Consider the following 61,464-nt stretch of genomic DNA (forward strand, 5'->3'; position numbering starts at 1 on the left):
TGGTCAGGTCGCTTCTTGCTTGGTCGATGGGTGTGATGCAGATTTAAGGCTATGTAGAGACTATTACCGACGACATGAAGTGTGCGAGATTCACTCAAAGACACCCAAAGTTACCAGTAGGGGGTCGAGACCAGCGGTTCTGTCAACAGTGCAGCAGGTCACGACTGAAGATACTTTCTTGATCGGTTTCTTGTCGCATTTGTTATTTTCTTTTCTAATAATTTTATGCAACCCAACTGATTTTTTCAAATGTTTTTGGTTTTGAATTGCTTCGAGTATGCAGGTTCCATTCGCTAGTAGAGTTCGACGAAGGAAAACGAAGTTGCAGGAAGCGTCTTGATGGGCATAACCGCAGGCGAAGGAAGCCTCAGCCTGGCCCCGTCTCAAGAAATTCTGGATTCATATCCTCGAGCCAACAAGGTACAAGATTTTACTCATTTGGTAGCCCACAAGTTCTGGCAAGTGCTGCTGTTGTTAGACCAGAGAGTAGTGCAGTGACATATAAGATTCAGAAGCCCAGCTATAAAGCAATGAATCAACTTCAGTTCATTCAAGGCAGTGACCCTGCTGCTATTGTCCAAGAAACTTCCATCTGCCAACCGTTTCTTGATCCGAAATCTGCGTCTGAGAGTAGTAAAAGCTTTTCTAATCAGGCTCGCTCTCTTCTGTCATCGCCACCCCCTGTAACTCGGGAGTTTGGTTTGAACCAAGCGTTTCAAACCGAACCAATACTCCCCCAGACGCAGTCTGTCGTTCAGAACTGGCTTTACATTAATGATTTAAGCCCGTTCACGCTCGCCGAAGATGTCAAGCCAGTGGTTTCTGCTACCGTTTCCCATGGTGGCAATGTCTCCAGTACGTTAAACTTCCCGGAAATGTTTCAGCACAGATCACCAACTAACGCCTCGAACCAAACTCTCGCATTCTTGTGGGAGTAGATTTAACAGTTTTTGCACTGTTATTACCTTTATTTTGTGTGCCAATGAATAAACGACGGTCTTCGAAAATTTCCCAATGCCTGCCTATCCTATTTTAATCGAACCAAACTCTCGCATTCTGGCTTATTCGATCGTTTGATATTTGGTCCAGTAACTTAGGAATAGATGTTTACATTAGAGTTGTTCAGAAATCGAATCAAACTGCGGAACCAAATCAAATAGTATGGTCGATTGGGACTGGTTTTTAAAGTAACCAAATCGAAAATTTGGATAAAAATAAATCGAAGCAACCTGATTATATGAATATAACGTGATTTTTCTTAAACATCGAAAAATTTTATTTGATATTATTTGTATGAGTAGGTTTTTTGTAAGATGGTCTCACGAATTTTTATTTATCAGACGTGTCAACTCTACCGATATTCACAATAAAAAGTAATACTCGTAGCATAAAAAGTAATATTTTGTTATGGATGACTCAAATAAGAGATTCGTTTCACAAAAAAAATATGTGAGACGGTCTCACGTAAATTTTTGCTTATTTGTATCATATTGCTAACGAACTTTGTGGACAATTCAATTATACTGAAAATTTATTCATAGCTGATTTTAGCCCAAATACACAATCATATGGTTACTTCATTTTTATTTATATAAACTGCATGCATATTTATTTTAATTTATGGTATTTTAATTTTAATCATTCTAGTCAACGATCAAATAAAATGTTCATTCAACTTCAGTCCAATATTAGTTGTTATTTTTTTCCAAATTAATTCATTATGAAAATCAAAACTTAAAATTAGTCATTCAAACTTAATGGCTTGATTCAGTTTGAAATTTTATAACACCGATAAAATATGATTAAATTTGAATTTCAATCCGAAATCGACCAAGCCTTAGTTGCGCACCCCTATTTTTACCACCGGTATGTATCTATTCTATTTTATTAAGGGTGATGATATGATAGTAACCACCTATGGGAGACCAACTTTTTCTTCTAATTTTACCCTTATATGATACTAATATTACACTTTTGTTTTTTATTTTTTGTTTTTTTTTTTTAAATTTCAACACAATTTTATTTTTATTTTTTTATTCAACATTTCAAATATCAATTTAGTCGATTCATAATCTGTCAAATTTCACTTTAGTCCATCGATAATGATAAAAAAAAAAAGACTATACATACGTATCGTGTGTGCAGAGTAACTAGTTCGAAGAAATAGAACACCTCGTCACTCAAGTTTTCTTGGCCAGAGACGGCACGGAATTATGTTGAATAATTAAAGCTTTTAAAATTATGAAACTTAAAATTAATATAGTTGAGAGTTTAAGGGTATCATTATTCTTGTTTTAAAAAAAAGTGTATCATTAATTGAAAAATAAATAAGTTGCATGTGGAAGTAAATAGCCAATTTAAATAATTTATATAATAATATAGCATTAAATAATTTTTTATATAGGGACAGAACTCATAACTTCTCAAGGAACACTTGCCAAATCATGTTCTTATGTAGTATGAAATCATAAACTCTTTTAAATGTTTGGAGTACCAAACAATAAAATTTTTATTTATGTATGATATAATCGATTGTGGGATAATCGTTGAGCTAATTTAGTTTGATTTTTGAAATATTAAACTATCGATGAATTCAATCGAGTTTGATTTTTAAATCAGACTGAAGAAACTCAAAATAATATTTTGTAAAAACATTTTGAAAAAACATTTAAAAGATATACAAGATAAATGTGTAAAAATATTTTTGACTAAAATATTTTATCAAAACATTTTGTATGCAATATTTTGGTATTTGAAATACGCATAAAATGTTTCAACTATATATCTTAAAACCGCATCAATAATAAGTAAATGTGATAAATAGTAGACATATTTATCTATGGATGTTCGGAGATTACTTATTCCCTTTTGGAAAAAGTCCACGAAGAAAACTTTGATTTATACAATTCTTTGTATAAACTCATTTCAACTTATGACTTTTATCATGCCTAATTAAAACTCTAGCACATCCTCAATTGTGAACATCAACCTCATTATTCGCATAATATTTTGCGTCTCTTATGTCAAGACAACAAACACAAATTTTAATGTTTTGGTGTAAAGACTCGATCATCTAAACTTTTCAAAAATACTACTGATTGAGTATGATATAATTTATTTATTTAAATCTGAAAATTAAATTACTCTAGGTTTATATGTAATTAATTATGAAGGCCGAGTCAATCAAGCATTTGAAAATCCTATAAATAGGTCAAGATTTTCACATTAAACGTAAGTTCTCATTTTATTTTTAAAGACTTTTGTTTTATCAAGAAACACTGCAAGAAATTTTAAATTCAGCCACACTCAAAAGACAACGGTTTTATCAAAAACAGTTGTTTTTTTCCTTTTAACACTTGTTGTCTCTGTGAATTTTTTCTTTGTCAAAGACAATAGTTTTTTAAAAACCGTTGTCTTTTATGGGTCAACGACAACGGTTTTCAATACCGTTGTCTTTGTGCTGGTTTTTTATTTAGCTAAGACAACGTTTTTTGTTAAAACCGTTGTTTTAGCTACATAAAAACGCGCTTATAGACAACGGTATTAATAGTCGTAGGTAATAAAAAAAAACGTTGTCTATTAAGTCAGTGAAAGACAAGGGTTTTTTTAGTAGTTACGACAACGGTTTATAAAATCATTGTCTATGTACATTTGTAGGGCCTAAGACAACAGTTTAAAAAAAACGTTGTCGTATTACTACAAGAAACAACCAAATTGTTTATTTAGCGAATGTTTTTCTTGACGGTTTAATAAAACCGTCGCATTTTTAAATTAGCGACGATTTAACAAAAATCATCACTATATTTAGCAACGGTTTTGACAAAACCGTCGCAATTTTACTGTTGCTAATTTAAAAATTGAGACAGTTGTTTAAACAACTGCTGCTAATAGAGACGACTATAGTTTAACTATCGCTAAAAACGACGGTTTAAACAAAAACCGTCGCAATTTGTCTATAAATATTCACGTCCTCGGTCCATTTTCTGCCCACAATAAATTTTTCTCTCGATCACGATTTTAATTTCGCTTCAATTTTTGATAAAATTTTAAGTGTTATTTAAGATTATAAATATCTTTAGTTTAGTAAGATTGTAAGTTTTTTTGTTAGATTTATTAAATTATAAAAGCATTTTTTTTATTTTACGTAAAACAATAGCGACAGAAATCATATGAACAATCATCTCTAATTGACCTTTAACAACGATTTTTCAGTGCTACGAATGATGTTTTTCCGTCGTCTTTAGATGTCTACGACAACGATTTTTCACCGTTGTTTTTGAGCGCATTCTTTAACCACAAGACCTTTAACAACGGTTTTACAAGACTTATGACAACGGTTTTTCACCGTTGTCTTTAGCCTTTTTTTTTTTTTAGTGAAAACTTAGTTGAGTGGTCACTAACTTTAGCATTGAAGAGTTTTGATCATGTAACTCTCGACACCTGACGTTTGTTCGTAATTTCGATGAAAAATCATGAAACTTATTTTTTGGAATTGTAGTGAACGCCAATGTTCTGAAAAGAGTGAAAAAAACTGCGGTTTAAGTTTGAAGCGTGAGGAAAAAATTTGCTATATTTTTTATTTTTTTTTAATAAACTAACTTTTAAAATTTATTTAACACGATAAATATTTAATAATATAAATTTGTTTATTAAAAATTTCTAAAGACATCGAAATAAAATTGATCTCGAATAATTTCTATCTTTGAGACTAAAAAAACACACAATTTGTGATTTTGAAACTTAAATATTTGATAAATTAAAATTTTATTCATATATTTTAATTTTTTTGGATATTCTGTGTCATTTAATATATTAATCGAATTAACATGATAAAAATTATAATAAAAACTTAAAAAGAGATTTTCACTCTTAATTTCGTACTACCCGCTTAACCTTGTAAAGCTTAAAGGTTAATCATGACATTTCGTCATGCTTCAGACTTTGGTAAAAACTTGTGTGAGACAGTCTCACGGGTCGTATTTTGTGAGACTGATACCTTATTTGGGTCATCCATGAAAAAATATTACTTTTTATGCTAAGAGTATTATTTTTTATTGTGAATATCGGCAGGATTAACATGTCTCACAGATAAAGATTCGTGAGACCGTCTCACAAGAGACCTACTCTCAGACTTTTTATAACCTTGATAATAACCGACCACTCGAAATAATTTATCACCCGAATTAAATATCCCTGATTCTCTCATTTAAGAAAATACATGAGCCACTTTCAAAATAATCATTTGTTATTTGAGTGTTCGAGTTGATAGAATAAATAAATATTTAACTAATGATCTAGAGTTCGATTTCTCCTATCACACCTTCTCGGACAAGCTTGTCATACAGAACTTGCTCATTGTGATTTATCCGATTAACGTGATTTATAAACTATCACGTTAGTTCAGCTAATACGCATAAAAAAATAACGACCACAGATTCCCACTTCATAAAAAAAATCAATTGTTTCTACATACGAATTTGTTCAATCTTATTCTGATTTCTAAAACATTAATAAATTAACTCACACAAAGAAATCATAAGCTTAGAATAAATTAACATAAAAAATATAATTTTTCTACTTCATCGAATGGTTCAAGAACCTACTTTGTAATGCAAATATAAACAATATAATCCCCCACGGCTATGCAAAATATCAATAGTTCAACGAAGATATAGAATATATGTTTTGTTTACTAGTCTAGATTTGAAAGTAAAAGAATAATATGCCATCGCATATAAACAAATAAAATATTTGAACTTTAATTCACAATTATGCTGTGCAACATGTGAGATTTTGTCGTCCATTATTTACGATCGAATTATTTTATGTTATATCTGAAATATTTTTCAACTTATAATCAAATATTACTTTTTTGATCATCAAGTTTTATACAAAAAAATATAAAAGAATATAATGATATTAAATAAAAAAAACATTCACCATTCAAAACAGTGTTTTACACTCGGGTCGACCACCCTTAATAATAATAATTAAACAAAAAGATATCGTAATAGAGTCCCACTTGTCTGTGTTTTATTTTAGACACAAACTTATGTGAAACAATCTTAAGAGTCGTATTTTATGAGCCGGATATCTTATTTAGATCATCAATAAAAAATATTACTTTTTATTGTGAATATCGATATGATTGATCCGTCGCACAAATAAAAATTCATAAGAACATCTCAAGAGAGATACTCTTTATTTTATATATATATTTTTTAAATCTAAAATGAGATACTTAAAAAATGTATTCTTTTGTACAAAAACTTGTGTGAGACGATCTCACAGATCGTATTTTGTGATACAGATCTCTTATTTGGACATCCATGAAAAAATATTACTTTTTATGCTAAAAGTATTAATTTTTATTGTGAATATCGATATGGTTGACATATCTCACAAATAAAGATCCATATCACAATAGACCTACTCTTCTCTGTAAAGTACATTTCCAATCTTGTTAAATCATTATTTATTTCACAAATTCGAAACACCACATTAAATTAATGAGTTTAAAACCAGGAAATCAATCAACCAACCAACCTGCAGTATATATCTACGCATTCTTAGAACATGCACAGATACAAAACTAGCTATAGTTACGTACTAAATTTTGGCAAAAAGATCAGCAATCTAGAAATGGAACCAAATCGAAACTTTAAAAGTGCGTACGACATTTGACTTACAACAGATCTCGTGAGCAAGATAAAACAGATGGATTAAAATATTAATAGAGCTCAAAATCAAGCATGAAAAAAGAGAATGGAGAAGATAGGCAGAATGGAAACCAGCAGCTGCACCAGAACCGGCAGAGGCTTGCGCCAAATTACACTAGAATTCCCAACACCTGTCGTGGGCGCCGTAGGAGTCGCCGTGCTTGGGGTCGTCGTTGCGATGGAAGAATTGGAGAAGATAGCAGCGTCGGGGGATTTCGGATCCAAGTTCAGAAGTTCTGCATGTCCACGCGGGAATTACATAATAAAGTAAAACCCGAGTTTCTTCGGGAAAGATTACCAAAAATCTTGTTCACATTTAAGCTTTTTGCTTCTACACTTGGGAGATGCATGTTTTTTTGTCATGCCCCTAGTGAACACTCCGAAAATATATATAATGATAATAAAAAAATGAATATATTGAAATATGAACAACGTTTAACTATTAAAAGAACCAAGATCCAAAATAAATGAACTTAAACGATAAATTTGGCTATTTCCCCAGTTTGTTTGTGTACGTAAGAAAAAAGAAATGAAAGCTTACTGGGGCATTCGCTGATACTCGCATTGGTGAGCTTACAGGAAGACGACAACTGAAGCAAGCGAGCTTCCTGGATTCCCATGCTCTTCAAGGCGGAGTTGGACCCGTTATGAATCTGCTCAATCAAAAAACACAGGCAAGCGGGGTCGCGGTCCTTGATCTCCGTCACGGACTCGCAGCAGACCTTGCTCGGCGTGTCCGCCTTGGCCGTGACGAAGGGCAAGCAGTCGGTAACCTTCTGAAACTCCGACGCACACTTCGTGGCGAGCGTGTCGTCGGCGGCGTAAGCAGAACCCACAACTATAGCCAGCAGCAGCACCGCAGCCATCTTCAATATCCCAACCCTTGCAGACAACTCCATCGTACTTTTTTTCTGAAAGTTTCTTCGTTTTTCGATGACGTAGAACTCGAGAAGGAGATCGATACGACTAAATGTAAGACAAAGTCCTTTACTGCGTGGATAGACAGATACAGAGTGGTGGTTGTGGCGAGCGAGTTAAGGCATTTAATGGATAGGGCGGTGGCTGCAAGCGGGGCTGGCTGGCTGTTTATTTATTACGGATGGGATATTAAATGGCTCTGGGTTTGACCACGCGTCGCAGAAGTTTGGCCACGTGGCACTGTCCTAATATTAGGCATACTCGCATTTCCAATACCAAAATAGATAGGTTTGTTTTTTCAGGTGGAATAAGATTATGATTGAAAGAAATAATTTTATAAAAAACAATTCTTGTAAAGCGATTTCGAATTTCTTCACGACTTAGCCAGTGGGTGGCTGTATTAGCAAAATATAAGAAGAAATATGATTAAAATGCTGAAATTGGATTATATAGTAAATCTGCGCGTCGCGAAAAATCGTTTTTGTTGCAGTAAACATTTCACTCATATATTATACAAACTAAGAAACATTTACTTATATGTTGCATACGATATTACCGTTGAAGAGATATCAAAAGTTGTTAATATGAACGACGGACGTCGGGTTGGATACACTATTAGCAATAAAAAAAATTAAAACAAAAAACATGTCAATCTATAATGTCATGAATAACATATTTTAACTATTTACATCATAAAAATAAAAATAATATATATAAACTTACAAGATGATTTTGATGATTCTTTTTTAATGGGATAATGAATTATGATTTATTATAATTTTTAATTTTTTTTTTAATTCTGATTCTATTGTAGCTTAAAACAAAAGCTTATCTCTTTAATTTTTCTAATTATAGATTAAACCAAAGTTTGTCTCTTTAGTTTTTGCTTTATCAAATTATTGAAATTTACTATTCAATCACATATTATTGGGAATACTTTATCTTTTATTAAAAGGAAAAAATTAGGAATTTACTTTAATTGATACTAGTACTATTCTTGCTGTGCAATGCATCTATTTTATTAACTTTTGTATTTAATATAATTTTTATACAATAAAATATATATAAATGATATCGGAGTAGTGTTTCCATGTTTATGTAGAGAATTTTTTTAAAAAAAATTGCATTTAATGTATTTGTAAAAAAGATTGATATCGTGGAGAAATGTATTATGGGGAAAAATATAGTATTTTTTTGACGAAAAATTAACTTGTTTTGAAGACAAAAATCAAATATCATACTTAATATTATAATATATGGGTTATGATCGTAAAATAGTGTAGAAAGGGTAAAATTTTCTTCTAAATTTGAGTTAGCTCTAACGAGAGGTAGCTCTTACTAACTGATTCTCAACCAGCTAGATACAGGTAGACCACTTAAAAGTGCGAAAACGATCTGGCTGATACAATTGATTGATATTTTAAAAAATTAAACAGATTGAAGAACTAAAAAGACATAATAAATAACAGTTCAAAGTAAGTAACACAAGATTATTAAAAGTTCGAAGACAATATCCTTCCATCTCTCTCATTCTCACTTACGAAATAAATTCACTAAAAAACTTTAGATTTATAACAACTTGAAAAAAAATCACTGAAGTTAGGACTTGTTCGCTATCTACGTTGAAACTCCTAATATATTCTACAATACTATCACACAAAAACATTGTCGATCTTGGTAGCTTAATAAGTAGTTAATCTTACAAAGAATTAGCAATGTGCAAGCAAGTAATCCATTTCGAATTAGTGTTGGGAATCCGTTCACTTGGCTGATATGTTTTGGGAATAATATATTATTTATAATGTAATATTCAGTATAATATTTTTTTACACCAAAATCCCAAATTTAAGAATAATTTTATATACAATGCTCTTACTCGTTTCATTAATAAATTATAATTGAAAACGAATAAAATCTTAATAAAATTAATATTCAGTAAAATAACTAATGAATAAAATTATTACCACTTGGAATCAAATGATTAAATCTTGTCATCCTTCTAAAAAAATATTAAATGTTAAATAAAATGTTTCTGAAATTATTTATTGTGTGAATTTGGAAAAGATTATATCTTAAATTAATTCATTTGACCTTTCAAAAAAAATATAATTTAATTAATAAAATTGTATTACTTATTTAAATATGTAAAACTGAAAACATCCATGTTGAGAGCAATAAAATTCTTACTTGAGCAGCAATCAAAACAAGATGTTCATGTTGTTATATTATTTAAAAGATTAGAGTTAAATCGTACTGCATCTGTCCCGTTAATTTAAGCATATGGTGCTTTCATACAAACGTAAATTTACCATTACTTAATAAATTTTTTGCAAGTGATTTTTTTTACAAGTAAATGATATTAAATAGAGGTATATTGGTAAAATAGTCTGAAAAATAATACTAAATATAAAAATGAATTTTATAATTGAGGCGGATGAGAAGAATACAACTTAAATAAATGAGACGAAGAGAGTATTAACTTATTATAACTTCAATAAAAATAATGAAACTATGATAATCGATTTTTTTTAAAAAAAAAATTGAGATTTCCCCGAAACTTTTTAAAAATAGATTTGGTTAATACTCTATTTCCAAATTTCGTTCCCCATCGACCTAATTAACCGTCTTCTGTGTGGAACGTGCTGCTACCGACTTTGATTGTGTGCACTTGTCCACATGCCCTCAATTAATGTACACGAGTCCTGCCCAACTTTCAGGCAGACAGGCAGGCTTTCTCGTTTAATTTGCGAGGATTTAATTAATAAAAATAAAATAAAAATAATAAACGTGTAGATGCAGCCAAATAAACGATATCAGATTGAGATTTCCATAAAATTTAGATTAGAAGTTCCGAAAATTCGTTCACATTAGTTTCGAAATTTTTGATCTGGATCAAGATTTTTTTTTCAAATTGACTCTAGAATTTCGAACAAGGCTACAGGAGGGGGCAGCAGGCGAAACGTTGCAGAAACTTTCTCGGGAGGAGGCCATAAATTCGAACAAAAGGAAGAATATTTTTGAGCAAGAAGAAGAATATTTTCGAGCAACACCCCTTTGCCCTTCACGTTATTAAGAAAAATCTATAAACGAGTTTACTGTTTTCGAAATAAGTATATGTTTTAAATCGATTGAATATGCCTTTCTTTGTGAATGTACTTTTTAAAACAAAAAAGTATGGTTTTAAGGATGGTTATGATTCGAAATATTAATTTGATAGGAATTCGGAAATTTATGATATGATATGACCTCTAAACAGTTGGATTATAACCGTTTTACGGCCTCGTCTCTTGTAAGATTAAAAATTAAGGACTAATCGGTGATACATGAAAGAATCTATATGGGATTTTAGTGTTATACGATGATGATATGTTTATGATATGATTATGATATGTCGTGATATTTTCGAAAGTTCATGTATTTGATTTTTATAAATCTTGCTATATTTATTTTCAATCAACCTCGACTTGTTAAGTTTTTCCTTACAGTCCATTTCCGAGATAATAACGAAGACCAATTAGATGAGGATGAACAAACTATGTTTTGGAGCTGATGAAGAATATATCTCCAAGTTTAAGAACTTATCTTAGTTATGTTATTTCAATTTTAATTAAGTAGTAAAAAGCTTATGCAATTCTGTTTTTATTTATGAGAATTTTCTTCTAAAGACAAGTTATTTCTGATTGATTTATGAATTGATTTGTTTAGTTTATGTTGTATTACAAAACTTGTTATTTTTCGAATTTTATTTGTCAAACACGCAAATGTCGAACACTCTAAACGGAGTCCAAGATTTATATGGCGAATCTCCTTCAACATTCGAATAGTAAAATAATGAAAATATTTTAAGTGAATGATGAATAATGATGTGAAGTTTATAATTTTGAAAATTTTTTATGGTAAATGTGTGGGAAACAAAATTTTTCTCAGATATTTTTAGAATGAAATTCCATTGATATATTTTTTTTTATTTTGTGAAATTATTATGTTAGATGTCATTTCTCCTCGTAATTATTTATAATGGACTTGTCGATATCGATATATATATATATTTTATGAATGTCTAAATCACAAGTGAGGCTCTAATCCAATTCACCAAGGCCAAAAGGTGAAATCAATATTTTAAACTAAATATAAATAAAAAAAATATTTAAACACAATAGATAAAAATACAACACTATCCCTTTATGTCGTAATTGTCCAAATTTCAACAAAACGCCTAAAAGAATAAGAAACATACAAAGCAATTGAACACCTTGTATTCGCAATATTTTGCAAGATACATCTACTTTAAGCACAAAATTCAATATGATGTTTTGCCGTATGAGCATTCCAAATCACAAAACCAAATGAACTTCTAATATGTTTCTTGAACTTTCAACTTAAACGAATGAAATTATATTCAACAACATGAATTTGTTGAAAATGTATAATGTAACCTTATTCCAATATGAGGCAAGAGTCTATTTATACATTTTCAAAGATCGGAAGGGTTTTTTTGCGATTAGTTGTGTATCTTGGATGAGAATGAATCCGATCCATTGGATCTTAATCTCATGGTGTAGATTATATCTCATTTGGTGAGTCACGACCATTAGATCGCATCTTTTTATCATAGTTCAACCTGGTATGTCAGTTTGAATTGGATGATCTAATTGTATTTTTTCAGGATGATTATAACCTTTGGATGTCCACCTAGATCTAGTATATCTCAATCATCAGTCTTAATATAATGGTCCAAATTTAATCTCCTTGATCTAGATCAATATAGCCCATCTGATCATCATCCAACGGTCCTGGTCGCATCGATTCTTGAATCATCTCACCCTTTCATCCTCACCCTTATACATGTCAAAACGGGATGGCGAGCTCGCCACCCGCCGCAACCCGTCATTAGACGGGGCGAGGCGGGCCTCTAAATGGCCAACCCAGCCCAACCCACCTTGGGCCGCGGGTTAGGCGGGCCAACCCGCATATTATTTTTTTAAAAAAAAATACTAAACAGTATTAAAATAAACATAGAAGAAAAATATATTTCAGTCAAATAGTTTCATAAAAAACTAAAAAACATTGAAATAAGACATTGACAGCATACAATAATCAACATAATCCATAAAAAATAAAGTACTTATTCTAATTCACACAAGATTTTATCGTACACATGTACTAAAAATTAACTCATGTAATATCACCAACCGTAAATACAATGAAACCTTAAAATGTGAATTTCAAATCTTTTTTAGTATACACTTTCTCCATTTTCTTAAGGGTTTGTCCTCACAAGAAAACAAAAATTAACGATCTTAAGGGTTTGTCCGCACAAGGCACCTAGCTCTTACCATCCACATTTTCTTAAAAAGTGAGAAACATTGGAAGATAAAAGAAAGTCGAGAAAATAGACGGTTGTAAATTTCAGAAAATATTATGTATTCAACAATACACATAATTACTTTATTTACTATATTATTTCGATAATTCTGGATTAGTTCGAGTTAAACATTAAAGAAACGGGAGGAGACTGGAGAGTATAACATTTTCAAAAAAAATAGAAGCATAGATATTTTACCAGAGTGATTGAAGTTAGGCATATGAGAAAAAATAAAGAAGAAATAGGAATTTTTAGATAAAACTTAAAAATATAAAATTCTACCCTAATTTGGCGGGCCAGCCCGTCCCGTTTAGGCCCGACCCGTCTTGGCTCGCAATCCAAACAGGCTCAACCCGTTTGGCCCGCCTCCAAACGGGCTGTTATTTTATCAACCCAGCCCGCTAAAATTTTTATGGCGGGGCGGGCCGTCACGACCCGACGAGCCCGACCCAATTTGACAATACTACTCACCCTTCATATCATGACCCATCAGCTCGTAACCGCTGCCATCTCACTCGTCCTAATGGCGCACAATCACTCGCCACATCACCCAATCACTGTCATGTATACTTTGACTGGATCATAACCATGTCATCAAACCACCATTTTCGAGTCATATAAAGAAATACTTATCACCACCAATGCGTTCTTTGCGTCCGTGCACGGACTCGTTTCCGGACTGCACCTCCATCACCCTCAGTCGACATTGGCATGACTTGACTTAAACATAAGTAAACAATTACATTACATAATTGTACACGAAGAAGGTTTCATTGGATTGGTTTTCCAAAATAAGACAAGTTTCTTCTCCTCTCATACACAAGATTAATGGACTTTTAAGTACTAATTCCAATAATTAATTTCTCATTTACTCGAAATTGGTTTTGATCAAATTAATATTCTAAAAAATTTACTCGAAATACTGATTTCAATTTTCAAGTAAATTTAAAATTTTTAAAACAAGTAACATTCGATTAAATTTCGAAATTTAATGGGCCTCAAAACCAGCATCAAGCTATTATTTTTAGGATATCACAATCATTTATATTTCACATATAATATGCCAATTATTATTATATAAATAACATTAAAACACCAGCCTATTTTTGAGCCTAGTGGACTAAATGACATATTTGTTCTTTCAATACTAAATGCAAAAAAAAAAACAAAAAAAAAAATAAATAATGTCCTTTTTTTCAAGAAAAAGGTATTCAACCCAAATAAAGCTGGACTGGGCCTCAACTATGAGTTAGGTAGTCTTCAAAGATGCGGATTGCTCTTATTTTATCAGAATAAATTATGATTAAGTCGAAAATTTCAACTGAATTAATCACATTTTGTAGAAGACTATTATTTTGCTACTAAATAAAACTATTACTTTCTGGCATGATCACCCCGACGTTGACGCATTGATGAATTACATATTTACCCTTGATTATGAAATTTTCCAACAAATGATTTTGGGAGGTGAAAGTGTGTATTTGATATTAATTTTTGAGAAGTTTGTTTCCCCTATTTATAGCAAATCATGTAAAATTTTAAAATACTATTAAATAATATATTTTCGTATTTGTATTGATGTATGTATATATATAATAAATAGATTAATTTCGGGAAATAGTCACATTAAGAAGTAGAAATTATTGGGAAGATAGATAATGTTCATTACTATCTTCCAAAAATACTTCGGTTCTCTAATATTGTTTCCTAAAAATATATCTATCTCAATTTTCACAATTTGGAACAAGCTGTATTTCAGGTCAGTTGGACAAAATCGGATGTTATCGAGGTCTAACTGATCGCTGAATTATCGAACTGATTGTAAGAAAACAGCAATCAGTTGGGTATGTTCAGTTGCGGCATTTTGGTCATATATCTCAGCTCGGTTATTAGAATGAACAGATTCATTATGCATTGAAAAGATAAGACGATGATCTACAAATCATCTTCAGAAGTCAAAAGTCTGAATCGAAGCTTAAGATGCTGATAAATGACGATGAAGTTACTGGTTCTGCACAAACTGAAATCAGCCTAGGCTGATTTCAGCTTACCAACTGAACTAAACTGAACCAAACTGAACCAGCTGCTGCTGACCAACTGAAATGAACTGAACCAGCTGCTGACCAACTGAAACTGAACCAGTTGAACTGTGCCAGCTGCTGACCAACTGAACTGAACCAGTTGAACTGAACCAGACCAGCTGAAACCGAACCGAACCAGTTGAACTGAACCAGCTAAACTGAACCAGACCAGCTGAAGATCAATTGACTAGAGTTGACTACTCGAGAAAATGCCTAACAAGACGAATTTGACCGTTGCAATATCAGAAATAATACATAAACTTTTCAAACGGTCATATTCTTGTGTCTAACGTGTATATCATTGTTGGGGCTTATAGATACAACATCTTGAAGATCAAACAAGAGCTTTTGAAGAAGATTCAAAGCATGAGCAGTTAACATGAAGAAATCAGCTAGTTGAGAAAAGCTCTTGTGTGATGATACATCTGAGATGTACACTGTAAATGATAAATTTCTCACACACAATCACTCACACATATACAAGAGAGTTGAAATTCAAATATTAGTTGAGTGAGTATTCACACAAAGACGTAAAACTATGTGTTTGTAGTCTTTGCATATGAGATATTAAACAGTATGTTGATTGTGATGTGCTGCCTGCAATCTTGAGTGCTAGGAGTTCTAGTTGGGTACTTCCCTTTCGGAGTGAGTTTGTACAAAAAGTTGTATAAATCAAAGTCTTCTAGTGAATCTTTCCCAATGTGTAAGAAGGGGTGACGTAGGAGCATTGGAAGTCTCCGAACATCCAGAAACAAATTTATGTCTCTTTATTTATTGTATTTACTTATCATTTCCACTGTTTTAAAGATGTATTGTTGAAGCATTTTATGTTTTCTTCAAATACCAAAATATTGCATACCAAGTGTTTGATAAAAATACTTCAACCAAAATATTTTTACTCATTCAAATTGCATATATTTTAAATGGTTTACAAAATTTTTAATCGATTTCCACGAAGGATTATTTCGAGTGTCTTCCGCTTGGTTTGAAAATCAAACTCGATTTAATTCATCGGTGTTCAATATTTCAAGATCGAGCTATTGTAGCTCAACGATTATCCCTCTAATCGATCTTAACAATACTATTAAATAATATATTTTCGTTTTTGTATTGATGAAAAAAAAAATAGATTAATTTCGGGAAATAGTCACATTAGGAAGTAGAAATTATTGGAAAGATAGATGATGTTGATTACTACCTTCCAAAAATATTTCCGTTCTCTAATATTGTTTCCTAAAAATATATCTATATCTCAATTTTCACAATTCTACAGAAATAATCTATTATTATTTTTTAGTTTAATATAATAATTTCAAAACTTTTATAGGTGAATTAAATTGAATATTTTTAAATTATACATGATGATTTAATATATATTTACCATATTTTAATTAAATTAAAATATTGAAAATTGTTCATTCAAATGACTTAGGGCATCCGCATCCGTCCATATTAATCTATGTTATTAACTTTCCATCTCCTCAAAAATTATGGGGTCCACGAGCCACATATTCATTATATTAACACTTTCACATTATTAACACACACTCACATTCATTTAATATCAACTTTCATTATTTATGGGTCTCACTGTCCACTTACTCATTTTTTTTTAATTTTAATTAATTCAATATCTTTTTAATTTTATTAAAATTTTACAACAAATATTATTAAAAATAAATAGTATTATTATTTTAAAAAAACTTAATTTCAATATTCATTAAAATATTATTAAAAAATAAAAAAATGTTGGACTCTTTTATTTAAAATATTATTTAAAAAATGAAAAAACAAAATTTTAATAGTTTTATTGAGACAAACGGCCAATTTGGAAATTGTGGTGGATATTGTGTAGAAGAAACAAATCGAGGTCGATTTTGTGAGTTCTGACTATTGTCACCCATTTGGCTAAAAATTATGATTCAACAAAGAAATGATGAAAATGAAATTGAGAGTGTGAGAAGATATAGAAGAGATACTGAATGTGATTACTAAAGATAGATGTTTTGAGATGAATTTGTAGAAATTGATTAGTATTTATAGTGAATAAATTTTAGTATATATATATATATATATATATATATATATATCAAACGGCTAGTTTGACATTATATTCTACATATAGCCGTTTGAAAAGAGCCGTTGGGGAGAATTTCTTCAGAACATGCCTTAATTAGCAACGGTTTGTGAGAAAGCGTCGCACATAGCGACAGTTTTTCAGTTTGTGAAAAATCGTCGCAAATAGCGACGGGTTTTGAGAAACCGTCGCAAGTAGCGACGTTTTTCAATTTGCGACGGTTTACGAAAAACTGTCGCTATTTGCGAAATAATGCCGTTCATTCTGATGAATTTCTTGGTTGACATGGCAGCCAAGATTAATAATTCATGCACCCACATTGGTGCATGAATATTAATGAGTGTTAATAATCACCCATTAATGCATCAACGTGGGTGCCCTTAATTCGCTTTGATTATTGCCAACGGAACCATACTCGCAAGTCAAACATATGTGTATGGTAGCCTTGTTTGTCTCGAGTAGTCTATAGAGAATCTAGTTAGACCCGTTCAGCTCAAATTTAATGGGAAAATAAGAATTAGACTTTAGTTGCCGCTGATTTAATTTTCCAAGTCTTCGACTAGATATGAGGTTGATTTTACATTCTTTTTTCACCACACACTTCACACTCTTAATCAAATACTACGCTATTTCCACGTACTCATATAATTTAATTATTTGAAAAAATTAATTTTAACAAAATAAACTATAAGCGAGAAAAAAACATTTGAACTTTGAGATAAATTCGAGCTTTGAGTCCCGAAAAAAATTCTCTTCACAGATTCTAAAAATCTATTCTTTTATTTTATTATTTATTCAACTCTCTTTGAACAGTTTGAAATTAAACTACATATAAGTTTAGCTTGAATTGAAAATTCTATATTTCATTGCTTTTACTTTTCCCTATAATTTCATTTTTAAAAATCAAATATGAACACAATGTTGTCGTTAGCTAAATTCTTGGAGGCAGAAAGGAAAAGTCAATAAATATAGGTTGGTTGCATGCGGAATTTTCAAATTGATTTTGAGTTTCATGCCTTTTTGGAATATCGTATTTTTTAAAATATACATTTATTATACAGTAATTAAATAAAATAAATAATTTTTTTTTATTGAATATAAAATAAATAACTTTGAATTAAAGTGATTATTACAATGGGTATCATATGTCAACAACTTTGATTAAAAAGGGGTGTCCCATATGCCTCAAAGCTGGCCAACATAATACACAACGCACCAAAATTCGATCATCAGTCCCACCTACCATTTCTTTATCATTTATAATTCTAAATATTATAATTTATATCAGAATAAAAGAATATAATTTTACTCAAACACCAATGGTTATCATATTGACACTAGTACTACGTTGGAATTGAGCTGTGGCGTGCTACTTCCAAATCTGTGGACGTAAACGAATTGAATCGAACCGAATAATATTTATATTTTTAGGTTTAAAGTCAGATTTTGAATTTTTTCGAGTTCGTCAACTAAAATTTGAATTTGAATTCAATTTTTTATGTTCGAGTCTAGCTACAGAGCTCTTTAAATAAGTATTTAAATTACAGTTCGTGACACTGATTGATTTTGATACCCAATGTATGGATCCACTATCCCTGGCTTATCCCTAGCTCAAATGAAAGACAGGCCCATCAAGGGTCAATGTATTCTCCTATAAATAGTCAGGTTTGAGTGTTTAATTCAGGAAATTCACTATATTATTTTTTCAGTAGCGTCCTTAGCTGCTCCTCCCTTATATCCTCAGTATCTGACTTGAGCGTCGGAGGGGCTACGTCAGGACACCCTCCTGACCCCTTTTTATCGGTCTTATTCGTGATTTCAGGCTCAGGATAATTGCGAAACCTGCGTCTGGACTAGTAACAATTGCTAGAATCGGACCCTAAAATTTTCCGTGAGTATCAGATTTAAATATATATTTAAAATGTCGATATTGATATATATTTTAGTCCCAAAGGACTCATACATTCAAGCTAATATTGAAATCGATCCGGAAAGTTAAACAAAGGCATGATTCATTTATGGGGAAATAATGTCAGAATTCAAGTGGTCGATGTATTACGTGAAAGAATGTTTTAAGTCATCTCTTCCTCTATCTTGGATTCTATTTTCAAATATTGATATTCACTATTTTTCAAATAAATTGAAAAGCTAGAAGCCAGAAAGTTATTACATTCAAAATTTAAATTTACGTTTTAATTTTTTTCCCTCACATTTTTTGAAGCTGAGAGATGTTTGTTATAATTGAATATCAAATCCGAAATTTCATCATAAACTTGTAGTCATGATTTCATCTGAGTTACAAGTCATCAAGCACATTTATATTTAAATACATAATTAGATATTTTTTTTTCAAAGAAAAAAATTATTTCAAAAAGCTCTTATTGAAAAAGTATCTTTTTTTTCACCATGACTGTTACTACATTTACATTGGACAAAAACTTGTTGGTAACAAAATGATGTGTTGTTGGTGAGACATCAAACTTAAATTACTATTCTTTAAACAAAATGAGTATAATGGTGAGTATGATCGAATCCACAGAGAATAGAAGATTTATTTCATTCTAGGAGAAACAATTAAAAAAAGAGAGATTTTTGGATAAGAACTAAATAAAATACTAAGACTAAAATTAGCAAGCAAGAAGAAATAATAAATATAAACGAAAATTTAAACTGCCAAGGTGAGCATATAAAAAGAGGAATTCAATTATGATTCAAAGTGGTTCCACTATTCAATTATATCAATGTTCACCGGCTAAAAAATCATTTATTTATGTAGTTCCAAGTAATTAACCTTATAATTATAAGAATATTCATTAAAATACTTGTGTTTCTCTAATGTAATTGACCACACTCATCATCAACTCGAACTTTGTTAGTAGCCAACAGTGCACAATGATGTTTATTAAAATAGTTTTTTCGTTTTGTGAAAATAATTAATTATAAAATATAATAATCGAGATAATTGCAATTGATAAATCAGTTTCCTCGATTTATTTAGATTAAATATTCTATGATGCACAACACACCTAATATATCGCTATTCAAGTACCAATTATTCATGACAATTACGGATAACTAAATTCATTGATATCAATTATAAATCACACATCAAATTAAATTGTCAGATTATTCGACATAAACTTTCATAAATTAAATCAAAAATCAAAAAATACTTGAACAAATAAAAATATTAAATTAAAACACAAAAGTCACGCAGTGATAAATTGAAATAGATGAAATATCCATTGAATCAGACTTAGAAAATTAGCCAAGCGTAACTTGATTTATAATCTCATGTAAAATAAAGAAAAGATGAAAAATTGAGAGAAAATTCCTGCACCTCATGCTTCTTGTACACTTGAAGATTGTGTAATTCCAATGATATTGTAGTCTTTCATGGGTGGACAAAAGAGAGAATATAGAATAAAAATAAAATAAAATACAAAAATAAATACAATCCTACTATGATAGAATGAAATCTATCAACAACAAAAAAATTATTTTTATTTATCAAATTTTTCGTTATCTCAATGATAAAAGTTTTTTTCATCCAAAACATTCAATGAATCAAATACCACAATTAAGATTTCTGAAATATAATATTTTTATCATCAATTTCGAGCTCCATATGCAGACACAAAGTACGACCACGCTTTATTCCCGATCTTCTTCTGTTATGGTCATTTTTTCAAAACTACATCTTGTCAACTTCAAATATGATAAAAATAACATTTTTAGCTCAAATTTGCTCCAAGATCAAAAACTTTTTCATACAACAAAACAACAGCCAAAATATATCAATTAAGCATTATGGAAAATTAAGATAATGAAAAAGATGATAACAAAAAATACAAAGTACCTATCACAAAATAAATTATTCTATGAAATCATTATGATTCCTTAGTTTGAGTGATGATGAATCCTTGTTCCTTAAAGCTGAAGCCTAAGCCTCTCTTCTTGTTAACTAATTTCACACTCGACCTGCCCGCAGCAAGACAACCAATTAGCAAAATTTTCAAATTTGGTACCATAAGTATTACACAAGATTCGTTTTAAAACAACTTCTTTTATATTACATCCGGATAATTTCTTCATGTATAAAAAAACTCATCCGTGGTTTCTATCATAATCTAATGACCGACGATACGCTGAAAGAAGTTCTTTTTCTATACAAAAAAAAATCATTGGATTGAGACGGTTTCCTTCAAGATTAAGTGATGTTCATCATAATCTAATAAATGACGATATATTGAGAAAAATTCTCTCGATATAATATAGAATAATAGTGTATTTCCTTTTCCTAGTATAGAATTTACCTATTAAAATGCAGTAAAATTTAAAAATCTTGATCGATGACAACGCAGCTGAACTGATCATAGGAGTCTGACAAAGTTTCCCTTTTGCTCCACAGAAGATTTTGCCATCAGGCAATATAATTTTGTCGTCGATCCTAATCCCTCATTTTTCCGTGTTAGAAACACCACAAGATTTCAATCACTGTAATGGGATTTCGGATTAAGACAAATAAACCTTAAAAAAATAGCATGCCGCGTAGAAAAAAATCATTGAAAAACTCTGTTCATGGTAAAGATGATATTCCAAGAATTCAGCCACGGTAATTTCTTTTTGGTTCTTTTTTTTAATGGAAGTATAGCTCAAGACTGACTTTTTTTTTCTTTTTTTTTTTACTTACGCGTCCGCTTCATCAATCAAGAGGACCCATTTCTACATTATAGAGATGGAGCACAAATCCTCAAAGGATCAGCTACCTGGTACCTCGAAAGAAAAGCCAGAGGATGATGCAAGAAAGAAGCAACTGGCCCCGAAGAGGACTTCAAACAAAGACAGGCACAAGAAAGTCGAGGGAAGAGGGAGAAGAATAAGGATTCCGGCGCTTTCGGCGGCGAGGATATTTCAGTTAACTCGGGAATTAGGCCATAAAACTGATGGGGAAACTATTCAGTGGCTGTTGCAGCAAGCGGAGCCGTCGATTTTTGCGGCGACTGGGACAGGAACTGTTCCGGCTTCTGCTATTGAAGGTGCAGGGTGCTCTGTTTCTGAACAGGGGACCTCTGTTTCCTCTGCTTTGTATTCAAGATTGAGTGAAACCGTGGCAGGGATTGGAATAAGGGGGAATTTGTCATTGAGTGAAGATTTTTTGGGAAAATCTCTTGGTGTTTGGCCTTATTTAAGTAGTTTCGGCTCTGGGATTTTGCAGAATCCGAATGTCTTGAGCTCGAATTCGGGGAATCCAAGTGCTAATTGTGTGAGCAAAGTTGGGTTTCAGGGATTTGAGTTTCCAGCTTCGATCAATTCGATTCATCAGTCTCCAGGGCTAGAACTAGGCCTCTCTCAGGAGGGGAATATTGGGGGGATAAATCTTCAAGGATTTAGTCAGTTTTACCAACAGATGGCTCAGAATGGAGACTACAACCGTTCCAATAATCATCAAGAACGAGATCATTCAAAGGATAATTCCCAGGGATCAACTGAATTATAGTAGTAAGGATATATTTGAAGACATTTATGGTTTGTTATTTCATGTATGTATGATTTTGGTAAGTGATGTAGTTGATCAACAGTTGTTGCAAGCTTAAAAGATCAGACTTAATGGAGGCAAAGATCAAAACAGGTAACAGAGATTTCCCTGATTTTTTTCCTAATTGTTTTAATTCCTATTTCCCTTGATTGCTTTGGTTTTAGACCTTTTTTCCAAAGATATTGAATCTTATTTCTTTTCTTTTCAATTGCAGTTGGAATAACTTATAGTAAGAGTGCCATGAAGATTGCTTGTGATATTTCTGTGGTGTCCAATTTTGAGGTGTGTTATTTATTTTTTGAAGATGTATTAGCTTCTATATAATACACAAAATTTGTAGGTCTTGTTGGTTGGTTTTTGTTTGGCCTTTAAAATATATATACAAAACTTGGATGATATCTGAAATAGAAGAGTCACATTTCGATTCGAATAAAATATGCAAGTGTTCCGAGTCTAGCTCCTGCGTTTATGTGTGTATCACGAGCGAATCCGTCAAAGATTTGTTTGGATGAGAGCTTGTTTGAGTATTTATGATTGCAGTGCTAACAAGAAAGGATGGAGGGTTGAAGCTAGTTAAGTGACCATCTTAGGCACTCATTTCACTTAGGACACGGCCACTCGGAAGACACTGATATGCAGTCTCTGGACACTGCTTGCTTGTCCATTTTATGAGTATTACATAAAAACATGATTACACATATATCCATAGAAGCATTGAGTGAGCTATCCATCCATCCAAAAATTATAAAATAATACAATCTGTCTTTAGTTTACTTGATTCTATAACACTAGGGATGCTCAAAGAAGAAAGAGAACAAATTCAAAACCTCTCAAAATCTTTAGCTGATCCAAGTTAGTTCAGTTTGATACAATTTTTATGAGCTCGATATCAAACAAGAGAGTCTTATCTATCAATCCTTGATTCCTCAACACAAAATCCAGTGCTCTTTGACCCTATCATGCAAAAGACCAACTTCATGTGAAGAAAGGGTAGAAAGAAAATTAAGTATTAACAGTAAAAGGGTATAGAGTACCGCAAACGTTGTTGGCCGGGGACCTTGCTTGTTGAAGTCGTTATCAGGATATCCTAGTTCTGGGGGAAGTATGATCCTGCAAAAATGTGGATATATTATAGAAAAGAATAAATGTTACTGCATGGCTTCTCTACCTTACACTATAGAAAATTACAGTTTACGACTCTCACGCACCGGCCATTGTGAGTCCCATTAATTTTAATAACATGTATCGAAGATTCTGTGGATTTCCAATTAATTTCCAACGAATCAAACTAAGCATACCATTGGATAATATTGCAGAAGCATAGATTGGATTTTGTTTTTAATTTGAGCTATTGAGGGGTGTCATATCCCTGGCTCGCAGGTCTATGCAAGCAAGATTTTACACATTTGCAAGCAACTACTTCCCATCCGTTCTCTCTTAATTGAAATGATTAATTCAAATTCAGAAAAGTCTATCCCATTATTTACACGTCCTCGCGATCTAACTTGGATGGGGTAATGTGGGAAAATCGGCATACATATTACCTTCTGATACCACCAAGAGCCATGCTCGACACAGCTTCCTCAAATGCAGGTATGACCTAGAGATGACAACAAAACAATAGTGACCTAACAGACTCGGAAGAGAGATGCACATCAATGCTAGTACAAAGCTAACGCGACTACATTAATAGAGTTCCCCCCACCTCTCGAGTTCCAAATCTGAATTTGTAGAAATCTTTATCATCACCCTGCATACAAAAACATGGAAAGAAAAGAAAAGCAAAAGATCAATTAGGTGTAGAAGGTACAGTATATAGGTTAAAGAGAAACAAGCATTGCCACAAAGGAGCCACCCTTTGTCTTGTTGCGAGCCTCAAATATCCGGCCACAATATCCAATGGTGTAACCGTATCATTTTCGCCTGACTTTGGACTGTGCCCACTTCCTAATCGCAAGTCCTGCCATTTTTGCATGTTTATATCAAGATCCAAAAAATATGAAACTCTAAAGTGGAGATGTACAAAAATATGCTATCGGACTTGAGACCTTATGCTGAAAACCTGAATTTGTTTCGGTGTAATCTTCATACCGCATCTTTGTCTTGCCATAATCCTTTCCCCGCAATGCTGGCACTGTATGCTCAAACAGTGAGCCTAACAATTAGTCTTCAAAGCTACTAGGCTGCAGATAATTATTCAAAGAACCAATACTCTATTCTCCACTTTAATTTTAAACTTGATAATACTTTGTGCATTACAGTCACCAAATCAATAGATATTAAACCAGATTCCCAAGTTGACTTTTGTGGTTTGTTTAAAGAAAGCACGAGACATGCGTATCTCGATGAGCATATGCTCTTCTCCGTTCATCCCACACAATGATCACTTGAATATATAACGCAAACAGATGCATCATGCAATGTTTCCCAAGGGGAAAAAACAGAGTAAAGAAAAAAAGAAGCGAACTAAAAGTGAAATGAGGTGAACTCACTGAACAGCATTTTACATATGCATCATGTTAAAATGACTAATATTTAGTTATTTTTATTTTTGATTTTTTGTGATTTTAATTTATATGTAATAATTTCAATATTAGTTCACCCTCTTTAATTTTTTTTTAATAATTTTAATCATGTCGGAAGGCTTTTCTACAAGTACGCTTAAAGTGGGGAAAAAAATTTCCTCTTTAGTATTCATAAAATGAAGTGGATATTTAATTTATAAAAATCAATTATAAATGCATTTAATATGAAAAAAATGAATTCCTAGAGTTTTTTTAGTAGAAAGAATTTCGAGAAAATGGTCTAATTCATCTTTGAAAAATTGGCTTAGGTCTTTGAAAGAGTCAAAATTTTGTTTTTATCTTAGAAGTGTTTTTTCTTTTAATCTTATGTGATACCAAACATTGTCCATATAGAATTAACTGTACATTCTGACATGACATCGAATGTTGTAGGAAAAATATTTTGACAAAATAGGTCCAAAACATTAGTGAATACATGTAGTATATAATGATACAAATAAAATATTTAGGACACACTTAATGACTTTATGCCTATGAAATTAAATCTCCAGCGACATCTAATTCTTGTAAAAGAGGTTGTGTCTTACGTTGTTCATCCTTAACATCGACAAGTCATTATCTATTATTTTATCCACAAATTTGTAAAATTGGGAAGAGTACTCTGTTATGGCCTCTGATACCCCATGGGCCTCCTAGGCTCGGATTATATCTTGGAGGCCCAGACTATATTTGGGTGGAAAGCCCATCAGGGCCCAGATAATCTCCTATAAATATCAGGTTTGAGCATACGGTTGATTCATTCACTGTTGTTTTCAGCAACACCCTTAGCTGCTCCCCCCATATATCTTCAGTCTTTGACTTGAGCATCGGAGGGGCTACGCCAGACACCCTCCTGGCCCCCTTCTAACGATCATATTTGTGATTTCAGGCTCAGGGTAATTTCAAAACCTGCATCTGGACTAGTGACACTTGCTGGAAGCGAACCCCAAAATTTTCTGTGAGTATCACTTGGCGCTGTCTGTGAGAGTCTGTGAGTTGAGACATAGAGATGGTAGGCAAGAGAGGGAGTAGAAGAGCTACCTCAGCATCGTCGCGCCCTCAGAGGGGATCCGAACAGTCTCATGCTGAGGCGAGGCAGGAACAACCTCGTCAAGATACCAGAACTGAACAACCTCGTCAAAAGACTAGGGCCGAGCAACCCCGTCCCAATGAGAATGTGGGGAACTTGACCCTGGAGCAGCTGGGCCAATCATCACTCGAACAGTGGATGAAGCTATGAAGAGGAACCAAGAATCTATGTTCGCTGAAGAGCAGACCACTCGCCAGGAGCGAGAGGAAAATGTTGAGGGACAGCAGAGTAGGATTGAAGAGACATAATCCCTCCCAAGCGAAGGGAATGAGGAGATGAGAGAGATGTGGATGGAAATACGGATGCTGAGACAGCAGGTGGGAAGCAGAGCACCGACCCCCAAGAGGGGAAGTCCTTTTTCACTGGCCATTTTGGAAGAAGGGCTTCCTCCAAATTTCCGGCAGTCGAATGTGGGAGAGTACGACGGACATACTGATCCCGAGGAACACTTGGGGAGATTTGAGAATGCGGCTCTATTGCATCAATATTCGGATGGAGTCCGGTGCAGGGTGTTTCTGGGCACGTTGGTGAGGTCAGCCCAGCAATGGTTTAACACCCTGCAGCCCAACTTCATACAGTCATTCGAGGAGTTTTCTACGGCTTTCTTGCACCGGTTCGCCAGCAGCAAGAGACATCAGAAAAATTATTTGAGCCTGTTCATGATCAAGAGGCTGAAACTTTGCGAGAATTTGTCCAGCGTTTCAACAGTGCGGCACTGGAGATACCAGCGGCTACCCCAGACATAATGATAAGTGCTTTTACCCAAGGGCTGAGGGGAGGAGAATTTTTCAAGTCATTGGTCAAGAAACCTCCGTCGAGCTATGATGATCTGTTGGCTCGGGCTGGAAAAATATGTGAATCTATAGGATACCCAGCGACACAGAAGGATGGAGAACCGGCCCGGAGGAAGTAGAGTTGAGGGAGCGGAGAAAGAAAGAAGGAAGAGGGGTGCGGGGGAAAGAGAGGAGGCACAGAATTAGAAGTAGAAGACAATTCTCATCACATGTTCCCCTGGATAGGAGTCGTGATGAGGTGATGGAGGTGAGGGAGCCCGCGGGGAGGTGGGAGAAGTCATGAAGGGTTGAGTGCAGTGCTAGATGGCCTTCGCGGGACAGACGAGAAGGATCCGCATCCGGGAGTCGACCGAGGTCTCGCCCGTCCCCTAGACGTGGTCAAGGCCCTCCATGGATAAATCAGGGGGGTTGGGGAGCAGAGAGGGGAAGGTCGAGGTCAAGATGTCCTTCAGGAGCCCGTCGAACCGAGGAGGGAAACGAATGAAGATAACCACCCTAAAAGAATAATGATTCATATTATCTCGGGCGGTGCTACTGATGGAGACTCTGGGCGAGCTCGGAAAGCACATAGGAGAAGGTTGGAGAACTTTGAGATATCTAGGGGTTCACACTTACCACAAGACCCCATCATCAGCTTTGGGCGAAAGATCTCCGAGACGTTGTGACTCCACATAACGATGCCTTGGTGATGACGGCCACCATTGCCAATTATGATGTGGCAATGATATTTATTGATAATGGAAGCTCCGTGAACGTCTTGTTCAAGAGCACGTTGGATCAAATGAAGGTGGAAGGATTTGAGTTTGAGCCGGTCTCCACCCCGCTATATGGGTTTGCAAGACACGCCATCCCGCCTTTGGGTCAGATTGTGCTTCCCCTATCCTTGGGGACTGATCCTCGGCGGGTAACAAAAATAATAGCGTTCACCGTGGTGGATACCCTTTCAGCGTATAATGGAATCTAGGATGGTCATCCCTGAAGGATTTCAGAGCCGTAGCTTCCACTTATCATCAGAAGCTTAAGTTTCCTGTAGGAAAAAGGAGTTGGATTCTTGTGCGGGGACCAAAAAGTCGCACGTCGATGTTATGAAGGGGTAGTGAGGGAGGAGGGAAAAAGAGCGCGTGTGGAGCTTAACATGATTAGGAAAGGAAGAAGTGGGTAACTTTGTCCTGTGGAGAGGTACAAGAGGAGCAGAGATGAAAGTTGGAGAATGCGTACGGGCAAGGCTCTAAAGAGGCTCAGGAACGCTTACCACCTTAGAGAATATTAATCTTGACTTGAATTTTGCTGTATTTCGTTTATGAATTTGTCTTGTGTTATCAGTGGAAATTTAATAAAGCCAAGTTCTTATATTAAGTTCGTGGATGTTGTTGTATTGTGAGGATGAAATAAATTTTATTTTCCTATTATGGCATCGCCTAGCAGATGAGTAGAGTGAGGAAAGAGAAAAATTTTATTTTCCTGCTAAGGCATCGCCTAGCAGAGGAGCAGAGTTGGGAAAGAGAAAAATTTTATTTTCCTGCTAAGGCACCGCCTAGCAGAAGAGCAGAGTTGTTAAGGAGAAAAATTTTATTTTTCTGCTAAGGCATCGTCTAGCAGAGGAGCAGAGTTGTGAATGAGAAAAATTTATTTTCCTGCTAAGACGTCGCATAGCAGAGGAGCAGAGTGGAGTAGAAGAATTTTATTTTCCTGCTAAGGCATCGCCTAGCAGAGGAGCAGAGTGGAGGAGTATAATTAAATTTTATTTTTCCTCCTATGGCACCGCCTAGCAGAGGAGCAGAGTGAGAAAGGAGAAAAATTTTATTTTCCTGCTAAGGCACCGCCTAGCAGAGGAGCATAGTTAGGGAGGAGAAAAATTTTATTTTTCTACTAAGGCATCGCCTAGCAGAGGAGCAGAGTTGGGAGGAGAAAAATTTTATTTTCCTGCTAAGGCCCGACTTAACAGAGGAGTTATGAGATGATGAGGTGAGAGTTTGATTTTTCCTGCTAAGGCCCGGCTTAGCAGAGGAGTTACGAGATGATGAGGTGAGAGTTTTATTTTCTTGCTAAGGCATCGCCTAGCAGAGGAGCAGAGTTTGGAAGAAAAAAAATGTTATTTTCCTGCTATGGCGTCGCCTAACAGAGGAGTTAGAGGGTGAGGGTGAAGAATTTTTATTTTCCTGCTAAGGCCCAGCTTAGCAGATGAGTTATGAGATGATGTGGTGAGAGTTTTATTTTCCTACTAAGACATCGCCTAGCAGTGGAGTTAGATAGTGAGGAGGTTGAAGTTTCATTTTTCCTGCTAAGGATTATTCTAGCAGATGAGTCAAGGGCACGGGAAAGTGAGAATTATTTTCCTTCAAAAGCTTAGTAGAGGAACCTTGAATATGGGGGCGACGAGGGCAGAAGGTGTTAGAAAAATTTATTCGGTTCGTCGATAACGAATTATGTTTGCCGCTGCGAAAATTACGGGGATCGACCTACCGGGTCAGGTCGCGGGGATCGTTCACAAGAGAATATCTCCATTGTAACCTCTTCGAAATAAAAATCGCAACATGCTTGGGCAGTGGCTTACGAGGTCGAGAGTGGTGGTGGCGGAGGGGCGAGCGTGGCGGTGGTGGCTGGGCGAGCACGAAGGCGTGCAGGGCGAGTGTGGCGTCAGGGGCGCTCAGGCGAGGGGTGAGCGTGGCGGAGCCGCTCGGGCGCTGGGCGAGCGTGGCCGGGGCGCTGGGCGAGCGTGGCTGAGGCGCTCGTGCGGGCGCTGGGCGAGCGTGGCGAAGGATCTCGGACAGACGCTGGGCGAGTATGGCGTCCGGGTAGCTCGGGCGAGGGGCGAGCGTGGTCGGGGCGCTGGGCGAGCGTGGCTGAGGCGCTCGTGCGGGCGCTGGGCGAGCGTGGCAGGGGCGAGGGGCGAGCGTGGCGGAGGCGCTCGGGCGGACGCTGGGCGAGCGCTGGGTAAGCATGGCAGGGGCGCTAGGCGAGCGTGGCGGAGGCGCTCGCGCGGGCGTTGGGCGAGCTAACGAGCGCAAGTGTAGGGAGAAGAAGGTGGGTTGTGATGGTGGAACGTATGTGAAGTGCAGAAGAAATTATGCAGGGAAGAAGTGAAATTGAACATGATTGCGACTTAATTTGTTTCCAAATTTTTGGAGACTGATAGATGACTGGAAGAAAATGCACAACTCGCACCTGATAACTCGAGGACGGCACAACTAATCGAACTTCGAACCTGCGATTCAATTCGACTCAGGAGGGGGAGATTGGTGATACCCCATGGGCCTCCTAGGCCCGGATTACATCTTGGAGGCCCATACCACATTTGGGTGGAAAGCCCATCAGGGCCCATGTATTCTCTTATAAATACCAGGTTTGAGCATACGGTTGATTCATTCACTATATTGTTTTCAGCAGCACTCTTAGCTACTCCCCCCATATATCCTCAGTCTCTGACTTGAGCGTCGGAGGGGCTACGCCAGGACACCCTCCTCGCCCCCTTCTAACGATCATATTTGTGATTTCAGGCTCAAGGTAATTTCAAAACCTGCGTCTGGACTAGTGACATTTGCTGGAAGCGGACCCCAAAATTTTCCGTGAGTATCAGCCTCATTTGAAGAATTGTTTTGAGTGGAATTTTATGGATTGTGATATTCACTCTCTCGCTTTATGAATTTGAGTATTTTGCTATGTTTGCTAGGGCAATCTGGAAAGAAATGTGTAGATGGAAGCATGATCGGTCCAAGCTTCGGCAACCGATTATGTTTATCGGGTTGGTCCTTATTTTGAAGAATTCCAAAATGCTAGACTTACTAGCTTGAATCAGTCACAAGATACTCAGTTTATTCTCGACAAGAAATGGGTCAAGCTTCCGCTTGGACACGTCAGGTTAGATGTTTATCCGGAGTTTGACGAGGTGAATGATCGCTTTATTCTAGGCACAATGATTTATGATCATTTTGGATATCTGAGAGCGGAGTAGACTAGATCGATGTATTCTCCAACTAAGTTCTATATTTACTGTCGAACTCAATGTTATTTATCATGACTATTCTTTTAGCGATCTATGCAAGGTTTGAATTCTTTCCTTTTCCTCACAACAGTGAACTTTGCAACAGAGAATCGTGAGTCTGATGACATCATTACTGACGAGAAATTCCATTTTATCAGAACATATTAGCCGCAATGCAAATTCTGTGGCTCATTGTATCGCACATCATGCACTCTCTCATCCTTTAGTATCATCTTGGGTCGTAAGAGGATTTTTCTTCATAAATCATAGATGTAGACATTTAATATTAATGTTATATCTGGTTTTAAAAAAATAGTAACAAAATCAACAGGGGCATGTACATGATATGAGAGGACGTGACTCTCATCGGTTGAGAAACATACCTAATTAAGCATCAACCATTTCAAAGTTAGGTTATCTAACAATATTTTTAAAATGGTTATGATTTTGAGGCTAATTTTTCTTTTATTATTAGACAACAACTTGTGTGAGACGGTCTCACGAGCCGTATTTTGTGAGACTAGATATCTTATTTGAGTCATCCATGAAAAAATATTACTTTTTATGTTAAGAGTATTACTTTTTATTTTGAATATCAGTAGGATTGACCCGTCTCACAGATAAAAATTCGTGAGACCGTCTCACAAGATATTCATATTATTATTATTACTATTATTATTATATAATTTTCTTATGAGAAACTTACATTTTGATGTTATATATATATTTATTTTTTGTAATTTCGATATATCGTCAAATTTAAGTTTTCGTCTTTTATTTTCATTTTTCATCGAAATTATTAACGTGACATTATACTAATCAAAATAGATCTAAATTAATCATATCAGTTGCACATCAACGTCAAGAATATAATTCAAAAAGATAAATACATATAACAGAAATATGTGAGATTGACATTGATTTATACGCAATATGTTTAAATATATGTTGATTATTTCACAGTTGAATTAATGGATTTCATAGTGAATAAATATTTATATAGAGATAAAATTTGGAGAATCATCGGTAAGTCTATTGTGAAGCTTGAGCAATCTTTGAACAATGGAGTACGTGATAATGGTCCAACTTCCAACCAACGAATATGAACGTAATCAAAGCTAAGAATCAAACATAACCTGCCAAAAACCCGTACAACGCTGCTTCAATAGCTCCCCATCTAGGCCCTAAAGCCTAACGTTATCATCCAAAAAGTAGAAACAATTAGGTGCAGAGTTTTTCAAGATTTGTTATCTCTAGACTAAATTGGCCTCCATTGGAAGAAAACTTGGGCAAAGATGGCTTCATATCTGCGTCAGAAATGGCAGTCCATTCAGATTACTACATCCAGTGCTCAGGAACAAGAAGCAAAAGAAGAGCAGGATTGCCGCAGCTCCGAGCAGGATGAGCCCACCAAGATTCGGATGATGCGAACCCTTGTCGAAGCGCAGGATCCCACTGCAAAGGTTCTATCTTTTTTCTCACTTTCAGTCACCGATTTTGTCTTTATTTTATATTTTCTATCTTTGCTACGCTTATTTGGAAAGTATCTAAATGGGTTGTGAATTTACTGCTCTTTTGTCCATCTGATCTTGTTGATCTTGGCAATGTTGTGTTCTTGATCATGTAAATGTGAGTTGACCTCCTAGTTGATATGCCGGCCAAGATTTGCACCAGGGGTGAGACCTGAGCGAAGGGGCCAAAGAGAAATCAAATTTTTATGTATATCTGTGTTTTTAATCTCGTTTCCACTTGTCTCCTCTCAGACAAAATTGCTGGATCTAACCCTTTTTTTCAACCGGCTAATCTACTCTACTGTTGTGTAGTAAATTTGATGATTGTAGAAATTGTGATTTGTGGTCAACAGCATGTAATCTCGGTGTAAAAAGACTGCTGTTTCAGTGAAGAAGAGGGCTTGTATAGCACTAGCTGCTAACTGTTTGATTGCAGGATATCGATGACCTGATGCTCCGAAGATTTCTCCGAGCTCGTGATCTTGATGTTGAAAAGGCGACAGCCATGTTCATCAAGTATCTTAAATGGAAGAAGGATATTGTTCCAAATGGTTGCATATCTCCATCCGAAATTGCAGAAAATCTTGGCCACAATAAGCTATTCATGCAAGGATATGATAAGACCGGACGCCCAATCGTGGTCGTCTTTGCTGCTCGACATAAGCCCACGAGCGTCGATGAGTTTAAGCGTATGTAACATCACAGGCATTCTTAGTATAGTTATTGTGCTGAAGTAGTGGTGCTATAATGTTTCAGTTTCTCTATGTGCTTGCTTCTGTTTTGCAGGTTTCGTCACCTACACTCTTGATAAAATCTGCGCTAGGTAATTTGATTCAAGTCCTTGTTTTATGCCTCAAAAGATTGTATCTGGCTTTGGACCCTGTATTTTGGATCAGAGGGGGTACGTTTGGGGAGGTTGAAACTAATATTTTTAGAAAAACTTCCAACGTTCCAATGTGTTTTGCCCTCACAGGACGGTTCGCCCTTGGTTCTGTTCACGTCAGGCCTTATAGGTTCTATGTGTCAAAAATTGAACTTGTTGCTTATGCAGCCATTGATTCTTGAATCCTTTTCTCAGAATGCCGAGTGGGCATGAAAAGTTCACTGCCATTGCAGACTTGAAAGGATGGGGCTATGTTAACAGCGATATTCGAGGATATCTTGCAGCTCTAACGATCTTACAGGTTCGTCTTGTTAGGAAGAGGTTGAAGTTTTCGTGTGTATGTCTCTACTAAGTGGAAATTATTTGATCCCACGTAGCTCGAAATTAAATAAAAACACTTTGGCCTATACAAAATTGACCTATTCCATTCGATCCTACTTATTTATGGCTAAAGAAAACTTCTTTTTCCCTTGCTCTGCTTCATGGTTATCTGAATCCCTCAACTTGTTTCCTTTTTTTACCAAAATTTTGGTGATCTCCTTGTAAAAGACTAGAAGAGGGAAGAGAGAAGATGCCAAATAATGCAACTTTGTGGTTTGCGTGATAGGATGATAAATGGTTCGGATAACATGGTTATTTTTAATTACTATAGTACTCGAGCTAACCGTTAGATGAAACAAATATATGCGATTTTATCCTTCGCACCAAATGATTTATGTATGTTGCAAAATCTTATGTAAGAAACTTATATCTCAACGTAACTAGTAATAATATGATTTCAATGTCGGATTTGATTTTGTTAAGATTAACATATTTATAGCATTGATTTGGTGACAGGATTGCTATCCGGAGAGACTAGGCAAGTTGTTTATAGTTCATGTGCCCTACGTCTTCATGACAGCATGGAAGATGGTTTACCCATTTATTGACAAAAACACCAAGAAAAAGGTCACATTTCTCTCCTCTCCCATTTTTTCGAGCTTTGTTCAAGAGCGAGTTTTGCACCAAAATAATGCAATTTCTGGACCAAATACAGAATATATATCCAACCCAGAAAGTTCAAAATTATTTCTATAAATAAACATTGAAAGAATATTTTTTTGGCGATTTTATTTATGACGAAATTTTTTATTAATCAAATTATCAACCAATATATCATATAATGTTTTTTTATTTAATCAGTTAAATAATTAATATCGTAGATTTGATTATTTTTTTAGTTTTGTTTAAATAAATTCAAAGGTCGAGACTTCAAAACAATCAGGAACAATGCAATAATTACAAGTCAAATCATCTCGGCAACCAAAATCTTGCTTTATCATGAATAATTATTGATCAAATTTTTTGCAGAAAATATATATACCAGTTAAATACATGTATTTCTTATATATAAAATTTTATTAAAATTAATTAATTCTGGATCTACGAGCATATGCATTTCTGATTATGTTAATTTGCATGATTTTCCAGATAATATTCGTGGAGGACAAAAATCTACAATCAACCTTACTCCAAGATATCGATGAGACTCAACTTCCAGATGCATTTGGAGGAAAACTCGAACTAATTCCCATACAAGAATGCTGATATATATATATATATATATAGTTTTGATATGTTGTTCATTGTCTGTGTCAACCTTTTTGTCACCAATGACGTGACACTCACTTATTATATATACATACAATTTTAATATGTTTAATCACATTTAATAGGTGAGAAAATTTTATTGGTTAGTTTAGAGTTGACACGGTTGGTATATATATATATATATAAATTATTACTATTATATATTTTTCTAGCAATGACTTGTGAAAATGGAGTCTGAAAGTTGACGTGAGAACATTTTGATTAATGCCAAAATGCACCATTTAAAATACGTCGCACGCCATATGCTTAATTCACTTGACCAGAAAGAGATGGTTTCATTAATATGTTATTTAAAGTCGCATTTGTCACAGTATATGATAGTTTATTTTAATTTTGTGATCAGTACTTTTATTAATTCAAATTTACGATGATTTAGAATATTTACTCAATTTATATCAAGCATCAATTATTATTTTTTAAATTATAATAATTAATATGACTTAAAATTAATCATTTAAATTACAACAAATTGAAATTCATATTTTGATTATAAAAATTTCATGATTTGAATTGAAAATTTTGTACTATCGGTAATATATGATTGAGTTCGAACCTGATCTTTCCTTTAAAATTTCCTCGATCGAGGGGAACACATCCTCGGCTCTGAAAATTTGGGTTCGAGTAGGTATCTTATGAGATAATATCACGAATCTTTATATTTGATATGAATCAATCTTACTGATATTCACAATAAAAAGTAATACTCTTAGCATAAAAACTAATATTTTTTCATGAATGATTCAAGTAAGATATCTATCTCACAAAAAACGACATAATAGTTCACACAAATTTTTGCTCAAACACAAATAGTATATCTGTAAATACGCCATTTGTGCGTATTTTTTACTTTTAAGATTGTTAAAATTAAAATAATGTTACCTTTTCCTTTATGAAAAATATATAATGTACTTCAGTACTTCCCAAATCCCAAGAATTTACTGCAATGTACGATCACGCCAATTTAATGATCCCAATTACCAACAAACTCACACGCCACTCCGACCATTTCTCCTGATAAGCGGCCATTGATCTACCATAAAATATAAACCAGCACATAAATCACACGGCGGAGATCAACGGAGGCGGAAATATGCAAGGGATGCCTGCGCCATCCAACATCACGATGCCGATGATGGGTCACCGTCACATGATGATGCACATGACCTTCTTCTGGGGCAGAAACGCCGAGATTCTATTCGACGGGTGGCCGGGCTACGACCGTCTTGGTATGTACATCCTTGCACTTGCTGTGGTCTTCTTGCTGGCCATTTTTGTGGAGTGGCTGTCCCATTGCAACACTATCCGCGAATCCTCCCGCCACAGCGCCGTGGCGGGGATGCTGCAGACTCTCGTGTATTGTGTGAGGATTGGCCTGGCTTATCTTGTTATGCTCGCCGTCATGTCGTTCAACGGCGGCGTTTTTATCGTGGCTATCGCTGGACATGCTTTAGGGTTTTTCTTCTTCGGGAGCATGGCTTTCAAGAAACCGGCGACGGCGAGTGGCGGAAAGGCCACCGATCTTCCTCCGATGAGCTGCTGTTAATCGTATGGTGTTATGTATTAGTTTTTCTAATTATAATGATTCCATTTGCGAAATAATTTTAGAAGATTTATATTTTTAATAATCACAATAAAATCTTTGTAAAATTGTTTTAGTGTCAATTTTGTTAGTCTTATATGTTATTTATGCATGAAAAATATCATTTTTTGTATCAAAATCATTAATTTTATTTTTAAATATAGATTGGTTCGTCCGAAGAATTTATATCGGTAATGTTTTCATCTAATGTGTGTTGAGTGATCATCCATAATAAGTGATCATTCATATATCATATATTTTGAATGAGTCATCATGATTTATCCACTTAATACCCGTATCATGTTTTGAATGTGTAAAGGCTATATACATACATCTAGAGAGCATGAACAAAACTTATGTTAGGAAGAATAATGACAAAAAATATTTTCTTCAAAAATATACAAGTACTTTCAATATCATATTCGAAACATAAATATTTCATTCAATTATATGGTTATGTGACTGAATTATAAAGTATGGATCCATGAATTAGTATATTGATATCTATACTAACGATTTTTAAGTTTCATTAAAACACAAAACAATTATTTAATTATTGAGTAGGTCTCATGTGAGACGGTTTCGAGAATCTTTATCTGTGAGACGAGTCAATCTTATCTATATTCACAATAAAAAGTAATACTCTTAGCATAAATAGTAATGTTTTTTCATGGATGACCCAAATAAGAGATATGTCTTACAAAATACGACCCGTGAGACCGTCTCACACAAGTTTTTGCCTCGAATATTTGTTAGACATTTTAAGATTTTGTAGGATACATTACATAGTTTAAATATTTTAAAATTTTAAATAAATATATATGACATGCCAAATAAAATCGCTATCTTAATTAGAAAAATTCAGGCGAACGCGGGACAATGGATCAAGATGCACACTTGTCGTTCCGGCGAGACTCCGATAGTTAAAAACGTAGGGGATTACCCGACTAAAACTTTTTGATAATAATTAGAATTAGTTAAAAGAATAATATTTACCATTATTATTCAATGAAAATTACCATTATTATTTTTATCGATTTATACTATTTATGATGATTCTCATTTTTATTAATTTATTTAATTAGTTATTCTTATTATTATTATTTCATTTTTAAAAAATTACTGAAGAAAGCAAAGAATGAATCCGAGAACTTTAGTTGAGGCAGTAGATTCACATGCATTTTGCAAAATGGGAATGATATTTACTTTTTTTAAACAGAACACCCTACAAATTAAATATATACTAACTAATAACTAATTCATACTAAAAATTTATGATTTTATTAAAGTTTTTATTTTAATATATAATAAATAAATATAAAATAAAATAAAATTCAATTAATAAACAAATGAAACAAAAAAATTATTTTAAAAAATATGTAATATTTTCATAATTATATTATCATATCAACTCAATTTAATGTGTTTGTGATTATGAAAATAATCTAAAGGATATATTTGGAACTAAAATTATTTACGGGCTAGTTTTAAAAACTAACTCGATGCTAAATTTTCATTTCAGATATTTGTAGAATATTTTAAAAAAAAAAAGACCTCAACTTTTTATCGCTTAGTCAACGCTACGCGAGAGAAAGCAAACCTAATCAGCACTTACCTAACAAATAAAAATGTTTCTCCTATTTATAATTTTTTTTCTTAGCATGATACTTGGGTTTTTTTCGTTAATGTAGTAGGTTTTCTGTGAGACGGTCTTATGGATTTTTATCTGTGAGATGAGTCAATCATGCTCATATTTACAATAATAAGTAATGTGACCCAAACATGATATTTGTCTCATAAAATTGACTCATGAGAACGTCTCACAAAAATGTTGTATTTTAAAGGTTCTATAAATTAGAGAAATATTTCTATTTTTTTAAGGTAATTGAAGTGTGTTTGTTTTCTTACTAAATCATTGTAATATTAGAAATATATATTACTTAAAAACTAAATTTTATATTCAATATGTTGAAGAAATGGTTGAATGAAGTGGTGAAGCCTATTAATTGTGTACATATCAATGAAAAATTTGTATGAGACGGTCTCACGGGTCGTATTTGTGAGACGGATCTCTTATTTGAATCATGAAAAAGTATTATTTTTTATACTAAAAGTATTACTTTTTACTGTGAATATCGGTAGGATTGACTCGTCTCACAGATAAAGATCCGTGAGACCGTCTCACAAGAGACCTGCTCCTGTTGAAGAAGTGTGATTTTTAATTGCTGATTATGGCTGATATTATTTTTTGCATTTAACACATAATTAATCAAATAATGAGGTAACTAAGGGCGAGAAGTTTGTATCTATAAATCTTTCAAAATTCATAATTGTATATAAATTAATGTAAATAATATAAATCTTTCAAAAACTCTTCTATCATATATAAAACATTAGAAATAAAATTTTTTAAAAAAGAAAAAAATGGTAGGCCAACTCTATCCTGACCTACAACCCAAACGGGTGATTGTTTGACCCGCTTTCGGGCTCCTATTAATACAACTCACTTATTTTCTATGATTTGTCATACCTGTTTTGACGACTTTATGGATTGGTTAGATCGATGGCTGGCGGTAAGTATATTATCCTGAACTAGCTGATGAATGACACGTCACAAGTATTTTTCATTTGGATTCGAGTAGGTTGGTCAAATCTTAAAAAAAAAATTCACACATGGCAAAATATGAATGGATCAGAACAGTACCCACAAAAATAGTATCGAATAAACCGGATACATATGAGGTTTATGTTATATGTTAAGAGTTAAAATATATAGGACAAATACTAATAAACAGGTGAAGGCCAAATTACAATGGTGCGTTTGTACAATTGTAATGGGGAAATTGTTTTTTACGCCCTTTTGTTTGGATATTTGTGATTTCCATCCACAATGTTCAGAATATTCAAAATGACTTAGATTTGTCCCGTCACACAAAATATACGTGAGTTGAGTTGACAATATCTTGATCTACGAAATTCAACACAAAATTGGCTAGATTTGCTGAACTTGGTCCGTCCCATTACATAGAAAAGACAGATTGACTTGATAATGTTGTCACCCACCAAAATGATAAGTTGTTGTGGGTTATGTGTCGGCCCACCCTGCAAGAATGTTTTGATAGTGCAAACTATGTTACGATAATTTAGTTTTAGTACAATATCTTTTATAATTTCGGCAATTTTGACAAATTATTTTGCAATTTTATGTCATTTTTTCATATAATTACTTACGTTTTACTGAACACATTAGTTTTATATCAGTTTGCATCACGAGTGCCACGTAGACAAAAAGACTAAAATTGAACAAAAAATAGAAAGACAACGATCTAATACTGAAAAAACTTGACCAAAACTAGTAAAAGTCAAACGTGAATAACTAAATTTGCAATATCACATAAGAAATAATTTACGCAATTTTCGAAAAACAAATATAATTCGGTCAACTGTAATTAAACAATAAGTTCACATAACAACTAGAGTAGGTTTCTTGTGATATGGTATCACGAATTTTTATCTGTGAGACGGGTCAACCCTACCGATATTCACAGTAAAAGTAATACTCTTAACATAAAAAATAATACTTTTTAATGGATGACCCAAATATCAGTAGTCTTCTTGGGCGTTGGTCTACAGTGACATATCTCACAAATCTATATTTATGAGATTGATCGATCTGATCTATATTTACAATGAAAAATAATATTTTTGACATAAAAAATAATATTTTTTATGGGTGATCGAAATAAAATATTCGTCTCACAAAATTGATCGATGAAATCGTCTTTAGAGAAAATTTTAATTAGCTTAGAAAGGTTTAAGATTAAATTATGAAAATAATTTCTTCATTGTATTATCCGGAAATTTATTGTACTAACCGCAAAAAACAAAACAAAATATCTGTCTATATAAGAAATATGAGCCTCGCAAAATAAAGACCAAAATCTCACTCTTCAAGTCACGCGGCCGACATCAACGACGGGGACCATATGCACGGCATGTCTCCGCCGAGCGGCGGCGGCGCTTCCAACGACAACATGACGATGATGAATCCCGGTCACATGTTGATGCACATGACCTTCTTCTGGGGAAAGAACGTTGAGATCCTGTTCTCCGGGTGGCCCGGCTACGATCGTCTTGGCATGTACATTCTCGCCCTGGTAGTTGTCTTTCTGCTGGCCCTTTTCGTGGAGTGGCTGTCTCATTGCAGCATCCTCCGAGAAACGTCGGGCCACGTCGGGGTTGCGTCGGGGATGGTGCAGACGGTCGTGCACGCGTTGAGGGTTGGTTTGGCTTATCTTGTTATGCTGGCCGTCATGTCTTTCAACGCCGGCGTTTTTATAGTCGCTGTTGCCAGGCACACCCTGGGGTTCTTCTTGTTCGGGAGCACAACGTTTAGGAAACCACCGCCGGAGAATGGAGCAAAGTTGGCAGCGGACCGTCCTCCCATGTGCTAATTCTCGACGGTGGCCTTTGTACTTTGTATACTTTGTAAGGGGATTTGCTCACACGTTCAAAATTGCACCAAAGCAAATGAATAAAGTGCTTAATTTATTAATTTACAAGCCTTTCCATGTTTCTCTTGTAAAGATCGAACCTTTTGAAATGAATTTTTTTTTTGCTAAATTCGGACCATTAAAATATTTTGGAGAGAATCAGTCATGTAAGGATTATTTTGTCCGACAGATACCACAAATAATAAAATTATCAGTATATGATATAAAATAGAAAATTTGTGTTTTATCAAAATTAAATGTTGTTCCAGATGTTACAACATCTCGGACAACATGCAGCGGAAAATCATATTTTGTAACACAAATTCAGTTTAAATAAATAGATGGACTAGATTAAATTTGCACAAGTATAAATACTTGTGCGGTGCCTTATGACAAAAATTAATCACTAGAAAACGTAACCGTTTACAAAAAAAACCTATCACTAGTGATTTTCACAAAAATCAATTTCCTCAACAAGTTGAGAAAACAAATAACCAGAATAAATACTAAAACAAGAAAGCAAAACGTGAGCCAAAAAGGTAGATCCACGAGAAGCAATCTTCGGCCAACTTCTTCCCAGATGTTGTCCGCAGATGTTCTCAACATTCACAGCAACACCCTATCACAACTCTTTAAATCACAGCACGTCTCTTGAATAAGGTTTTCTCTGAAATTTTGAACGTGCACACATGAGTGAATATTGACCGAGAGGAAGAAGCCGCAAGAAAAACTCTCACTAAAAACTCCAAGAAAATCTTCTCACGTGAAAACTCTTCACGAAAACTTTCCACGAAAAACACTTCGACTCCACGAAAATTCTACACACAAACTCTCTGAATTTTTCCCAAGAAAATTCTTTCTTTTAAGCTACCAAGAAAATCACCTCCACGAAAATCCTACACGTGAACTCCTCCACTAAAACTCTCTCACGAAAAACACTCTCACGAAAACTCACACAAAAAATCTCCACGAAAAATTCCTCCAAGTAAACTCTTCTCGCCCCTTTTTTATTAAATCTCCGTCGCCCCTTTTTTATTAAATCTTCGTCGCCCCACAGCACATGTTGATCACCTCTTATTTATAACCTTCATATCTCATAGAGTTTATCTTCCATAAGGAAACCTATAAGATATGGTAAACAAGAATTATATTAGAAACAAAATAAACAATACCATATCATGTAAATCATTATCATAAATATTATATCTATAAAATGCAAACTCAATATTCCACATAATCTTATCAATAGGAAATTAAATTATAGGAAGATATTATATCACAATTAAATCTTAACATGATTATCTAGAAATGCAAAACCATAATTAAATATTATACTCAATCAAATCAACAAGGAAAAGATAATATTAGGAAAATCAATTTAATATGAAAATTATATTTCCCTTCAAGTCACATGTATAATTTGTTCTGCTTAGGGAGATTGGAGTTGGACTTTCCTCATTTTGCAACTATATTAAGAGAATATGATAATTACAAGATCACATGTATTTTCACATTACACAATGCATTGTATTACATACAAATGTTCGTGAGATTGGATCAACCATCGAGTAATAGTCCGAGGGTGGGGTGGTCGAACTAGCCGTAGAAATATAGTTCAATAATTATTTCCATATATTGATTCCGCTCGACAGGTTGGAAGCAAAACTTTGTTGGAATAGATGGCTTGAGCCGTGCAAATTATTACCTTCAATCAATGGATTAATGTTGGGTAGGCGGCTGTAAAATCAATGAACCGGCGGCTCAACATTGGATTGAGGCTACAATTGTATTCTATTGACAGTCATTGTTGAGTTAAAACGAAGAGATGATGTGTGTTATTAGATAAATTAAATAATTGTGAATTTTTATTTTATATATATATATATATATATATATATATATATATATTGTTTCTTATCACTTTCATCTTTTGTTTTGATGAACTACAAGTTCTTCTCGTGGTCGGTAATATTAAAAATTTTATTTAAAAAAATAAAAAAGTTTTCATATTCTATAATCCATGAAGTGACAAAATGTAATTGACTTATTAAATAATTTTCTAAATTTAGAGATCACTTGAACCAGGATTTTGAACAACCCACGGCAGAGGCGCAGAGCACTTCACAATTCACTTTCAATTACTACTACCCCCAAAAATAATTAAAACCTTTGTTTTTCAGTGTTTGTTTTCTCAGAATTAAACCAACTTTAATACATGTACTTACCTACCGAATCTAACTCTACAATAAGTGACACATTAGTTACATAAAGTAAAATAAATTTCAAATACTTCTATTATTGGGTGAACTTAAAATTTATCTTAATTAACATGAAACACTATATAAACAAGCAACGACCGAATTTGAAATTTTATATTCTTGCTTTTTTGAAACTACGAAAATACATTCTAAATCCATGAATTTGAAATGCATAAATCCAAATGCAACCTAAGGTCCAAGCTTAAATTATACACTTGAATCTATTAATTTCTTTTTTGTGTCATTGAAACCTCAACAGTTCCTTTCTCATATTCTTTGATATTTCCCGCTAAAATTGTTGACTATTCAAAATTGCGAGATTACTTATTAGCGGAGATTGAAAAAAAAATTAATTAAAAATAAAATGAGGGATCGATTATTTTAAAATTAGATTTCAAAAGAGGGCAATTTGTTCAAGCTTCACATGCAACAAGAGAGATAAAAATATCCCCACAAAACAAAACCTGCAGCCAAGATGGGGTGGTCCATTAGGTTCATGATTCCTTGAAGAAAAAATTTAAAACCCTTTTCCCACTTGAGACTCGGGAGTTCTTTTATTTATTATTTATTTATTTTAATAATTGCAATTACAACATAGTATTTTTCACTTTATTCTTGTAAAAACATAGATGGGGTGGTCCATTAGGTTCATGTTTCGTTAAAGTCAGCAAGTTAGCATATTGGCCATGAAATTTAACGCCTTTTCTTGTGCTAAAGGAGGAAAAAGAAAACCATCACCTCATCAAACAACAGGCTCGGGGAAAAAAAAAACACCATCACCCTTTTTGGGGATTATTGCACAATTTCAGGAGACCAAGGCTTTACAGTTAGAGCAATTTTTACAAGTCCCTCACCCACCCAATTTTTATCCACTTTGTTGGTCAGGATCTCAACATTAATAAGTTACTCCTTCAATTTTCACCATTGATTTTTAGTAAGCTTACAAGTTCTGAAGTTAAATTTGGGGTTTCCTCTCAATTACCCTTTTCTACATTGCTTGTAAAAGGTTGATTTGGTTAAACTCCGATCCGTGACCCGTTTTCCCCAAGGGGTTGGTTGATGGGAGGGCTGGCCACTCACCCCCTCCCCTCTTCTATTCTGTTTCCAGCAATGGTGGTTCTTAAAAGGTTTTTTGATGTTTCCTGGTGACCCAATGGATCACCAGTCACCAGTAGTTGGCTGCTAAATATATCCCAGAATAAATAACTGGCAAAACCAAGATTTTAATCCTTGCGTTTGGAGTTGGTTTGTTAATTTGGCCAGATGGAAAAATGTGTGGGGTGGTTTATTGTTGTTTAATGGAAAAGTCTTGTTCATTCGCTCTTCGGTAAAGCAATGCCGAGGCTTCCACCCTGCAAGTGTGTCATCAAGTTGAAGGCCAATTCGATTGACAGTAACTCAATTCATAGTAATGCTAAGACAAAAGGAAAATGCATCAAGGTGAACACATGCAATGTCTTACCAGCCAGGATGCACAACAAATCTTCCTTTAGAAAGGGCCCAGTTCACCTATTCAGAAAAATGTAAGATAGGCTACAGTTTTTTTCCAAGTCTTTGGAGCACCGAGGGATGATAGAAAAATAGATTATACTGAAGAAAATACCTTGTCGGTCCCAAGGGAATTCGCCACTACATGGGTGACCTGATCATCAATCTGATTGATGCATACAGCACCAAATTGTTCAGCTGTTTGCCACAGAGGATGCATGTGAGGATTCGCTTCACCAACCGGGAATATCCGGCTAAATACAACTCGGCAACCAGCAAGAATTTTCTGTTGTTCAGAAGCTAAGATGATTCTAACATCAGCTTCATCCAATGACTGGTGTGCAAAAAAGGTGTGATGTATTCTCTCAATAACCTGTGTTTTTTTAAAAAAAAAAAAATTAAGCAATCAACATATCCTATCTATTGAAGTAATAACAATCAAGAATTTATTTGCACATTCAGCAACACATCGTGTAGAAAGTTGTCTGGCCCGCTGAAACAGTACCGCTAAAGAAGAAGCCAAAGTCCCAAATTCTGGCCTTTCATCATGGTCGATCTCAAGAAGGGAAGGACCCGATAGTCCAAATTGCCGTCTACTACAGGGAAAATAGATATACCTGATGGAGATAAACAAAAAGGAAGAGATCAATCAAAAAACGAGGAGGGTAAGCTAAAAGGTTTATGAATTGAGCAATATATCAAGAAGAAGGAAGAGATCAATCATTACCGCTCTACAACTATTAAATTTAGTTTGTTGTGAGGCCACACTCGGACAGAATCATCTATAATCACTACAGATGATTCCATTCCCAACACTCCCTCCAAGTCTTTGGTCTTGGGAACCCTGTCTTCACTATCAAAAGGATCCCCATCATCACCCCTCGAGATAACTCGCCCAGAAAATAATTCTCCTTTTGGATCAAGCAATTTTGCCATCTCAGTGGCATAATACTTGTTCCCCATAGTATATAGATGCAGCTCGAAGTGTTTACTAGCCTAAAATGGTATATAAAGAAACATCACAAAAAAAAGGCTCAGTTATGATCTGATAAAACAAAGACTGACAACAGAAAGAAGAGAGGGCAACCTTCTCCAAGAAATTCCATATCCCAGGCCGCAATTTAGTCCACATTCCCATATGAGGAAACCGAAATAGATGCCTCTGACTCTGAGGCTTTTCACGATCCTCCTCCTCTTTCTTTCTCAACATTTCATCATGGTGCGGATCAACTTCAACAAACTGGAAGTAAAACAGCAGGCAAAACAACTTATTCTTAATTTATTTCATATGTTTCAACAGTTTGTGATAAATTTAACTGCTAGTCAAAATATTCCATGCCTTGGCTGAATTAAGAAGAGTGTGATCGAGATCCAAGACAAGACACAACTTGTGAGCAGTAAACATTTTCTTCTGTTCCTCCATCCTCCTATTCCTCTCTCTTTGGATAGCAACCTTTTGTTGGTCATTAAATCCATCAAACAAATGCTCCATATCACTCCATGCAATTGTTGGTCGAGGGGGGACAACAGTTGGTTCTTCAGAAGCCAAGCTAGCCCCATTTTTTAGGTTGCCAGACTCAAAGTTCCGTCTCTTATTTTCAATCCCAACTTTATGAGTTGGTAATGACTGAGATGATGGAACCTCAGGTGGTATTGATGGAGAAACAGATGATTTAGATGAGGACAATTTATCAGCAATATTTCTCAGATTATTAGTGAATTGCCTGGTAATATCAGGTTGTATCACAGCACTAGAAGCCACCGATTTCTTCTCCAATTGTTCCTCTTGCCTTTGCGTCCCCAAGTTGCTGGTCATTGCCGAAGCAGTTGAAGTATTTAATTTGAGTTGATCAGACCCAGAAGAACCACCCTTCTGATGTGCGATATAATAAACACGCCGTGGATCACGGGGTTTCATGCGAATCTTTCCAGAATCCTCCTGCATATTATATAATTGATTACTAATATATTTACTAATAAAAATTTGATAAAATATAGAAATACATTTTCATCCGGTGTTATTAAGTTGAAGAGACAACCAAAGACAACAATGTTAAACATATAGAAAGTACATTTTCATCCAGTATAGGCAGAGATATACCCAAGTTAAACATCCACTTTTCATGTTCAAAGTTATCAAATGACATTCCCAACACAAATGCCCTGGGTTCATTTGTATATTCACTTTTTATCAAGAGAAAATGTAGGAATTATCTTCCAAAACTCTAGCAGAAAGAATCAGTTGCATGTCTAGGTTCAGTCGGGGAAAAAAAGAAAATAGGTGAAACATTGCAGAGAGTGTTAAACAAGCAAAAACAAACAAGACTTGGAAGCAGCAAACAAGCAAGAGTAGCTTGAAAGGCATAAAGCAAGAGTACTGTTGGGCTAGGAAAAATGGAAACTGAATACAGAGCATTTAAAGGTTCCCACCACAGCAATCCCCTGGGAAGGTGTCTGATTTCCAGCTGATGGCTGCCCCAGAACGGCGACATTAGGCATCACTACATTTGTTGACGTTGTGGATCCAGGCAAAGAATCAGATATTGGCCCATGTGTCGTACTTTTGTTATAATCAAAAGATCTCTGGTGTTCCGATTTAAGTATGTTCATAAATATAGATGGATTCACTGCAAGATCTCTTAAGAGAGACTGAAGGGAAGCAGTCGCAGTGGGATCTGTCACTTGCAATTTTGTCATTTGATTTGTTAATGGTAAATTCAAAGGCCTGGTTAGAGGCAGAGAAGAGGTTGGACTAGTCATAAGACTTGTTGAATATGCACCAAGTGTTGACAAATTTGTGGTTGAACTTGGTAAAGATAAGGTGGTATTCTGACCCACGATTTGGAATTTCTCATTTCCTTTGATTGATAAATTAGATGCAATCAAACTGGTAGAAACACCAGTCAATCCATTTTCCAAATTTTCTGAATTGCCAACGCTTCCTAGGATATGGTTTCGTTGCGTACCCTGCATTCCAACTGTTCCTCTGTCCTCCAACCAACCACCAGTTTTGATCACTCCTTGCACATCATACGTGATTCCAGAAACTGTTGACTCATTTCGTTGCCGTTTCAACATGGGACCAGCCAAAACCAAGTCTTCAACCATCTTCTGCTTCCGCGAACTCATAAGTCCAAGAAGAGGCTCCACTCTAGGCTCATCATTCGTGGAAACTGCATTGGAATTGACCCTCCGAAGCCTTGGGTCCCTAATTTTGGCAGAGGAGGATTTTATCACATGATTTGAGGTGGTATTTGCAAGACCCGTAGTCATAGCATTGCTCATCCCTTGACCAGTTACTCCCATGGAGACAGAAGAAGAAACAAATGGGTCACCCAAAAATGAGGATTTCACAGAACCACTCATTTGTTGCCCTAACATTGAGGTGTTTACATGACTGACATTCTGTACAATAGAACTTGAAACTTCCCCACTCGTTTCACCTTTTCCAGTATCACCTTCCTCGGAAGGAGTTGGGCTTGGAAGTTCGTCATTCCTGAAAAAGGAACTGTGACTAAACTTCTGCTGATAAGTGGAAACAGCTTTGACAGCATCAGTCTCATAAGGATGCATTTTAGCATTCTCATTTCTGAGAAATTTTCGGGGGACTGGCCACTCGGGTTTCGCTGATCCATGTCCCAACAACAATCCTTTCTCAAAAGGCAAAGATGAAGTCATAACTCGTGTAGGCGATGGAAGATTTTCTGCATCATAATCTATATGAAGATCAAGGAGTGGACGAACTGGTCCTTTATGCTTATGATTATCTGAGCCTAATTTTGAATCATCTGACGAGAAGCTGCTGTGAGTTTGATCTAAGGATCCAGTAGGCCTGAATAACAATTCATTCTTGTTCAGGCCAGCTAAGCCATTATTAGCCTTCTGAAACAACATATCAGCATTAGTCTTACAAAACCCTAAATCCACTTGTTTCTTCATATTATCAATGCCAAAGTTGGGTGGAAAAGCCAATGAATTCACCGATGATATCATAACCTCCATCTGTGGCAGCATGCAACAAAGTGAGATGAATTAACTCTTAAAATCCCACCGTGGGACAAATTAAGAAAAATCTCACCTCTTTCAACTGCTGAGGAGAGAAAAGAGGCGGCTTTAAGCTTGTCACATGGATCAGCAACCTATAGGCATGTTTGAAAGAAAAAGTTGGTAATCTGGTAACTACATCGTTTATGATCAAATACAAAATAAAAGTACACCAAAAGAACATGCAAGACAGAACCTTGACAGGGTGTCCCTATTCTGTTCTTTGAGTCTTGGATTCATCGAAAAGAACACCTGCAAACACCAATTCTAAGCAACTTTCCAGAAGTGCACAAATGAGATGTTTCCCAACAATCCATGAGAAACAAACAAAACTATTATTGAGACAACGAGAGGCAGGTATATTTAGAAAAGTTCAATGTCATACTGAATTGAGACTCTCGATGGCATTGTATAAATGTTTAGCAAGATAATCTTTCTCAGCAGAAGAACTCTCCAAAACCAATTTTTGGAAGCTGTCAGCTGACTTCTGCAAACTTGAGCACAATATAACAAATGACCTACACAAAGAAACCAAAAACTATATCAATTACTTGCTAACAACTCCAACGCTTTCATCATTAACAAAAGATGAAGGATTCCAAAGTCAAAGCATTCCTATCTAACGTACTTATCAGCATCAGCCACAATCAGACTCTGGAGCTCTTTTTTTATCAAATATATCTGCTTCTTCTTCTCAATATGATCACCCTCGTCCAGATTAACTTCCACCGCCTCTTCAAGTTCCATCCCCGAACCCTCTTTTTCGACAACCGACTCAGAATCCAAATCTATCTCCCCCTCCTCCAACTCCCCTTCCTCCTTCTCACCGTCATCCTCCACATCATTGACAACCTTATTAGCAGATAAAAAAGTATCTGACTTGGCATCATTATTATCGTTACAATCATTATTAGTGTTAGCACTTGCACCATCCATCATCACAAAAACCTCGTCCAAAGGCTTGTTGTTTACCGCCTGAGCCCAAGCCAAATTGTACAAACCAGAGTTGTAAGGCCTAGAAGCAATCGGATACTTACTTACTTCCCTCATCGTCCAACCCCTATTCCCACTCCCAGTTCCACCGCCACTATTTTGACTCGGGTTATTGCTGATTGCATTAATTTTCTTCAAATTATCAGTAATTTTGAGAGGCCAAGGAGACGACGACCCTTGTTTCGTATTAAAATATTCTTCGGTAATTTGTTCAACCGAGGCGGAATCCGAGATCTCCCCTTCCTCTACATCATGAACCTCAACTTGAACAAGTAGCTCCTCACAACCACCTTGCATTTTCCAAAATCTAATTCAAAAACTTCAAACCTCCCACCAACCCACAACACAAAACGATATCTTCCCAATCACCCACCAGCCAAAAATCAAAATTCACGCAATAAAAAATAAAACAACAACAAAAAATCGAGAAGTCAAAACGATCCGTTTAATTGTTCACACATACGAAGAAAGAAAATCGCCCCCAGATCAAAAGTTTCTGGGGAAAAAAGAGCAAGAAATTGATTGCAAAACAATTTTGAATATGATGAACACAGAGATCCCACCAGAAGTTAAAGAGGTACTTCAAATTACAGTGGTTTTAATCGTCGATTTCGTATGCCCTACTCGATTAAGTAACAGATCCGCGTTGTTATTCTTCAAATTTATAGATTAATTTCTGCCCTAATTCCTATTAGGAATCGTAATCGAAATCGTACGGCTCCAGAAGAAAGAGATAGAGTAATAAAGTGAAAAGGACGAATAAAACATGAAGTGGGTTAGATCCCTCAATATCTAGAGATCGATCTGTACACGCCAACTTTTGAAGTTAAACTATCTTTTTTACATCAATTAATATTTAATCCGTGGGATGCGAGTAATGATATTATTAAAAATTAATAAAAAATAATTGATAAATAGAACGCATGTTGATTAATTTTTTTGGCTAATAATCATTATCATATATCAAAATTTTAGATTGTGTTAACCTAAGACAATGACATGATGCTTATCGTGTTTAATGTATTGATGTCGACCACCAACCTTAATACATATTTAATTTTTTAATTTTCGAGAAGCTATATATTATTATTTTTTAACGTGATAAAAAAAATATTTTAATCACATTCAATAAAAATTAATGAGAAATACTTTTTTAAAAATTCATTAATTTCGTCTAAATCCACATTCACAAACAATTTTGTGACATGAGACGTGTTTGACACATTTGAATGATAACAATAATTGTTTCATCAATATCTTTATCCAAATGGGTTGTGATTTTATCTACAAAATCTCTTCATAATATACACAACATCCTATTATTCCGAAAGAAAAATGAAACATGTGATCATAAGTAAATTATGTATAAATCAAAAAAGTTATTTCATTAAATTGACTATGTGTATTCCAAAACAATGCCAATAAAATTTTTGAGGTGTTTTCTAATAATATGTGTACTTTCTTTAGAATTGATTTAATCATTTTCATTACAGGACATTTTATACTATCACGTATCCGTGAACTTTGTAATATAGAAGAAAATTATCTCATTAATAATACTTAATAATTAAAATTTTATACAAATAGAAGAATAATATTTTACACTCCTCGATCATGAAAAATAGATTTCAAACTCAATGTCTCGTTGTTTCAATGTGTAGATAGTTCATAACAACGAACAAATATAAATTTACACGAACATTACATATTGGAGGATTCAACTCATATATGGTGCTGAAAAGATGAGTCATTTCAGAATTCAATTTTGGAGTAGATAAATTTAGTAAGATAAATAAAATAAAATTGGTTTGTAATATAATATGCAATATTGCAATATTTATAATTTAAAATTCAAATTCGACATCCCAATAGACAAAAATTATACATTGGATGTTTTTTGACTGAATTATACTATACATTAACTCTTTCAAGTTATGGAAATCTCGAATTGCATGCATTGGGTGTCAAGCATTTCTGATTATTGAGGGTAATATACATGTATATTGAGAGTAATTTAATGTCCATTTGAAAATCTTTTGAATCTATCTCTTTTAATTTTTTTGTGCTCTCTTATTTGAATTTTTAATAAGACAATTCGAGATATACAATATATATGGTTTTGAAAGAAAACTACAATGCATTAATTCTTTCAAATTAAGATAATTTCGAAATAATATGTATTTGAGATTAAAAAAATAATGATTATTAAATGGTAAATTAGTGTTAATTGAAAAATCTTGTTGTAGTGATAACTTTTAACATTCAACCAAATTTATTTTTAGAAAAATTAAATAAACTAATTAAATATTTTATTTTTTAAAAAAGTAATTTGGGCAGGAAATTACTCAAAATAGCAAAATTTATTTTTAAATGATTTACCTCGTAAGTCATACTGAACATTGCAATAATTTGTATTTTAAATTTATTTATACAGTTTTTAATTAAACTAATTGATATAATCAATGCAAAAAATTTAATATAGTTTACGTTTTCAATAGAGTGTAGTTTTAATTTGAGTAAAAAAATAAAAATAATATATAATATATAAATTACATCTGAATTAATATAAAAATAAATTAAATTCAAAATTGAATTAAATGAATTGATATAATCAATGCAAACAATAATTGAAGTGATCATTTATTGCAGTACATATATGCCAATATTCATAATAAATATTTCGTTTTATAGAAATGACATTTTGGCGTGAAATTATTATTTTTGGTAAAAACTCTGCTTTTATATATATATATATATATATATATATATAGGAAAATAGAAAAATTATGTTCAAAAAATAAATAAATAATTCAAAAAAATAAACAACAACATTTTTCTAAAAAAAAATTATATTCTAAAAATAGATATCCAAATTGATTTTAGTTTATCGATATCTCCACTCATTTGATTTTATATACTAATTTTAGGGTTTATAAAAAATAATGTCGATTTTGTAATTTTTTTATATTTTTGTATTCATTGCGTCCGTATTTAATAAATTCGACACTTATTTTTTTTTATATTAAATATGTGCGAGGTGAAGAAAGTTTGGGACATTTAGTTTTATAACCTACGTTGGAAAGCTAATTTGGTTAATGACCTAAAATATTTTTTATTTAGGTAAATGATCTTCTTTCTATATTTTCAATCAATTAATTCCCTTAAAAGACAAAATTATCCCGGAAAATTTGGTTAGGTAATTTGGTCGAGTCTTTTCGCGCCTCTTCCAATAATCCATTTTTTGCGCCTTTTTTTATCTATTTTTACGCGAGGAAATTTTTACTTTACAGATTAACTAACCAAGGCTGATAAAATTGCTCTTATTCTACCTGTGTTGGATATCAAGAAGCGGATTTCACCAAATTTTATGTTTGAATGTGAGTTTATTTAGTTTAATTATCTGGTTTGCCACACTATTTTCGGGTTTCACAGATAAATTTTTTTGGAATTTGTATTTTATCTAAACCTCGTATCAATTGTCGTGAACATAATTTCTATCGCTGGAAACTTAACATCTTTCGTCTCGTACGTATTATCGATCGTCGTTCATGTCATATTTCTTTTAAAAAAAATTTCCCAGCTATATAGTTTTTTTTATTTTTGTTGATTGATTCCAACAATACGTTTCTGATTATTTTGTTTTGTTTTATACAAGTAATGACATTAACTAATGTTCTATTTAAATATAATGGTGAGTGGAGAATAGATGAACAAGGCATTTGTACGTGGTGTCTAATTCTAAATGGGCAGCAATCACTTTGGATAAGGATAATTGTTCATGTGAAGAACCGGTGACTTTGATAAGCAAAGTTTTGGAATTGAATACAGATGGATCGAAAATGAGATTGAGTTATTTGTCATGTGTACGGGATTGCAATCATCTTCCTATTTATATTAACAATGCAATAGGTGTGAAGACATATTTATGTTTTGGGGATTCACAGAACAGACCTGTGCTTCATGTGGAATTATCGAAGAATAGTGATATTGAAATCGATATGATTGTAGATGCTGGAAGGATCGAGAACATCAAAGATAAATTTGTTGATGTGAATGATGAAATATTATCGTGTAATATGGTAGTTGATCATAATGAGAAAGAGAAAGAGCTGCATGATAGATATTTTGATCGGGTTTTTATCCTAGACGATGCCTCTAAAATGCAAGAAGCAAATGATGAAGTCAATGACGACACTGTTGCAAGAGCTGCTGATGAAGTCACTCCGACAGATACTCTAAGTCATTATGTTGAACATGAGCCTATTGAGGATGAACAAAATATGTTACTTGCTGGTGACAATGGATATTGTTTCAAAGATGGATCAAATTTAGCAATTGGTCAAGAGTTTGATACCAAGGAAGAGGTAAAAAAATGTGTTGTCCACACTTGCAATTAGTGCCTCTTTTGAATTTGATGTTGTGAAATCAACTAAATCACTTTACTCGATTAAATGTGTAAGTGATAAGTGCAGTTGGAGAGTAAGTGTTTCCAAAACAAAGAGGTCTACCCGATTCTTCATTCGAAAGTATTGTAATACACACACTTGTTATCTAGCTGACAGACGTAAAAGACATCGCCAAACGAGTGCTGATGTAGTATTGAACATGTTCCTAGAGAATTTCAGAGGGCAACATGTCACCCAACACCTAAAACAATAATGACGATGATGCAAAATAGAGGTATTAATATCACATATTACAAGGCTTGGAAAGATAAAGAACTTGCATTTAATAAGCTAAGATGTGATCCTGATGAGAGTTTCCATATGTTGCCTTCATATTTGAACATGGTCAAGCAGGTAAATCTAAGTAGTATCACACATCTTCTTGTTGATGATAGTAATAGGTTTAGATACATGTTCTTAGCATATGGTGCTTGTATAAATGGATATAAATTCATGCGAAAAGTAGTTGCAGTTGATGGCACTTTTCTAAAGGGCTAGTACAGTGGTGTTTTGCTTGTTGCTACAGCACAAGATGGTGAATTTCACCAATTTCCTATGGCATAGGGTGTTGCCGACTCCAAGACGGTGGAGTCATGGACATGGTTTATGTTGAGGTTGCAGGAAGTGGTACCAGATGGTGAAGAACTAGTAATAATTTCAGACATACACAAGGGTATAATTTCTGCTGTAGCAAATGTGTACAAACAAGCACATCATGATTATTGTGTGTGACACTTGTCACAAAATATAAAAACCAGGAGTAAACAAAAAGGTGCTACAGAGTTGTTCAAGCATATAGCATATGCATACAAAGAAAGTGAGTTTGATTCATTGTATAGTGATAATTTTCACAATTGATGTGTATTTTCATTATTTTTTAAAAACTATATTTTCATTAAAAAAGCAATGTGAGTGCACTGAAAGTTTACAATCGGAACTTCTTGACAATTTTTTCTTTAGTTGTATCTGCATGGTAATCATAATTAACAAAAGGAATTAGTTAATTAAACATACTCAGACACAAAAAATGTATCAATGAGAACTGATTTTAATTTCAGATGATAAAAAAAATTCATTGAATTAATATCTCGAACATTTTTTTATCTTTTCAACAAGGACCAAAACTTAATCTCCATGATAAGATGATCCAATGGCAATCCATAATGGCGAAATTAAAGATTTCACAAGCTTAGCAAACTTGAATCCAATTAAAACTGCATCAAAAATTATTTTGAAAACTTTGTTCAATCTCAAGAAATTTCTTTTCCATTCATGAATACGGATAATTGGTAAATAAATTATGTTCTTCAAGACAAATCTTACGTTACAATAATCTTACATTTAAGCAAACCCAAGCCTTTTCCTGATCCGTTCTCACTTTTCTTTGATTTAGTCTTCACTTTTGACCTCTTCCAACCAAAAAACAAAAATTATATACCAAAAAATAAGAACCACTCTCAAACAAAATCCACAAAGAGCCGGAAAATAGCAAGAAAAACAATGTTTCTCAATATTGCCTCCTTTTAAGCAAAGTTTTTTGAATCCAGAAAAGAGAAAACGGGTCTTACTGTTAGAAATTGCAAGGAAAAGAACATGGGTGTAGAGAGAATATTGATAATATGGGTTAAGATGTGTAGGGTTTAAGATTTTTATTGATCTGCTTCTTACTCTCTCTTTTTTGACCCGTGTAAGTAAATAAGTTAATTATTTAATATAAAGATAATAGTTTAATTTTGTATATACAGTATATATTAGGTCAATTTTGGCATTTCATACCAATTTCAAAGAAGTGGCCAATTTTTTAAAAATTTGGTGTCAAGAGGTCATATAGCTAAAAGACAAAAACTTGTGTGAGACGGTCTCACAGGTCGTATTTTGTGATACGAGTCTCTTATTTGGGTTATCCATGAAAAAGTATTATTTTTATGCTAAAAATATTATTTTTTATTGTGAATATCGGTAAGGTTGACTCGTCCCACAGATAAAGATTCGTGAGACCGTCTCACAAGAGACCTACTCTATAGCTAAATATCCCAGAAAATTTTGGGTTTAATTAATTTACGAAATATGGACGTGAAGCTATTAATTAAACATGAGAAGGTGATAAAAAGACATTTTTAGTATCTCGGTCAAGCTATAAGAAATTGTTTCCAAAGTTACTCTTACTATAATAATGTGTTTAACAAGATCACAAATTCAGACGACATCTTAGTTTCGAGACTAAATATAATGTTTTCCCCAACTCAAAAAAATTATAACAAAGTTTACGACATAATCATTAATTCAAACAATTTACTAAAATAATGTAAATTATCGTGTATAGTTCTGGAAAATATTATCTAAAATATACTTGGATAAGAGTGATTGGATACGATATACCGAAATTTTCGAAAAAACCCATATATAATATGAAATACCGTACCGAATTCAGACCGTTCATACCCAAAAAAAATCGATATATCGAAATTTTTGTATACCATTTATATAATATATCTATATCAGTATCAAATAAAATTTTTTTTATAAACTATATTTCACATTTTCATCTATTTGTATATTAATTACTTAAAAGCATTATAGTTTTATAATTTATAAGAACTTTATTCGGTATTTCGGTACCAAAATTTTTCAGATCTCATAACAATGTTAATATCAAAAATTTTGTTACAATATAATACTGCACCAGATTTTTTTGTATACAGTTAGTATCGACATATTCAGTATTTGTCGATATGATAAATATGATATATTAAAATTTCGCTATTTTTCTCACTCATACATTTGTCTAAGCATGTAACGTCTAATACTAATTTACGTGTTATAATTGTATCACATCACATTAAATTTCATTTTTTAATGTTCTCTCTCTTCTTCTTTTTTTTTTTTTCTGTTTTTCCGTAAAATGGGAAAATTTTGGAAAATAAAACCTCGTATATTTGGACCACATGAAAGTGATGGTGTGTCATCTATATATAGATATAATAGAGATCTAATTTTATTTACATTTATAATAATATATAAAAATAATTTAATGTTGTACTGAACATTGATGGATATGCAATTGAAATCTAACTAAAAGCATTAAATGATATACTAAATTATGAAAATATTGAACCAACTACCTCCTTTCATCATTGTTTTGGTTTGGTCAATTAAAAAAATTTTATTGAGTTATGACAAAATTGGATGGATTGAGTATTTTGCACTAAAGCGATCAAATGTTTTGGTAAGAACATCGAACCGAATAAAATTTATTTAAGTATTCTAGAATATTCTTTTAGACGAAGTTCGCTCTTTCTACTCTAATTAATTATCGCTCCATAAACTCCTTTCTTGGTGACCAATAAATTTCATTATATGTTTTAGTATCTTTGTTGTGAAGCTTATCCAAGGGAAGTGTTTTATTTGTATTCATGTCTTTTCAAAAGAGCCGCTGAGTCAATGTAAATAATCTCATTACGAATACTTTCTTAAATTTTTGAGTAGGTCTCTTGTGAGACGGTCTCATGAATCTTTATGACCAGCTTAAGATAAATGAAAAAAATTATTAATAAGTACATATGTAGAATGTAACAAGGTCATGTATGTATTTAAATGAAATTATCACCGATTATTTATCTTTAATCATCGGAAACGATTTTTCTAAATTCCTTCACGTTTTTTCCTTAATTATCATTATGACCAAATTTTTGATCAACTAAATTTTTTATAAGACCCATATTACAAAAATAAAATCCATAATCATTAAAAAAAATGTAAATTTAAAATCAAATAAATTTTGTATTATTTAAGTTGTAGTATATATTTTTTGTACTTACGAAATCAGTTTTGTTTAGATTTTTTTTATATAAACATCGAACAAAAATAATATTTGGTTTTGGCTGATTTGATTTGAATTATTTCATCTAAACTTTGAATCAAATCAGGTTATTCAATTTTGTTAATTTTAAAATGATAAAAACCACTATAAAAATCAATAACTTGGTTTGATTTGGTCTTGTAATGAAAAGTTACAAGGTCTTGTATCTATACTTGACTGTGTTATTTGAAATACAATTAAAACATCTATAAATTAATAATGTTGGTGATATTTTTTATTAATTTAGAGATGCATTAATTAATCGATAAGTTAATAATTTATTATTTTAAAGAGTATTTCGATACAAAAAATATAAATTTAATTATATGAAAAAATCATTATGGTTCACTAATACATATGTAAATTAAAAAATAATAATTGATTCATTGTTTTTTATAATTAAATAATATTCATTATCTTGATTAATCAAATAAAGCAATAGTAAAATCATGTTATACTAAATAGTTTGTTATATATGTAACTTTAGACAATTATGAATTTATATTGATGAGGGGACTATAGGTTTATATAAGAATTTTCGAAAATATCTTATTAATTTATTAAAATTATTAATTTAGTACATTGGACCAAGTCGGGACTGGAATTTTTTATTTTTTTTTGAAAATTATTAATTTATCGAGTATTAATTTATTGTATTTTTATTGTAGTGTCCATTTTCAATATGATCATCACACAAAAATGCTATAAATATTGCATAAATGCACAAAACTTTCGAGGACAATCGGAGGATTACTTTTCAATCCCATGTCGTCAGGTTTCGCATCGTCAGAATCAACAAATTGCTGTTATCCTCGATTCAAAAATCCGAGTATCATGTATACGTTAGAATGCTATGCTCTAGTATTGATTAAAAAACCAGCAGCCCATGACAGGAAAATAATACTATACGTATTGTGTGTCTATATAAAAACACATACATCTAAATACATATATAGATTAATATATGTATTAAATGTGGTAGATATCATGTATTTATATAGAGTTTGATTTGATGTATATATATCGTACATATTTATGTGAGCATCGATGAAGTGTGGTTCAGTTATTGAATGCACAATTTTTTTATGTTTCATCACATCCAATATGTGAGTGACACTCAACAATGCTCACATAAGTGTACATCGTATCAAATCGATATATAATGTATAAGAGAGATATGTAAATTGTGGAAAATGGGAAGAATCGTCACATTGTCTCTTGCTTGTAAGCCTATAATTTCTCACGTCATTGTACCTCAACCTATTTTATTTTGGAGTAGGTTTCTTGTGAGATGATCTCACTAATCTTTATCTGTGAGGCAGGTCAACCCTACCGATATTCACAATAAAAAGTAATACTCTTAGCATAAAAAGTAATATTTTTTCATGGATGACCCAAATAAGAGATCCGTCTCACAAAATACGATCCATTAGATCGTCTCACACAAGTTTTTGCCAAAACAAGAAAGGGACCACATCTTCCAGGTAAATCTCGGAGTTGGAAATTTGGAACTCTCCTTTGGGATTCCTCAAGTAAAAATTGGAGGGGTACAAATAATTTAATTATGTCACAAGAGTACAGAGACATCATAAAAATTAAATAAAAAACAATTGATTTGAAAAGAAGATACTGCTCCATATATAGAATTATTTTTTCCAATGACACTCATGAGTCATGAGCTAACTAAATCTTGACCTTTCATAACTTGAATATGAACATGTAATCACATTGCATAGAATAATTATTGATAAATAGGTCTCCGTGTTCGATTCGAAAGAGATTAGTATTACAGAACACCTCCTGATTATCGACATACAAACCATTTGCACTCCTGATAATCATTTTAAAGCTTGGCGAATTGAGGTTTTCTCTTGTGTTCATGAGCTGCAATTGCTTCTCCTAAATCTTTCGCGGCAGCGTTCCATGTAACAACATAGTCCAGAGCTTGATCTACTGTCAAATCCCTGCTCTGTAGCACCACTCTCTTCGTCTCAACCACAGCTAGAAGAGACATTGCAGCGATTTCTGTCATTACGAAAAGAAATCTTGCTATGCCAAAAGCATCTGCACGAGTTTCTCTTCATATAACACTAACATATGACAATAATAAACTTGATAATAAACTTGTATCAAGAAATCTTGCTATGCCAAAAATTTCGTATTCATTCAACTTATTACAATATATAAAACATTATTATTAATAAAAGGAAAGCCATAAATGAAACATTCACTTTTACGAAACATCTGCACGACGAGATGTAAGCGGACCTGTCACCTGATTATAGTTAATAATAAACTTCAATTATTCAAAATAATTTTCTAATTGAACATTAACTACAACCCAGTAATTCTTATATTTGAACCAAAATCATTTTAAAAAAAGCATATTAAATGATTTAGAGTTGATCGGTTGCATGGTGGCATTTGGCGAATTAATTTGAGATTTATTGGTCTTTAAATGCTGTCTGATTTTGGCATGTGAAAAAGCAAGCCCAGAAATTGAATCGAGCTGAAAAATTGAAGGCTCGAACGAGCTCAAGAAATTTATTTATTTTTTGTTTGACAATCAAGATTGTACTAACATTTTAGTGGTGTCTGATGACTATTCACAGCTACTGTGGAGCAAGAGATCTTGCAAAGGAAAAAAGCATCGATTTCATGGCAAACTAATAGTATTTGATGTTAGAAACAATGCTAATAACAGTAGTGTAGAAACGAACTTGTAGAGATAAACCAATAACCGAAACAAGTGTGATGTTTATAATATGACTATTGTGTAAAAGAAAGCAAAACCAAACCGAGGCCTGTAGCGTATACAGTTTCCTTAAAACAGATTCGCCTTCTCCGGTATGTGCTTCGAGATTTCAGCGGACGTCTGTTTCCCAGGATACAACGGAACAATCAGCAGTGGCTTAGCACGAGACACTACTACGGCGAACTGAAAACGTACTTTTATTTTATCACCAAGATTTAACGGAGATAACAATATGTAATGCAAGAGAGTGCTTGAAAGAGATAAAATTTTCATTTGTATGAAATGAGGAAAGGAACACACTATTTATAAGCCCCAAAATGCACACAAAGAGTCATGCAAGATTAATTAACTCAATTAATCTTTCCATTAACTCAAGA

The 61,464-nt window shown here is 33.6% G+C and overlaps 8 protein-coding genes across 9 annotated transcripts in view; 5 read left to right on the forward strand and 3 right to left on the reverse strand.

Moving 5' to 3' along the window:
- LOC142523230 (squamosa promoter-binding-like protein 16) overlaps positions 1-1,115 on the forward strand; it is a 2,193-nt gene extending 1,078 nt beyond the window's left edge. The window contains 3 exon segments of the mRNA XM_075626919.1: positions 1-115; positions 117-157; positions 284-1,115. The exon segment at positions 1-115 is cut by the window's left edge and continues 129 nt beyond it. Of these exon segments, the coding sequence (XP_075483034.1) occupies positions 1-115; positions 117-157; positions 284-938 (811 nt within the window). The 3' untranslated portion in view covers positions 939-1,115.
- A 5,513-nt stretch (positions 1,116-6,628) lies between these two features.
- On the reverse strand, positions 6,629-7,796 carry LOC142523352 (non-specific lipid transfer protein GPI-anchored 1-like). Its single transcript, XM_075627124.1, has 2 exons — positions 7,261-7,796; positions 6,629-6,955 (listed from the first exon to the last, which is right to left on the reverse strand). Exons 1-2 carry the CDS (start codon positions 7,616-7,618, stop codon positions 6,747-6,749), a joined length of 567 nt encoding a protein of 188 aa, XP_075483239.1. The 5' UTR covers positions 7,619-7,796; the 3' UTR covers positions 6,629-6,746.
- A 13,964-nt stretch (positions 7,797-21,760) lies between these two features.
- LOC142523110 (transcription factor TCP20-like) lies at positions 21,761-23,095 on the forward strand. 2 transcript variants are annotated; one of them, XM_075626755.1, is made up of 3 exons: positions 21,761-21,775; positions 21,875-22,792; positions 22,914-23,095. In XM_075626755.1, exon 2 carries the CDS (start codon positions 21,899-21,901, stop codon positions 22,658-22,660), a length of 762 nt encoding a protein of 253 aa, XP_075482870.1. In that variant the 5' UTR covers positions 21,761-21,775; positions 21,875-21,898; the 3' UTR covers positions 22,661-22,792; positions 22,914-23,095. The 2 variants fall into 2 exon arrangements, with proteins under 2 accessions (XP_075482870.1, XP_075482871.1); XM_075626756.1 differs by lacking the exon at positions 21,761-21,775 and having other exon boundaries at positions 21,840-22,662; positions 22,743-22,792.
- A 279-nt stretch (positions 23,096-23,374) lies between these two features.
- On the reverse strand, positions 23,375-25,201 carry LOC142521997 (peptidyl-prolyl cis-trans isomerase FKBP19, chloroplastic-like). The gene is given in 8 exon segments (XM_075625173.1): positions 23,375-23,653; positions 23,734-23,809; positions 24,244-24,299; positions 24,405-24,449; positions 24,541-24,614; positions 24,617-24,659; positions 24,748-24,833; positions 25,192-25,201. Coding segments are annotated over 8 exon segments (486 nt in total). The 3' UTR covers positions 23,375-23,557.
- A 6,927-nt stretch (positions 25,202-32,128) lies between these two features.
- On the forward strand, positions 32,129-35,185 carry LOC142523208 (SEC14 cytosolic factor). The gene is made up of 6 exons (XM_075626881.1): positions 32,129-32,592; positions 33,077-33,329; positions 33,427-33,463; positions 33,719-33,824; positions 34,361-34,471; positions 34,994-35,185. Exons 1-6 carry the CDS (start codon positions 32,425-32,427, stop codon positions 35,108-35,110), a joined length of 792 nt encoding a protein of 263 aa, XP_075482996.1. The 5' UTR covers positions 32,129-32,424; the 3' UTR covers positions 35,111-35,185.
- A 1,031-nt stretch (positions 35,186-36,216) lies between these two features.
- Positions 36,217-36,897, forward strand: LOC142522718 (copper transporter 6-like). The gene has a single exon (XM_075626254.1). It carries the CDS (start codon positions 36,264-36,266, stop codon positions 36,714-36,716), a length of 453 nt encoding a protein of 150 aa, XP_075482369.1. The 5' UTR covers positions 36,217-36,263; the 3' UTR covers positions 36,717-36,897.
- A 3,850-nt stretch (positions 36,898-40,747) lies between these two features.
- On the forward strand, positions 40,748-41,307 carry LOC142521998 (copper transporter 6-like). Its single transcript, XM_075625174.1, has one exon. It carries the CDS (start codon positions 40,748-40,750, stop codon positions 41,204-41,206), a length of 459 nt encoding a protein of 152 aa, XP_075481289.1. The 3' UTR covers positions 41,207-41,307.
- A 2,297-nt stretch (positions 41,308-43,604) lies between these two features.
- On the reverse strand, positions 43,605-50,787 carry LOC142522326 (RNA polymerase II C-terminal domain phosphatase-like 3). The gene is made up of 12 exons (XM_075625630.1): positions 49,664-50,787; positions 49,421-49,553; positions 49,232-49,287; positions 49,070-49,130; positions 47,422-48,993; positions 46,331-46,930; positions 46,079-46,231; positions 45,719-45,987; positions 45,497-45,608; positions 45,107-45,364; positions 44,966-45,012; positions 43,605-44,855 (listed from the first exon to the last, which is right to left on the reverse strand). Exons 1-12 carry the CDS (start codon positions 50,323-50,325, stop codon positions 44,789-44,791), a joined length of 3,990 nt encoding a protein of 1,329 aa, XP_075481745.1. The 5' UTR covers positions 50,326-50,787; the 3' UTR covers positions 43,605-44,788.
- Between the last annotated feature and the right edge of the window lie 10,677 nt (positions 50,788-61,464).

The sequence above is a fragment of the Primulina tabacum genome, chromosome 13, assembly GCF_025594145.1.
Source record: "Primulina tabacum isolate GXHZ01 chromosome 13, ASM2559414v2, whole genome shotgun sequence".
Taxonomy (NCBI): domain Eukaryota; kingdom Viridiplantae; phylum Streptophyta; class Magnoliopsida; order Lamiales; family Gesneriaceae; genus Primulina; species Primulina tabacum.

Excerpts from the sequence above, each read along its gene's own strand:
- LOC142521998 (XM_075625174.1), top strand. The coding sequence starts at position 40,748 with ATGTCTCCGCCGAGCGGCGGCGGCGCTTCCAACGACAACATGACGATG.
- LOC142523352 (XM_075627124.1), bottom strand. The coding sequence starts at position 7,618 with ATGGAGTTGTCTGCAAGGGTTGGGATATTGAAGATGGCTGCGGTGCTG. Across the intron at positions 6,956-7,260 it reads GAGTATCAGCGAATGCCCCA|AACTTCTGAACTTGGATCCG; the intron begins GTAAGCTTTCAT and ends GTGGACATGCAG.
- LOC142523110 (XM_075626755.1), top strand. The coding sequence starts at position 21,899 with ATGGAGCACAAATCCTCAAAGGATCAGCTACCTGGTACCTCGAAAGAA.
- LOC142522326 (XM_075625630.1), bottom strand. The coding sequence starts at position 50,325 with ATGCAAGGTGGTTGTGAGGAGCTACTTGTTCAAGTTGAGGTTCATGAT. Across the intron at positions 46,232-46,330 it reads CTCTTCTTAATTCAGCCAAG|TTTGTTGAAGTTGATCCGCA; the intron begins GCATGGAATATT and ends TTTTACTTCCAG. Across the intron at positions 45,609-45,718 it reads AATTTAATAGTTGTAGAGCG|GTATATCTATTTTCCCTGTA; the intron begins GTAATGATTGAT and ends TATCTCCATCAG.
- LOC142523208 (XM_075626881.1), top strand. The coding sequence starts at position 32,425 with ATGGCTTCATATCTGCGTCAGAAATGGCAGTCCATTCAGATTACTACA. Across the intron at positions 32,593-33,076 it reads CGCAGGATCCCACTGCAAAG|GATATCGATGACCTGATGCT; the intron begins GTTCTATCTTTT and ends GTTTGATTGCAG. Across the intron at positions 33,825-34,360 it reads CAGCTCTAACGATCTTACAG|GATTGCTATCCGGAGAGACT; the intron begins GTTCGTCTTGTT and ends ATTTGGTGACAG.
- LOC142522718 (XM_075626254.1), top strand. The coding sequence starts at position 36,264 with ATGCAAGGGATGCCTGCGCCATCCAACATCACGATGCCGATGATGGGT.